Source organism: Vipera ursinii (genome assembly GCF_947247035.1).
Source record: "Vipera ursinii genome assembly, chromosome: 1".
In the NCBI taxonomy this organism is placed as follows: domain Eukaryota; kingdom Metazoa; phylum Chordata; class Lepidosauria; order Squamata; family Viperidae; genus Vipera; species Vipera ursinii.
Genome location: NC_139512.1, coordinates 70,390,091 through 70,459,286, shown reverse-complemented (window position 1 = coordinate 70,459,286; position 69,196 = coordinate 70,390,091). Strand labels below are relative to the sequence as shown.

At 38.2% G+C, this 69,196-nt stretch overlaps 1 protein-coding gene across 1 annotated transcript; it reads right to left on the bottom strand.

Moving 5' to 3' along the window:
- Nucleotides 1-31,934: 31,934 nt before the first annotated feature.
- Nucleotides 31,935-65,251, bottom strand: MAP3K9 (mitogen-activated protein kinase kinase kinase 9; the record flags this gene model as incomplete). The annotated part of the gene is made up of 11 exons (XM_083349675.1): nucleotides 31,935-32,407; nucleotides 37,799-38,602; nucleotides 39,559-39,671; nucleotides 42,987-43,143; nucleotides 45,352-45,474; nucleotides 46,852-47,092; nucleotides 50,331-50,506; nucleotides 51,663-51,811; nucleotides 52,853-53,033; nucleotides 57,787-58,200; nucleotides 64,825-65,251. 11 exons carry the CDS (start codon nucleotides 65,249-65,251, stop codon nucleotides 31,935-31,937), a joined length of 3,258 nt encoding a protein of 1,085 aa, XP_083205801.1.
- Nucleotides 65,252-69,196: the final 3,945 nt, after the last annotated feature.

Sequence of the window (69,196 nt, the reverse complement as noted above, 5' to 3'; positions counted from 1 at the left end):
TATAAAAAATATTCTCCATGCTATCACATAGAACCCAGAGATAGGTTTGATGAGAGATGATTTGTAAATAGATTTAGATTAATGAGAAAGAACTTTTATTATGTTTTGCAAAATAAGATAGATAAGATACATAAGATAACCTTAATTGTCATTCTTTTACTGTGGGCACAACGGCAGAAATCAAAAATGAAATTTAGTTGCCGGCTCTCAAAGTGAAACACATAGATGACACAAACATACTATATACCAGGGGTGTCAAACTCAATTTCACTGAGGGCCGCATCAGCATTGCAGTTGCCCTCAGGGGGCCAGGTGGGTATGGCCAGGGTGGGCGTGGCCTACTGGGTAGGCGTGGCTAGAGTGCGTATGGCCTACTGGGTGGGCGTGGCCAGCTCTACAAGGTTCGCATGAAGGGTGCCTATGGGGGCCTGGGCAGGAGTGGGACAGATCTGAGGGTCTCTGGCGGAAGGAGGGTCTCTGGGCCAGGGCCAAGGCAGTGGGGGCCGTTCCCTCACTGTTTCCAGGATGGCTTCATGGGCCGCATGAAATCACTTCGTGGGCCGGATCTGGCCCCCGGGCCTTGTGTTTGACATGTCTGCTATATACAACATATGTATTGACCCACACTCCTACATATACATGACAAATAAATATTAAATACTGTCCATCTTGACTATATAATGGAAGGAGGAAGCCTGAGAGTTCATAAGGCTAAAGCTGTATGGAATGAAACTATGGCTGAATCTGGATGTTCTGCTCCGGATACCACGGAGCCTCCTCCCAGAAGGTGACAAGGAAAACACATCGTGAAGAGGATGTGTAGTGTCCCATATAATCTTACGGACCCTGTTCAAACAACGCTTATGTGCCATGTCCTGGATGGAGGGGAGGGAACTGCCAATGATCTTTTCGGTCATACTCACCACTCTCTGCACCACCTTTCTGTCTGAAGCAGTGATGCTTCCAAACCAGACTGTGAAGCTGTATTGACACCTGCTAGCAGAGGAAAAAAAAGTATACTAATCCTGTCAAAGATTACTGTATTTTGAGATTAAAAAACCAATTTGTCATTTAAGGAGACTTGTCTGTCCCAGGAGGAATGAGCAAATATGGACTTCACCTGCATCAATCCATCAGAATAACGGAGTTGGAAGGTTTAGTCCAAGGCCCTGCTCAAACAGAAACCCTATACCTTTTTAGACAAATTGTTGTCCAATCTCTTTTTCATTGAAAAGTTTTAAAATACATTTTTTAAAACATATACCCCATCCACCCCACCCCTCTCCCCATCCCTCCCATCCCAACACCCCCCCCATGACTTCCCAGAGCCGAATACAGGGTATTACATCATACAATCTTACTCTAAAATAATCTAATTACTATAATTACACTTTGAACCCTATCACACTTTAAATAAATAAATAAATAATTTTATTTGTATACCGCCCTTCTCCCGAAGGACTCAGGGCGGTGAACAGGGCAAACATATAAAAATACAAAATACAAAAATTAAAAAGGAATTAAACAAAATGCCCAAGTTAACAATAGATTAAAATGCATTTAAACTCTTTAACTCTCCTTAACCATAGAAAAGAAAAATATAGCCTCTAATTACAATAACTAATAACTATTCAAATGCTAAATGATACTTTGTAGTCCCATATTTGTTCTGAATAAAATCAATCCATCTTTCCCATTCCACTATATACCGTATCTCTGTTGCGAATGATCTTTCACATATGCCGAGATTTTAGCCATTTCTGCCAAGTTCGAAACTTTCAAAGTCCATTCTTCAATAGTAGGTAGGTCCTCCTTCTTCAAGTATTGCACTACCAAAATTCTTGCAGCTGTTATTAAATTCAACATCAATTTGGTTTCTATAGCAGTACAATCAGTGATAATACCCAACAAAAAAAATTGTGGTAAAAATCTTATCTTTTTCTTAAAAATCTTCTGCATATTCCACCAAATTTTAATCCAAAAAGCTTTAACTTTTTTACAAGTCCACCGTACATGATAATACGTTGCATCATCACAAGCACATCTCCAACATTTTGGCTGACAATTTGGACACATACATGCTAATTTTTGGGGATCTAAATGCCATCTATAAAACATTTTATAAAAATTCTCCCTTAAATTTTGTGCCTGTGTGAATTTAACATTCCTAACCCATATTTTCTCCCAAGTGTCCATTATTATTGGTTCTTGAAAGTTCTGGGCCCATTTTATCATACAATCCTTAACCAATTCTGCTCCTGAATCAATTTCTATCAATGCATTATATATCCTTCTTATATGCACTCGACTTTGATCTCTAATTTGCTTTACCAAATTCCCATCTGATATTGAAATACCAATTTTCTGATCTTCTTTCCATCTAGCCTGTAACTGCCCATACTGAAACCAAGTTTGTACTATTTTTTCTTTTAAAATATTAAAAGACTTCAGTTGCCATTCATTCTTTTCCAATCTAAGAATTTCTTTATATGTTATCACATCGTTTAAATACCACATTTATATTTTCTATTGCATGTTTAGGTATTGCCCAAATAGGAATTTTATAATTCAACTTGTATCGATATTTTTTCCAAACTCTCAACAAGACAGACCTTAATATATGTGTTTCAAAAACTTTATCCACTTTTTTATCATACAATAAATAAGCATGCCACCCATATAACAAATCACACCCTTCAATATTCAATAGACTCCTTTGTGTTAAATTAAACCAATCACTAATTGACGATAATGCTGCCGCCTCATAATATAATTTAAGATTGGGCACTTTGAGACCACCTCTTTCACGTACATCTTGCATTATCTTCAATTTAACTCTCGGTCTCTTCCCTGCCCAGATAAATTTATTAATACCTCTCTGCCATTCCTCCAAATTTGAATCTTTTTAAAGTATAGGTATCATTTGAAATAAAAATAAAAATTTTGGTAAAACATTCATTTTCACAGCTGCAATTCTTCCCAATAAAGACAGTTGTAATTTTTTCCAACTATCAAGCTCTTTTTGTATTTTTGACCATAAAAATTCATAACTATTCTTGTATAATTTAGTATTTGAAGCTGAAAGATATACCCCCAAATATTTAACCTTTTTAACTATTTCAAATCCCGTTAATTTTTCTAAAGCAACCTTTTATTCTATAGTCATATTTTTAGACAATATCTTAGTTTTTTGTCTATTTACCTTAAATCCAGAAACTTGTCCATATTGTAAAATTATTTCCATTAAATCCAAAACTGGTTGAATTGGTTGACGTAATAACCAAGTCATCTGCAAACACCCTCAGTCTATAATCTTGATCTCTAATTTTAATTCCCTGTATTTTCTTTGAATCATGTATTTTAATCAATAATATTTCCAATGTTAAAACAAACAACAATGGTGATAATGGACATCCCTGTCTTGTACCCTTTTCAATTTTACAAGCTTCTGATAAGCTACCATTAATTATTATTTGAGCTGCTTGTTTGTGATATATAGCCCTAATAGGTTGTAGAAACTTATCCCCAAACTGCATCTTCTCTAACACCTTAAATAAAAATTGCCAATTCAATTGATCGAAAGCTTTTTCAGCGTCCAAAAAAATCAGCGCTGCAGGGACTTGGTTATTTCTTTGTAAATATTCTAATACATTTACAATGTGTCTCACATTATTTTTCATTTGTCTACCACTTATAAATCCTGTTTGATCAGTATAAATCATTTGTTGCATAACCTTCATCAATCTATTTGCTAAAATTTTTGCAAATATCTTATAACCAGTATTTAACAACGATATAGGTCTATAATTTTTGGTTTGTACAGGATCTTGATCTTCCTTTGGAATCAACGTTATAAATGCTGTTTTCCATGATGGGGGTACCTCCCCTCCAGATTGAATCATTCTAAACAGTTCTTTTAAAGGTTCCACCATCTCTAATTGTAAATTTTTATAATAAGTAGCAGTCAATCCATCTGTCCCAGGTGCCTTTCGTACTTTTAATTGTTTAATTGCTAAAATAATTTCTTCAGTGGTTATCAATTGATTCATCTCTTCCCGTTGCTCTTGTGTGAGCGCCGGGATCTTCACTCCTTGCAGATAACTATCTATATCTACACCTTGACTATCCCTTGCATACAACTTCAAATAAAATTCAACAAAGACCTTTTTAATAAGATTTTGCTGAAATACTTCTTTACCCCTATATTCTATCTTATCTATATGACGAGATCTTTGCTTTTTCCTTAATAAATAAGGTAACCACCTGCCAGGTTTATTTGCATTATTAAAAATATGATGTTTAGCATATCTTAAATTAGTTGCCACCTGGTCCGCCATTAACATATCAAACTGACTTCTTAACAAATTAATTGATTATTTTAGCCTCTTATCAGATGGATCCATAGTAAAGGCTTTCTCTTTCCTCTTTATTTCCTCCTCTATTTCTTTATGCTTAAGTTCCATTCTACATCTATATTTATTATTCAAATATATCAAGACACCTCTCATGTAAGCTTTACTTGCATCCCATACCATTTCAATAGAGGTGCCTTTGTGTATATTCATAATAAAAAATTCTTTCATCTGCTTTTTACATTCCTCCACATTTTCTACATATCTAAATAAATTTTCATTTAATCTCCATGATCTTCTATCACCATTACCCTTATCCAGTTCCATCCAAACTGGACTATGATCCGATAAAGTTCTTGGACATATCTTGATCTTCTTAATCCTAGAAAAAAATCATTAGTAATCAATATAAAATCAATCCTCGAAAAAGATTGATGTCTGTCATAAAAAAATGTAAAATCCTTTTCATCTGCGTTTCTTTCTCTCCAAATGTCTCTCAATTCCAAATCATCTTTTAAATCAAAAAAAGATCTAGGCAATCTAGCATGATTAGGAGTATTTTTTTACAAAACCTTTCTTGTCCTTCTGCGTGTCCATCACACCATTCCAGTCTCCCATTAAAATACAAGACTTGTAGTCCCATTGAATTATTTTGTTATGAAGCAATTTATAAAATTCTTCTTGTTGTTGGTTAGGAGCATATATTCCAATTAAAAGTATTTTCTTCCCTTCAATCAAAAGTTCAATAATAATATATCTTCCTTGTATATCTGCTTCTATTAATTTGGCTATCAAACCCTTCTTCACATATATTACTACACCATTTTTCTTCTCTGGAGCGGATGGGTTGAAGACCCATTTATTTGAACTAGCGGGTCTGGCCTGATGGGGGTACATGGGTTTTTTATATAGGCTTGTTTTATTATTGGTTTTAACTTGGGCATTGATTTAATTGTTTTTTAATGTTTGTATTGTTGTTTATATTTATGCCCTGTGAACCGCCCTGAGTCCCCTTGGGAGAAGGGCGGTATATAAATCTCAATAAATTAAATTAAATTAAATTAAATTAAATTGTGTACCCAGTCTCAGATTTATCAAATATTTCTGATCAGATACGCGAATATGCGTCTCTTGCAAGCATACAACATCATTTTTAAAATGTTTCAAATACTGAAATATTTTCTTCCTCTTTTGTGGTGAATTCAAGCCATTAACATTCCAAGTCAGGAATTTTGTCACCATCCTTTGCAACTTGAAGCCTCCGGAGCGCCGCCTGAAGATCTTCAGAAATATGCCTCTTCGGCCTCGCTCCTCCCACTGCTTCACTTGATTCTTGGGTTGTGATCACCAAACATTGATCCTGTTGACATTGTTGTTGTGTCTTACGTCTAGATGCAGCCCGTGTTATTCTTTGAGTCGAAGTTTCTTCTGCTAAAGCCAAGGGTTGCACAATTTCTGAAGATTGCTGTTTTTCTTGTAACTGTTGCACTCCTTCATCCTTTCCTCCTTTATCTTCTGTAGAGGGTGGTGAACCTGCTTTCAATACATTAGTATAAAAATCTCGTGCCTTCAAAACTGTATTAAGACGATATCTTATTCCAGCAAAATTCACCACAATCCACATTGGAATCTCCCATCTGAACTGAAGCTGTTGTTTTTTCAATTCTTCTGCCAAAAAAGCAAATTCTTTCCTTTTTCTCAAAACTTTTGGGGGAATCTCCTTCAGAATCAACACCTCTTGACCAGCAATTGTAAATCTCTTACTATAAAAAATTTGGATAATCTCATTTCTTCTCCTCCTCTTCGTAAAATACACCACCACAGCTCTTGGCAATTTCCTCTGCCTGGCAATCCAAGAGTTAACTCTGAAGACTTTATCCGAGTAAAGTCTCCAATCTCTTTTTCAAAACCTCCAGTGTTGGAGCATCTACAGCACCCACAACCCACAAGAATATAGTGGATACAGATGTACTTCCTAGAGATGTATTTGTTTGCCTGGAAAAATTCCTTAGCAAAATTATTTTTCCTATAAAATAATTAGAAATTATAATATTTAACCATAACTTGAATGAAATAGAACATTTTCTGATCTTTTACTACACATAGTAGCTTTACCATGCAAACATGCTCATTTTAAGGGCACTTGCAAATATGCCCCATTATCACATAACACATCTACTGTAAATGTTGTATGTAGAAATGTTGGAACAATATTAAGATTAGACTAGATAACCTGCTAAGTCATCATTTCAGAGAAATTTCCTTACCAGATTCCTCCAAATAATTCCTGTCAGCATCTCACAGGACTGAATAGAACCAGGAGAGTTATTTTTTTATTTCTCAGAATCTTCCATTTAAAACACTGAATTTTAATATTATATCATTCATGAGAAAAACAATGGCAAAGCTTGTAATGTAGTCCTTTCACTTGTAAAGTTCTTATAAGATACAGAGATGTATTTATCTTGAAAATAACCCATGTTGAATTGTATGGCACAGTCAAATATCAGAAGATGACCACAGGAAATATTTTATAAGATTTTATATTATAACATAAAATGCCATAAGAATAGTGGGTCCTGTTTAGTATGAATTTCAACTAGTAGTATATTCAAGTTCTTTCCCAGTTTTCTTTGATTGGATTTAGGTGTTTCTTAATGTGTTCTAATTTTTTTCTTCTACTACCACAGATCTGAAGAATGTAACATCTAGATTAGGGGGGGGAGGTGTTTGTCAGTGCCATCATACACATGTCGTGACTTATGTACTTGCAAGCAGAGGTTAAGATGTAAGTATAACCTTAGCAGCATGATGGCTTCATTGCAATCTGCTGAGAATAACTAATGTTTGTTTGTAGGTGGAACTCTTTAGGATTCATGTACATAAAATACAAGTTTGCTATTGTTGTACAACTGATAATACTCTTCATAGGATCCCTACTCAAAACAGGATTGTTGCTGGACTACACGTTTTGACTCTTTCATTCATAATCAAGTATTATGAAGAATACTGTATAAGATTTATTTTCAGTATAGAACTTTGTACCCTTGCTGCTTTGGTAATTTTAGTTGCTAGCTCTTACAACTATAAAGAATACTGCAGTTTGAGTGTGAACAACACTAGGTGAATGTCAATAGAAGGACCATTTCAGCAAAATTTTATACTGTACTATCTGTTCCTTGGCAGTGATATCACAGTTCTAACTTTCTGGTGGAAAGTTCATTCAACAAGCTTCTAAATCTAGTTCCTGTTTTGTTTTGGGGTGGGGGGGGGTTGGCTTTAAAAATGGAATGCTAACTTTAAAATTTATTTTATTCATGCTGTTTAATTGCACTGATTTCTTTTTCTATTGTAAGATACTCCAGGTGCTCTGCTGTATTCGGCAATTTCTTGGCAAGTCAGCTCTGGAGCTCTTACAGCTTCTGCTTGGAAAATAACCACTGCCCCTCCCTCGCCTTCTGCGCAAGCACTTAGCTTGACAAGGGGGATTTTAGCAGAGCAATATAGTTGTGCAAAATAGCCTGACCTCCACAATATAAACTCACACCATATGTGTGCCAGCATGGTCTCTCTCTCACCAACAGTGGAGCCTTGCTGGCTTTCAGTTCCAAGGTTCAACATCTTACAAGCACATGCCAGGAGGAGAGGAGAGGAGAGGGAATGAAAAAGAGCAATGGCATCTCTCCTTCCTATCCTTATTGTGTTGCAGTTCTTTAGCCTTCAGAGCTATGCATAGCTGTACTGTCCTGTCAAATCATTTTGTCTTGTGTTTTATCAGGTAATGAAATAAGGGTAGTTCATTCCAGCCATATCTTTAGTGAGCAACTGACAGTCAGCCACATACGCATGTACTGAGCACACAATCTCATCATTAGCTGTCAACCATTTAATCAAAGGTAGCAGTTTATGAAATTAGTATAATGGTATAGGTCCAGAACATTCCATTGTAGAAGAAGAGGGGTGTCAGCCATTTTGCAACTGATCTTGAGAGAGAATATGAGAGAGAGGGAGGGGGAGAGAGAAGAGAGAATCCATAAATGCCACACAATTTCCATCACATTTGTCAAGGAGCCAAGACACCATATAAGAATGGAGATTGACCCTATTTTCATTGCACCAGCAGAGCTGTAGCAGCAACCAGTAAGGATGTCTTCTGGTTTATCTGCTGAACTAATAGTTTCAGTCACTGCATCTGGATATGCTACCTGGTTCTAACGCTGGGTGACTTGCATTAGATTCGACTTTCATCAAGAAGCAAGGCCCTGGTCAATAACCAATGGAGTTGAAGAGGGTCAGTTACCATGATCTGAATCTATGAATTTAAGTTATTTTTCTTTCTGTAAAAGCAGCAGTAAGAGGTGATACTATCAGGCTTTATCCAGTCCATTACTCTAACCCAGGGGTCTTCAAACTTGGCCCTTTTGACTTGTGGACTTCAATTCCCAGAATTCCTCAGCCAGCATGCCTGGCTAAGGAATTCTGGGAGCTGAAGTCCACAAGTCATAAAAGGGCCAAGTTTGAAGACCCCTGCTCTAACCTGAATGCTGAGATTCAACATATAGCTCTTTGCTAAGGTAGTTTTATTACAAAGCGTAAAAAATATTTAATTAGAACAGAAAACCAGAAACTGCCAATTTTAAACCTCAAGATCCATACTAATCCATGTCCCCAGGTTCAATTCTTCTCCCTTGTTCCTGACCATATACTCCAGGAGACTGAATACTGTTAGTTTCTTAATAGGATGAGTGACAGCATTATTATGAAAATGAATGCAGCTGGTCTCAGGCTATTTGAATCTGACCTTGGTCTTTCAATCTAGCCCACATAATAGCCATTTCTAAATATGTGCTCTGTGGCAATTGCAGAGCTTTCAACAGAGCAAAACTTAAAAGAGAAGCTGTAGGAAGCAGCTAATGGGGCTGACATTTTTCTTATTTGTAATGTTAAAAATTAGAACAAAGCTATAGGACTTCCTAGAAATTTCAAAAATCACAACAATGTTTCCTGGAAACTTGCAGAGAGAACATAAGGCCTGTTCTTAAATAAGTGACAGAAATTCCCGTGGGACAGAATTAGGGAAATAGGAAACTAAGGCTGCATTGATTACAGTGGGGTGATAAACAAGCCTGGGAATGATACACGATGGAGAAAGAGATTAATTCTGGTAATATGAGAAAGGATGGAAGAAAGTTGCATAGGAGCATCTTCTTCCAAGAGAATATCAATATACATCCCAGTGAATTTCCATCTATTGGAGCCCTGGAGCAATAGCCTGACCATTATATATGAATGGTAGAGACAAGTAATTTGAAGCCAGTCAACCCCAGCAGAAGAAAAGGTAGTGGAGAACCTCAGGATGTAGCATCCAGCAGACTGAATTCTGCTCAGAGCATTTATTCACTCCTGAAAAGTTACGTTTTTTTAAAAAAAATGCTGTGCAAAGAGACAAAACAAAGCACAGGATTATTTGTTTACATAAGTAAAATACTAGTAATATTTTATATCAGTACCATAGGGAATGCTTAAAGGTACCTGTCTGAGATACATAGTATACTGGCCCAAGGAAACACCAATATAAAGAGTCAGCCCTAAAGTATATTGTTGAGCAGCTAAGGTCAGCATCATAAATCTCAAATTCTGCAGGTCATCTCTCATACTATTTGAATCATAGTAATAAGCTGAACGTTTCCTTGAATTCAGCTGAGAAAAATTCTAGGAAACTGAAGGAATGAGCTGTAATTGGAAATTTTTCAAATGATCTGAAAACTAAATTGCCTAGGAGAATGAAAATGAATCCTATGTATGCATGAGGAACAGATGTCAAGAAGCAATTGAATCAGTCATATGTTTATGGGAATATGCATAATTTCTGATGCCTCAGAAAAGGCCTAGCAAAGGCCAAAACAGTAAGAAAGAATAGTGAACTCTCTGTTGTGGAAGCCCTAAAAGCTAGTATCACTACAGTTTAACCTTCACGAAGGCTAGGAAGCATCTGTGCTGGAGCCGAATCATGATACGAAAGGTCCTTTAAATGAATAAATGCAAACTAATCACCAATTAGAGTAAAGAACAAGCTACATGTGACCATTCAAAATTCCATGCTGCACATGTAAATATTCAAACCTCTCAGGTCTAAAACAGAAGAGTTCCTTGTGGTTCACCTTTCCTTGTAGCTTGAATAGAAGCAATACTTTGACATAGCTGAATGGACACTGATGGCAAAGCATTGGCCCCTCTTATAATGCAAACAACCCCAAAAGCCGGGAGTGTAGATTAGTCCTAGATTAAGACAGTGAGAAATCTAGAAATGAGTGTATTGGATATTACATTAAGCAACCTGTCTGTGTAGTCTGTGTAGTCTGATGTCCAGCTCCTGGTTTGAGGCAAAGGAGGATGGATGAAAGCGATGGGTATGATGAACCTATGATTCATAGAGAAAGTTTAGGACAAATGTTATGACTTTCCCATGTTATGAATTATCTTCATCCTGTGTTATCTGTATTTTCTTATTTTTTGTATAGAATATGCCTTGTATAATTTGATACTCATGAACTTTTTCTTCATTGGGAAAAAGGGAATCTTCTACTCTTTACCACATTTCCTGAGGCATGCCAGCTATGTATGTTGGGAGGAGAGCAATACTCCACTGTGTAGGCTGGAACTTCAATCTGGTCTGTGCTTTCCTGAGTTAATCGGTTAATTGGAAAGAGGAGAAACTGCCATAGAAAAATGTTGGCAATATTCCTTTTCTCTGAATTCAGGTAAATAAAGAAAAATGTCATTCCTTCCAGTTCAAAAGCTGGTATTTTACGATATATACCTGATGAATTATAATTTGAAAGGATAAAACTTCAGAAGAGTATGATCTCACTTCTATGCTCCCTCACCCTGGTAGAGATGTTTCTAGGAGGAAAGAGCAAAGAAAGCTGGGAGCCTATACCAATAGTATATATTTCCGGAAGGTTCATCCAAAATGTAAAGGTCCTTCTGGCTAAAGCAAGTGGGAACATACAGTATATTGGGTAGCAGGCATCATTTTAAATTGGGCAGGAGAAGGGAATGGTAAACCTATACCGTATTTCACCAAGAAAACCACATGGATATACAATATAAAAGGACTGACAGCATAATGTAATATGATGAGCCCCTCAGGTTGGATGACATCAACTTGTTACCTATGGTGTACATTAAACAGCTAAATTAAAATCTTCTAGACATCTAGGAGATGCTGGTGTTGTCATGCAGGAAAAGAAAATCAAGTTGCAATGAGAGAATTACAGTGGGGACATGGAATATAGCAAACCTGAACACATGAAAATTGAAAACAGTGAAAGACAGAATGGTTTAACCATACAGTAACTTCTTAGGCACAACAAATGGACTGGAATTGGACACTTTAAATCAGATCATATGGTTCATAACTTGGGACATGAAAAAAGATGTTGCTTTCATGGTCAGGAAGGATACAGCAAAGACAGTGCTTTGCAGTCAACAATCAAATATTATTAATTAGATATCCTTACAATTTTGATTATCCAAATTTATGCTCCAACCACTAATGCAAAAAAGAGGATGTTAACATGTTTTATTGTCAATGTCTGTCTGACAAAACATGCGAGCCAGATGTGTTGCTTGAGATTTGAGTGCAATGTCAAAGTTGGACAGAATAAGGAGTCTATTGTTAAACTGTATGCAATTCCAACTTGTAAATTATATGTATTTTATATGGTGACTCTTAGCCACACTGAAAGATGTTGCCACCTTAAGCCAATGGAAACATCTGAATTTTAGGATGACTCAGAAGGAGAGGTCACAGTTGCTTGAAAATCTGAATGTGTTCCCCCCCCACACACACACACCTCACTTTAATTTCTTATGAATTAGGAAAGAGCCATTCTAATTGTTGCCTTGGTTAATGGCTTTTCTTCCTGTCCTTCAAGGCCATTCCATAGTTAGGGCTGACTATGGAAGAGATCTTGAATTGTTCAAGTGGAAGTTCAAAGCCAAGGTAAGGAGGAATAACAATGCCAACTTATTTCCATGATGTGATCTTGGATATATACCCACTGCACCATGTCATGCCACACAAATCATACCATACATGCCACAACACACCACCGATACACTCAGTTTGTTTAGAGGTTAAGATGCTGGCCTAGAATCCAGGAGATGGTGAGTTCTAGGCCTCCCTTAGACATGAAATCTGGCTTGGTGACTTTGGGCCAATGAGTCTTTGTCAGCCCAATCCACTTCACAGGGTTGTTGTGGGAAAAATAAGAGGCAGGTTTGCCACCTTGACCAAAATATATATAAAATGAATGTAAAAGCTAATAATAATTACATAGCTTGATTACATAAAAGGCAACCAAGAACAAGCACTGATCCACATTAAAAATTGGAACATTGAATATGTAGGAAACAAAACATGAATATTGAATAATGCAATAAAAGCAAGAACAGAATGTTGACAAGGAAAAGCATTACCTGGTCAATTTCTGCAAAAGATCTAGTGGAAAGTGGATAAAGATAAAACTTGGCTGGTGTATGAGCTGAATATATGATCAACTTTTCTCCTGCCTCTTTGTAGTCTCACTTTGAATCATTTGACAATTTTTCAGTTCTGGCCTTGATTACAACTGGGGCATTAAAAAAAGAAACTGGAGGCTTGATTTTGGCTGCTCAGAGCAAGATATTTGAACTAATGTAATCAAGACCAGAAATGAAATATTATCAAATGATTTAAAGTGTGGACTGTGCAAAGAGGTGGGGGGAAAGTAGATCATATACTCAACTCAGCTCAGGCAAAAATATACAAACTGATTACAAACAACATGGTGGCCAAAATAATTCATTGGGACATCTGTAAAAATTATGCCAATAAAACAACATTGGTAGGAACATGTAACTGAAAAAACAGTTGAAAATGAGCTGGTTAGAATATTGTGGGATTTCTGAATACAAACTAATAAAGTTTTTGCTCATAATGTGCCAGATGGAACTATGGTTGGAAAGAAGAAAGCATAGAAGATTGATGTGGTAATAACAGGAGATAATACAATGGAAGACCCAAAAATTGGAGAAGATCACAAGCTAATCAAGATCTGAAAATTTAAATTGAAACATTGTGGCATAAACTGGCAGTAGTTGTCCCAGTAATTATTGGCACACTGGGTACCATACTTAAAAATCTTGGACAGCAGTTAGAAAATCTGTGCATTGACAAAATTTCCATCTGTCAATGTCAAAAGGCCACATTGCTTGGATCCGTACATAAAGCATGCCAATATATTACAACATGCTACTGGCCTTGAGAAGAACTTGATGCATATGGAGGAAAACACAAGCTAAAGAATTGATAGCTGTGATTTCACATGTTTTGTGTATATAATAACACCAATATTGATTGGGAGCAGTGCAGAGTTGGTTGTAAGGTAGATACTGTAGCTATATAAATGATTTAAATAAATAAAAGCTCAATAAATAAATACACCCCTTTTGTGAAGCACTTCCTTTACTGTGGGTAGTGGGACATGCTGTCATGGATAACTTGGAACTTGAAGCAATTGCAGGCAGAAGTCCTGAAGAAATATGAGCCTCAGGAAGTATGAGTGTTCCTGCCAAAGGGTTTTCATGAGAGAACTGATTCAAGTGAAATTAACACTTCCAGAATTCTACAATGATGGCTTTATTTTGTGGACAGGAAATCATTGGAGTAAATCAAGTAAATCTCTCTCTTTCTATAATTGTCATTGGTGGATAAACTGCCTGCCTGTAGTTTGTAGCCCATATAAAAGCAAGTATCAATTCAGTTGTGATTCACTGCACTGAGAGGCAAATCATTCTGTATCACGTTGCAAAAGAGGAGTCATTGGTTACATTTCTATTCCAAGAACACAATCTTAACATTCTTCCCTTTTATTTTTCTTCTACTACTTTTATTATATAGTGAAAAAGAAACACTACCAACAAAGAAGAAAGAAAAACATTAATAGTTAGACATACTGTAAAACAGCCAAATACACTGTAGAGATTTAAATAATTAAATGTAATAAAAAGGAGAAAACTATAATAAAAAGGTAAAGGGATGCGGTGGCTCAGTGGGTTAGGACACTGAGCTTGTCGATCAGAAGGTCGGCAGTTTGGCGGGTCAAATCCCGAGTGCCGTGTAACAGAGTGAGCGCCTGTTACTTGTCCCAGCTTCTGCCAACCTAGCAGTTCGAAAGCACGTAAAATGCAAGTAGAAAAATAGGGACCACTACGGTGGGAAGGTAACAGCGTTCCGTGTGCCTTTGGCGTCTAGTCATGCCGGCCACATGACCACGGAGACGTCCTCGGACAAATGCTGGCTCTTCGGCTTTGAAACAAAGATGAGCACCGGCCCCTAGAGTTGGAAATGCCTAGCACACATGTGCAGGGGAACCTTTACCTTATAATAAAAAGATCCATATTACAAGCATTTATATCAAATTAGAATTCAATCGTTGAAACTACAATGAAATCTATGTCATATAGAAACATCCTGCTTCATCTTCTCATTTTTAGAAGAAAAGACAGAACCTTATTTTGAATCAATTCTTTGATATCAAGAGTTTAGGTTTCTTCACATTTCTGTAAGATTATTCTTTTTTCTGAAACCCAGGCTCAGTCGTGACAAAGATCTTCGTAAAATGACCAGTAATCAAATTAAGAATATAATTTAACATCCTATTTATATCTTCAAATCTTATATTTCTTTCCAAAATCTTATGCTCTGATTTGAAAATGAAAGAGAGCTATGATTGGACAAGATTAAATTATCTAAGTGAAAGAACCCTCAAATCTACATTGCCAGTACACACATACATACACAAATGTGAAATCCAGATTTTTTTAAAAAAAATTAAGAGTGGTCTACTAGATCCAATATACTTTATCATGAATTAACCTCATTCACAAAGAATAATAGGTCAATTTTAATTTTAAAAAATCTTGACCAATTGATTTTCCAAGATGAAATTTTCCAAATTTTTGTTCTCCAGTTCAGGTTTCTGAATTTCTCAAGTTCTCATTCCACGAGAATGTAGATTTTAAAATAAAAGCCCAGCAGTAAAGTTGAAAATCGAGTAGGCTAAAGCTAGCATTTTAAGGCAGTTATGTTCAAATTGGCAAAAATATTTGAAAGATTTTATATTGCCATAATTGGTTCTCATTAATTAATCTGTGTAAAGTATCTACTAGGAATATTGGAATTTCTCTTAAAATATTCATTAGACATAAAGCAATATTCATTTTAATTACATTGATCTTATTCCAGAGACCCAATGGAAGTTTTAACAATTGGGTTACATCTACTGAAATGTATATCCAATCTATTTAATTTATATTGACCTTACCTTGGCTCCCTCTAAAAACCTGGTTTCTAATAACCTGTTTTCTTCAACTACTACTCAATAGTAGTAACTGTGAGAGGGATCTTGGAGTCTTAAGAGTGCAATCACTTAAATATAAGCCAGCAGTGTGCTGCAGCTGTCCAAAAAGCCAACACAGTTGTTTAATAAGATAAGGAATGGCGCACTATAGAAAGGAAGTGAAGCTTTGCATGTTAAACTAATTGGAGAATGTGATTTATGACATTTAAATTAAGGGAGGGAATTGTGTTTGATATGATGTGTTCAGGGGAGGAGAATTCAGATTCTGGCATCCATCCATGAGTCCTGATGCTTCGTTTTCATTATTATAGATTTTTAGAATAAACAATGCCTGAATGTTCTTTGATCTGTCTCATTAGACACAACTATGACATCTGTAGGCTGCATAGACTCAAGATCACATGAAGTGTTAATACCACTTTACAATGCCTTGGTAAGGCCACACTTGGAATACTGCATCCAGTTTTGGTCACCATGATGTAAAAAAGATGTTGAGACTCTAGAGAAGAACAACAAAGATGATCAGAGGACTGGAGGCTAAAACATATAAGGAATGGTTGCTGGAATTGGGTATGTCTAGTTTAATGAAAAGAAGGACTAGGGGTGACATGATAGAATGTTCCAATATCTCAGGGGTGCCACAAAGAAGAGGGAGTCAAGCTATTCTCCAAAGCACCTGAAGGCAAGACAAGAAGTAATGGATGGAAACTAACCAAAGAGAGAAGCAACCTAGAAGTAAGGAGAAACTTCCTGACAGTTAGAACAATTAATCAGTGGAACAACTTGCCTCCAAAAGCTGTAAATGCTCCAACACTGGAAGTTTTTAAGAAGAGACTGGACAGCCAGCAGGGGGTTGGACTAGAGCAGGGGTGTCAAACTTGCAATGTCACATGACATGTCGTATCATTTTTTCCATTGCCGGCAATGGGGTGTGCGCCGTTTTGTCATGACACATCCAGCCCTTGGGCCAGCAGTTTGACACCCTGGACTAGAAGATCTCCAAGGTCCCTTCCAAATCTGTAATTCTAATTCTAATTCTATTCTCCAGGCCTCGGGTTAGGATGTTTCAGACAGGCCTCTGGCAGGTGGAGGGGTAATATGGAATTACATTATCTTATGTTGCCTTAGACAACTGCTGTGCTCTTATGTAATGTGATGTGTGATTTTTTAATATATAAAACCACTGTCTTTTTAATCTTGGGAGTTGGGCAGCCCAGAAATTTTGACCAACATATTGGGCAATATCTGGTGAGCCGGTGAGCCAATAAGTTCCCAAGTTTCTTTCCTGATTTCCAGTAGTTCTGATTAAGTGATTGCTGCACTTCAAAGAGTACTCAGGTTGTTCTGAATATACAGTAGTACCTTTAATTTAAATATAGTACCTTTAATTTAAACTCCTGCAAGTCCCTTGGACTGCAAGGCGATCAAACCGGTCAGTCCTAGAGGAGATCAACCCTGACTGCTCTTTAGAAGGCCAGATCTTGAAGCTAAAACTCAAATACTTTGGCCACCTAATGAGAAGGAAGGACTCACTGGAGAAGAGCCTAATGCTGGGAAAGGTTGAGGGCAAGAGAAGAAAGGGACGACAGAGAATGAGGTGGCTGGATGGAGTCACTAAAGCAGTAGGTGTGAGCTTAAATGGACTCCAGAAGATGGTAGAGGACAGGAAGGCCTGGAGGAACGTTGTCCATAGGGTCGCAATGGGTCGGACACGACGTCGCAGCTAACAACAACAACAATTTAAATTTAAATTGGCAGCAGGTGTTCCCTCAAGTACCCCGGACCCAGGCCATGTAGGGCTTTATAGGTGATAACCAGCACCTTGAATTTCACCCGGAGGGCAACCGGAAGCCAATGCAGCTCGCGGAGTAGAGGTGTTCAATGTTGAACCCTCGTGAACGCCTGGGCTAGTCCCTGCAACTGTCTTGATAAGATTTTCACAAATGCCGCTTCCTAAGGCTGAGAGACAGTAACAGAGTCAGAGGTCACCAACATGGCTTTGTGGCTGAGATAGCACTAGAGGTCATGGTTTCTCAATTCATAACCAGATGCAAATATTTTTCCCTTTGTTTTGCAAACAAAACCTTGACTGCTATTTCCACATTCAACTCTTTCCTTCCCCAAGCCTAGCCAATCTAAATCACTGTAATTTTGAGAACTTGGGGACGTCTTCAAATTATCAGCTATGTAAGATGGCAAAAGCAAGGTAGAGTCAGCCCCTATAATCTTTCTTCCTGTCTGAAAAATACACCAAAGAGAAAAAACATTGATTTGTGCAAGATTACAGTCAGTGGCAAAATTACCACCTTAGGAAACAGAATCAATCTAGTTCTCTCGTGTGATGAGAAAGATACATCCTAAGAAGAGATTGATACCATTTAGATGGTTTGGGTAGTAGTCCATTTTATTGATTTTCATGTATTTTTAGATATTGTAAGCTTTGGAGGGTCTGATGGAGTGTGGCAGTATATAAGATTACCGGTAGTTAATAAACCAATCAGTTCTGGAAGCCAAAGCAAAAGGAGAAGAGAAAATGTTGTTACACTGAAATCTGTTATATTGTATTCAGATTAATTGCACATAGCAGCTTATGATAAATGTTTGAGCGTGCAAACTGCATAAGGCTATATCATTCAGGATACATCATTACTTATCCTCCTACCACTAACAATCTATTGGCTACAAGGGAATACTCATATTTATGTCTGACATGCCGTACCCTGGCTGACGACAATAGGGACAGCAGTAATACATCCAAGATGACACTCTCTTAGTGTCTCCTAAAAGACCTTCTCCAAAATGATACTGATTTATCAACAGGCTGACAGGGCCCTAGAAATAATACAACCACCATGGTTTTAAACACATCTTAAAAAGTGTGAAAATGTTTCACTGGTGGGATTGCTTTCCATCACATATTTGGAAAACATGTTGGAAGGATTCAAGATTGCTGCTAATGGTAAGAATAGCCCCTTAAGTTGAATAATTCATGGGGAGTAAGGAAACGCCAGCCAGTTGAAGAACAAAAACAGCACACAATGCAACATAATGATGAAGTGGCAGCAACACAGATGGAGCTTTCAAATACACTGATTATGATGACATCATACACCAGCCATAATGCCAGATGAATACACACACACAGAGAGACACGTCTGTTTTCATCTATAATAACAGTGCTTTGTTCTTCAGATGAAATCTTAAATCCACTTGCAGCCCTTAATTACACTCAGCCACATCATGAAATAGCCAACCCGCACCTGATTTGAAAACATAATTTAAAAGTTTCCCCCACATTTAGAAGCCTCTCCTTTATAGTGACTTCTCAAACTAGTATAACTTGAACACCAACCACACTGGCACAAGAACATAAATGCCTAAGTATCAAATAATTGCCCCTTGGTGGCGAAGTGAACAGTAACCCAGAGTACCTATTTTGCCTAAATAACCATGTGACTATAATAACCTTTTTTCTCCTTTATAGGTGAATGAGGAGGAATTTGGTTTAGCTGTTGTGACTCAGGGCCAGCCTGTGGGTCCGACAGCCGGGTCCGATGTATCGGAGGACTCAGATGAGGGGGAGGAGGGAAACGAACCGGCTGATGATGATTTGGAGACTTTGCAGAGTCCTCAGCCGGGAACCTCTTCTCAGCTGTGTGAGCCCGAGAGTGCGGAGGATGATGACCCACAGCTGGCCCTGTTCAAGGACGCCCGACGCAGGAGGCAGACGAGCAGGGACAAACAAAGAAAGGCTATGGGACTCCTCGGGAGGAGGCACAGGGAGACCACGCCCTGAGCTCTCTATAAAAGAAGTGTTTGGGGAGGGGCTGGTTGCTGAAAGCAACTTTTCCGTTTGAGAAGTCAAGCTCTTGTATTCTTGTAACAGTGTAATTAAAACTTGGCAGAAGCCTTTTGGTCTTGGACGCTTGCCAGACTCTTCTTTTGATTAGGGGTGCGAGAAGAGGGCTGGTTCAGAACATTAGCATCCATTGTTATAAACAGAAAATAATAGAAGTCCTATAAAAGGTAAAGGTAAAGGTTCCCCCGCACATGCGTGCTAGTCGTTTCCAACTCTAGGGGCCGGTGCTCATCTCCGTTTCAAAGCCGAAGAGCCAGCGCTTGTCCGAGGACGTCTCCGTGGTCATGTGGCCGGCATGACTAGACGCCAAAGGCACACAGAACACTGTTACCTTCCCACCGTAGTGGTCCCTATTTTTCTACTTGCATTTTTACGTGCTTCCGAACTGCTAGGTTGGCAGAAGCTGGGACGAGTAACAGGTGCTCACTCTGTTACGCGGCACTCGGGATTTGACCCACCAAACTGCCGACCTTCTGAAGTCCTATGTACCGTAGCAATGCTGAATTGATTTGGGTCCAAATAGAAAATGAAAGACAACTTTGAATGCAGCTTCACCAAGCATCAGACAAGAAGAATTAACAAAAAGCAATACTTCTAAAAGATAAAAGATTGTCTCAGTTAGTAAAGCTACCTTTGAATTATATCCTTTCCCTTAAGAAGTCCCTTCAAACAAACTAACAAACCCAAGTGGTTCTTAAGTGCAATTACACAGTTGGAAACAGAGGCAGAAAGCAGAATATTCTGGGCAGAAATGAAGGTAGATTAACATCTGCCAATATATTATGTAAAAGCAAAAGCAGCATTCTCCTTTTAATGGCAATCTAAGACAGAATGGGATCCCATTGTACGGTACTTTAAAAGCCACTTCTTTCAACAAGCACCTCCGATCCGTTTGCATTATAAAGGGAGAAAAGTAGATTTTGAAAATACTTTGCTGTCACATTCTCTTTAAAACTGTGAGGGTGATCAAGAATTATAAGCAAAACTCAATCAATTCTGCTACTAAATTACCATCTCTGCATTAAAACTAGAGTGAAATAAGGGCAAAACAGCATGCATTAGGGATCAGGGGGAGATCATGCTTATGAACACTATATGGGCAACCTCTCTGTTGGGAAATCATACTAAAAGAGAAAGGAAGGAAATCAGAATTGCTCCAGGTAGTTAAGAAAACAACAGATCTTATTAACTTTAGCTTTGATCTAAATCCAATAGGCTGGATATAATGGTGAATCTGATTGGTGATCATTAAGCAGTTATGCCTGGAAAGAACAGGAAAATAGACTAAGAGAGGGAATATTTTACTTCCCTGCACCATTTTTCATAAATTTCCAGGTGTGTCCACTTGTATTCCACCATATCTTCGATGTCAGGCTGCATGAAGGGATGGCCAGTGCTCAGGTACACACGCGTGCACTCACCCCACACACACACTCGCACTAGCGCTGCCCCTAGCATCCCACCGGCGCTAGCACCGCCCTACTCTGAGCACCCCACTTGCACTAGCACCACTCTGAGCATCCTGCCGGGGCTAAGGCTGCCCACCTCAAGCATCCTGTTGGTGCTAGCGCTAGCACCGCCCCGCACCTGAGCTTCCCGCCAGTGCTAGTGCCACCCTATTTGCAGCACTCACACCTGTGCAGCCCTGTTTGCAGGTGCACATGCTCACTTGCAGCCGTTTGTGTGTGTGCATGTGCTCACACAGCCATTTGCATGTGCACATGTGCTCAAGCTCGGCCCATTTTTACGTGCAGTGCCTGCCTCCCTTTCTGGGCTGCCAAATCCAAAAGGTTGGAGACCTCTGTTCTAGGTAATCCACTGTAGTGGATAATGCTATCTACAACAATAAATGTCAGCTAAGTAAACCCACTCTTGAATAGGCCATATCCCATCTCCTATAAATCTACAATATTGCCCTTCCTTTTCTCCTGCCCAAATAAAACACAAGCAAGCAACTTAAATGTACAACATGATAAAATTAACAACAATAAAAAATCCCCCAAGGAAATCTTAGGTAGGACACATAAAAACACAGATAAAATGCTAAAATACTTGCTTTAATGGATTTGATAATGGCATTGATTGCCTCTCATTTAAAAGGAAATTGCATTCTTAATGAGTCCTGCAAATGCCTCTTGTTATTTATTCTACAATCAGGAGATTAGGTGCTAAGGGTATTTAGGTAAAAGGAAAACCAATGCACATCAATGTTCAGTCTCTTAAATTTGTTTGAAACAGAAGAAATCTTTAAATATACCTAATTTAATTTTTTGAATGATTAAGTATGCCAAATTAATTCTACTATAATACATGAGAAATAAAATATGTCTGTCATCTCTGTTAATTCCATCAACTTTTGTAGCCATTTATCCATTGTGGGAATCCAAATGTTCTTCCATTTTTGTGCATGAAGTATTCTTGCTGCCGTCAACATATATAACATCAAAGTTCCATTTTTTAACAAGTTCTTTATCCATTAATCAATCTGCAAATATATAAATTTATTTTTGTAGCATTAGGAAATGCTTGGTTTAAATGAATACCGTGTTGCCTTTCTTTATAGTGAACTGTTACCTTCCTTGATAAATTATATAGTTGCTGTTGTTAGCTGCGAAGTCGTGTCCAACCCATCGCGACCCTATGGACAATGTTCCTCCAGGCCTTCCTGTCTTCTACCATCTTCAAATTATATAGTATCTACCAGCTATTCAAGTACTACAACTAGTTGTATTATGGTGAAGTTGAAGGGCCTATGCATTAAGTACAGATGAAACAAAGACAATTAGATGTAATAGCTCTGGCTTGGGCATATCAAATGGCTATATAAATGCCAATCTGGTAACATATTTTCTAAATTGAAAAAAATATATACTGCAACTTTATACAGGCAAATATTTCCCATTTGCGTTCTTTCAGAAGCGTTTGATGCCCCTATGTGGTACCAATAATGGAGAATATTTGTAGCTGAGGGTTGAAATAAGGGGTCTGTGGCGCTCTCTGAACTTGGTTGTTTTCTCGCAGAAGTTTCATTTACCCAAACTAGATAACTTCATCAGTGTGGATGTTACAACCAAACTCAAAGAGCACCAACCATGAGCTACGAATATTCTCCTTTATTGGAACCTTATACGGATGTGTCCACTGTCCATTTTAGAATGGAGAATAAAAGAAAGCAGTCCTCAATACTAGTTTGATGTTAAGAGCGACAGGGGAGAAGAAGATTCAGATTCAATTCCGAATCTTTTAACAGACTGTTTTCCATTGCTATTGCAATTGATAAGGTCGCTACTTACATCAACTTCCCCTCTGCCCTAAGCAGAGAATTTTTTCACTTGTGAAAAGTAAAACCTTTAGCAATTTGGAATGTTTCTAATGGGGTCCAGTCAGAGCACTATGCTGAATTTGGCCATGGATGCCCCATAAGAAAAGAAAGAGGGCATTTTCAGCAGCTGTGATGAAATGTCAGTTTTAAATTTTTATGCTAAAGAAGGCAGGATGATGAATAATTTGGTTCAAATGATATTATCACAGCTTTAAATATTAGATTATTACAAAATGCTTCCAGGTAGCAAATTTGTGCACTCATAAAAAAGAGGAATATTTGGAAAATGCAGCAAAGGAGCACTGAAATGCTGAAGTTACGTGAACTATAGATCTGTCAAGGTTGTGAATCAATAGTGCTAGCTAAATGTTTTTCCAAGCATATTAGTGGATCAAGAGACAAGTCCCAGATGTTTGCTCTTAGAAAGCATAATTCAATAGCAAGGGAGGAAAGTAACAATGGTCCTAATGCTGTAGCAAATATAGGATTGGCTGGTTACATGCACAGATTATTCAGTAAATGGTTGACAAACTAGGGCAGGATGTGCACACTTTACTTACTTGGCTTCATTTGGCTAATACTGGAATACAGGCTTCAGAGCTACGCAGATCTTTTAGCTGAGCAATACAAAATGCAAATCTTTTCTATCCGAAACATTTAGTAACTCCCTTGGTGTCACTTGTATTAGCACATTAGTTTCATCCTCTACCTTTCCAGCTAATGATTATAGGCAGCAGACCAAGAGTTTTTTTTTTGTATATTTCTCCCCATCCATGATAAGACTGCATGCAGGGGCTTTTTGTTTTTGGATTATATGGAAGTAGCTCTGGATGGATTTTTACCAGGATACAACCTACTGTATGCAAGGCACAATTTAGAAAGAGTCTTGAGGTACACTAGTTGGAATCAAATTCTTGCAGATAATGTGGCTTTGGAGATGTAGAAAACAAAAGGAGATACAGTTCAGAGTTTTTGCAAACAATTAAGTTGGTTAAGGGGAATCTAGGACTCTCCAGATGATTGTGTCTGTCTGTCTGCCTGTCTGCCTGTCTACCTACAGCTACCCCTGGATGGCATGTAATTAAAAACCAGTGTAGAACCTTAAAAAGCAGAAAGCTGATAAATTGACCAAAAAATCTCACCTAACAGGAGAAAACACACATCACTGTCAAAACAAAAAATACACATCACATGGGAACATTCCTCACATTTCTTTTTTCCATATTGGGATGCATAGAAGAGATTTTTCAACTCTTCAGCTGGAAAAAAAATTAAAATAACTGTAAAGGAGGCGTGAAGACAAATTATTTGTTGATGGGAAACTGTATTATAGCAATATTTTTGTACTTTTATGTTGTTAATCTCTAATTGAACAACTAATACTGATCCCATTATCTGTGTGTTTGTTGAGAGAGAGAGGAAGAGACAGAACGAAGAGGATTTTTAAAAAAATAAAAATAGTGCATTTATTCTTGGGTACTATTCCAAAGGTTATGCTACTTTCCCCCCCCTCAAAAAAATGGGATTCTTAAATTCATTCATTCCCTTTTCTACTAGTGCTTTAAAAATCAGTGAACTTCATAATTAAATTTCATAATGATAAATTCTAATTGTACCAACCTTTGAGCATATATTTAAGTATGCTTGCCTCTTCTGTTTCTTGCACCAAAAGGAATGTATTAGCATCTAATGGTTGTTCCTGATTTACCTGTCTTCCAGAACCTCAGGGAACGATCTCCAGGAAGAAAAAAACAATGGTGTAGCTTCTATTTTAAATTTACTAGGTTTCACTGGATCATACCAGTAGTGTTATAGCTCCAGCGTAACTTATGGCTCAAACATGTAATCTCAGTGTTAAATGCAGTATGCCATCTACAAAAGAGAAAAAAAAAAACTTCCAAAGATACAACCATAATTAATTAGCCCAGGGGTAGAATGGAGCAACCCAGTCTTATCTCAAAGACTCCCCCTCCCCATTAACTGTATGACAAATGTTTTGTGGTATTTTGTTTATAATTTACCGGTATTGACTAAACCTTTTCTTTAACACCCCACCCCACCCTGAATTGCAAATGGTAAGGTATCTTCCCCAAAGAAGCACGTACTATGTACACAATGCTAATATTCAGTAGTATGTGACTGTTCCAATATTTTTATGAAGGTTATACACAAATTCTTACAAGCTTTTGTTTTCCAAAGAATAAGCTATTGCTCATTGAACTGGATTTAAATTAGGGAATTAAATGGTTTCTGTATTCTTATGAGCACCCTCTGGTGGTTAATTTATTAAGACAGTTTCAAAAGGCTGCCTCCTCCCCCCCAATACAATTTGACTTGGTGCTGCCTGAAAAGCACGAACAGTATAAAGAGATGGACCAAGCTCGAGAAGAGGGGAGCTACAAATGTCTCTATCATGTTACCTGAAGAATAATGTTTGCATGTGTATTTGTGAAAACTGGCATGTTTTCCTTTGCTTAAGCTGTTTAAAGTAGCTAAAAGCATGGCCATTCAAGAAAACTGGGAACAAAAAGCACACATTACAATGTGGGAGGATGGCAGCGCAAGCAGAAGTATCCAGTGGTTCTGTCTGGAAGTCAGAAAATGAGTGTAATGTTATGTGGGAATGGCCTTGGGAGACAGGGCAAAGACACACAGCCGAGGGAACGGTCAGATAAACGGGAGCTGAGCACCCAGCAGGAATGTGGGTGGGGCAAGAGGCTCAGAAGAGATCCTCCCTAGTTTCCTGAGCTGTAAAAGAGGACATTGGAGGAGAGATGTTCTTTCAGACTATGTTAATGTAATATCACAATCGAGCAGAAATAGCTCATTTAGTGGTGTCTCCTGTCTGGTTTACTTCATAAGGCTGACATGAATTTTGCATATCTCATACTCTCTTCCAGTGAGAGGAATTTTAAGAATGCCTCTGATCCTCATGGGATGATGCTATCCACTGAGCATTTAGCAGCAACGTTATTGCAACACCAGCAGCAGGTAGACATAGGGCCAGCCAGCTTGCAGAATGCCATGGTACATTCAGCTGGGACAGAGTTTGCTTCAGCTTGCAACAGCTGAACAACCTGCAAGCTCAGCTGCCTTTTATCTGACTGTATTTTCTTTTCAACTACAGCATTTTTACTCAAAATCCCTACATGTCCACAAGACCAAATAGAAATATGGTAGCTTTTAAGATGGTCAGTTGTAATGCCAGTCACATATTTGTACAGTCATTGGTCCTGATTATGCTGGGAGAATGAGAGGGCCTGCTTCTTAATTCTCTACTTGGCTAAGTACTAGACAGTAGTAGTGATTTATTTTACATACAGCTACTTCAGTTGAACTTGGCTGATTCCTTTTCCTTTATTTTGTAAAATCCAACGTGACTTGGTTGCCTCAATGATGTAGTTAAAATTTTATGATTTTTTTTAAAAAGATAATTGAATATGAACTGTTTAATTGTTCTATTAATTTAATTTAATTTAATTTATTGAGATTTTTATACCGCCCTTCTCCCAAAGGGACTCAGGGCGGTTCACAGGGCATAAATATAAATGACAATACAAGCATTAAAAGACAATTAAATCAATGCCCAAGTTAAAACAAGAATAATAAAACAAGCCTATAAAAACCCATGTACCCCCATCAGGCCAGACCCGCTAGTTCAAATAAATGGGTCTTCAACCCGCGCCGGAAGGATCGGAGGTCTGATGCCGTCCGGAGCTCAACCGGCAGTTGGTTCCATAACGCCGGAGCACCCACAGAGAAGGCCCTCCCCCTGGGGGCCACCAGTCGACATTCCTTGACAGGAGGCACCCTGAGGAGGCCCTCTCTGTGGGCGCGCACAGGGCGGAGGGGAGTCGACGCCGGCAGCAGGTGGTCCTCGAGGTATCGCGGACCCATGCCATGTAGGGACTTAAAGATCATAACCAAAACCTTGAACCTTACCCGGAAGACAACTGGTAACCAATGCAGCTCACGGAGCAAAGGTGTAACATGGGAGTACCGGGAAACTCCCAAGACAACTCTCGCGGCCGCATTCTGTACTAGTTGGAGCCTCGATAAAATTCTGATTAGTGACTATAATCAAGCATTTTCAGAAGTTACCTATATTGACAGAAACCAGAATGATATAAGCTTTATCTTGTCCAAATCTAGTCCAGATTTAGGTTTGTATTTTGTGGTATTATAAACAGAAATGATTGGTTTATTCTTATAATAGCACATTTTTCAATGTTTCCAAAGAACACTTTGTAAAGAAATGAAAATATCATAGTGCAATTAATGTTTAACAATTTTATTCAAGTAAGTGTGCTCTAATGTTGAGACAAGGCCTAGAATAGCATTACACTGTAATACAATGGTAGTCTTAGCCATTGAACCAAGCCTGCTTGGCATCCTTGGTTTACCTTTCCCCCCACAATACATTCAGGGGAAAAAAGAGAAAAGGAAATCAGCTTATTCAATTTACATTTTGTTCGCTGGCATAAAATAGATTAAAACACAATAAAGATATATACATAATACATTGACATAACCCAAAATACAATAAATTACACAAAATGTAACTTGTTGATGTATCCACAATAGTAAAACAAACCAGTCACTGCTGTCAATATTTTTAAACTCCAAAGGCGACAGGCTGTAACATTTTTTAAAAAATAAAATTACTCACCCACCTTTTCCCTAACTTCTGCTGAGTACAAACAAAAAGGCAAACTTCCACATCACTTAACCACTATCACAAAATGAAGAACACGGAGTGTTTAGCATACCAAAAATTGTAACGTGAACTTGGGACAAAAACATACCTTCCTGTACTACTGCCTTTATAGCAAGATTTTAACAAACATCATACTGGGACAGAAACCCCAATGGATTTTATCATGCCAGACTGAATGAGAAGAAACCAAGAATCCAACTTCCTCTATACGTTGCCGCGCAAAACACTTGATATGTGTACCTAAACTAACATCAACCTAAAATGGCAGCATTCCAAACCAGGGCATGCAAGACCACAGGACATAACCTGCGAAATACATCACGCATGTACAATTATTCCGCATGAGCAGTCTTTCAATAAGACCTAATCACACCCAATCAATTAGAGGGGAAAAAATTCAGAGAAGGCCAATAATGACTACAGCAGGTAGATCTTGGCCCGACTACCCTTCTAAATTTCAGCAGATACAGACTGAAGAGTCAATTTGATAAGCATCCTTGTCTCCCCCACCATACACACACATTACATATAATTAGATGTGGCAAGATATAAAAGAAGAAACAGATCACTTACTTTTAATTATTCTTGAAGATATCAAATGCACAATCAATATCTATAGAGTCTGCAACTGTGCACAACAATCTTCAAAACTTTGCCTACCAAATTTGTGTATGTGCGTGTGTGTGTGTGTGCGTATGCATGTTAACGGCACCAATAAACAAAGTATATCCATTAAAGACATTTAATCTCGGATTTGGAGAGCATACAAACATTTAAATAATGCTGATATTTACGTTACAGTGTGCTAAATTTCTGCTATTTTGTAGGGTAATAAGATGACCACGCTCTACCCTCGCAGAAAAAAAGTAGTTTGCTCATAGATATGGAATAATATGAAAGATTCATTTGGAAAACATGGATAGCTTATGTGCCCAATCATGATGCAAAATACCAGCTTTAACATATTGTGACAACCGCAGTTTCATTAGCTTACGATACCACAAATTCCAGTTTTTGTAAAGAAGGATGTATATGTGAAAAGTTCTCCCTAGTCAACATACAGCATTTTCCTCAGGTGGACAGCTTGATAACAAGTCCATTTTTTTCCTGACATAAAAAATAGGCATTAATAATTTGCATATTCATAAACAGAAGCTGCACAAATAATTTTGGAATTTTCCCCTAGCAAAGTGCAATATATGGTGGAGTTGGGGATATACATTATATATAGATGTGTGTGTTTATGTCTCTCTCTGTGTGTGTGCGTGTGTGTGTGCATGCACGCATGTGCATGTGTTAATGCTGTGTTGGTGCTGAAAAGCTTATGGTACAGGATTTCCTGTGAGATATCGGTTGGAGGTAAGTACGGGAATTGGAAATAAGATTTTAAAAAGTACTTCACCTTTAACAATGCAATCTCCTTATAGATTGGTTGCCTGTCAGGTTACATTGAAATCCAGTGATTTTATATATACTGTAGGTAAGGATAAAGCATACAGTATGAGAATCTGACTTCTTCTTTCCTAGAATCTTTCTCTGCTCGTTAATATTTCATGGCATAGTGTTTGAAAGGTGAACTTGAACTTGAACTTAAATCTAATTTAGATATATAAATCTCTCTAAGAGATCTTTAATAAATCATATTATTGCAAAGATATGGTAGATGGAATGGGAGAGGACAATGTACATTGCCCTGAGGTTTTGGGGGGGAAAAGCGAAATTCAAATAAATCAGTACATAAAATAACAAACATGAAATTTGGAAACAACTACTATTTGGTAAGTCTGCTATTCTTAGAGTCATTTTTTGCAATGTGCACTATAAGGTTAATCATGCAGTTAGAGCTTGGCGATTCTAAGGGCTTATTAACCATTCAGTTTGCTTCAGGAGCAGGCCCACATGCATGTTCAGATAATTGAGGGAGTTTTTCAAAATGGCTACACTGAGACTTCAACAAGATGCAATACCTAGACATTTTGAATAGTGAATCTGGAGGCTGCTTCAGTCCCTTCGTGAAATGTCCCACAAAATGATTTTTCACAGTCCTGATTACCCAACGTTCCAATTGTTCCATTGCATCTTCTTCATTAAAGCCATACCAAATGACTTTCGTTTGTTTAAAAAATGGAATTGTGATAAGACCAAACATGATTATGATGAGAGCAAAGTTCAAACCACCAGCTTAGGAATTGTCTATCCTTGACTGGCCAATGCTTATAATTGTAACAATATAGAGATGAAATGTTAAGCATACAAAGCAGTAGCATTTGACCCCAGAAAGATACAAGCCATTGCACCAGACTACATAAGTGTGCAAGTGTTTTTCCATGCTGATTGTTAAGATTGTATTCTCTAGGCCCAGCTAGATGAATAACTGATATGGAACTAGTTCAAGATTTACCTAGCCTATATTTTATAACAAAGAGAGAGATTTTTCATCATATGTAACTTTTCTTAACATAAATTGTCTACTATCAAGGGCATAAGTTCCCACTTGCACAGTAAGTCTACACTTCTGTTGCATGAGGTAGCTATTAGTACAGATGGAGAAACCGAGGCACATATGGCAAAATGATTTGCCCAATGTCATACAAGAAGCTGGTGGCACAAGCAAAGTTAAGCCTGAATTGTCAGAATTCATGTTTAGTTTTTTAGGCAACAATGGTGCCAAAAATTTGTATAACATTCTTCACAAGTGGCCAGCTTAGGGTTCAAAGTAAGGAACTGTAGCCACTCACTGTCAAACAAAAACAATCAACTAAAAATCAAAATAGTTACAATAGGGAGAAAACATCCCACAAGCTAAATATATAGCCTAGGGAGTACAGGAGGAGTTATAGTTTTTTCAGATCTTTTTAAAAACCAAATATCACAGCAGCTGAAATTAAAAAAAGGTGAGAAATAGACCCAATCATAGAAAAATATGGGAATAAGAGATCAATTCATGTTGCTTGCCTTACATCACTAACCAATTTGTATCAAAACTTTAGACTCCTAATCAGAAGATTAGGTTAAAAAAGGATGTGCAGTTAACAACTTTTTCATGCAAAATATTGCCAAAATCTCTGCAGAGAATGCAGAATTCTACATCTGCTTTTTTTAAATTGAATTATACCACATTCTAATTGCAACCCCAACCTGCTGTAATTTTGAAGATGTGTTTTTCCATGATTGGGTTAGATCAAAGTATCACAATGTCCCAATTCTTTCACTATCAGAGCCTCCCCCCACTGGTGAATCTGCCCTGCTGTAACCCTGCATTCATTTACCCATCCAAAAGAGCTGACTTCAGGAGCTGTAAAATAGGCAACTTTGAAACTCAGGGCTCTTTACAGCTCAACAGAAATCATTATAGTAGAATGTTGAATATTGTCAATTTTTTTAAAAAAAAAAACCAAGGCTTCCTGCAGATAGCCTAGAATCCCCCACGCCTACAATATTCAGACTCAAAAAAAGTTTCATATGCATACAAAAAAGGAGGAGGGAAAAAAGGGGAGCAGGAGAAGGAGGAGAAGGGGGAGGAGAAGAAGAAAAAAGAAAGAGGAGGGAAAGGAGGAGGAGGAGGAGGAGGAAGAGAAGAAAGTTCAGCACAGGAATGTCCAACCGTGGCAACTTTAGGACTTGTGGCTTCAACTGCCAGAATTCAAACTGGGGAACTCTGAGAGTTGAAGTCCACAAGTCTTGAAAGTTGCCTGGACACCCCTGGTTTAGAGCACTGAGAGAGAAAAACAACATGAAGTGTGGCAAGAGTGCTGGTGCAGGATCATTTTTACGTAATTTCCTGCTCTGTAACAGTGTATAAACCAGGGGTCTTCAAACTTGGCCCTTTTATGACTTGTGGACTTCAACTCCCAGAATTCCTCAGCCAGCATGCCTGGCTGAGGAATTCTGGGAGTTGTAGTCCACAAGTCATAAAAGGGCCAAGTTTGAAGACCCCTGGTATAAACACTGATGTCTACTTTTGCAAATTATCCTAGTATTCTTGAAAATCAAGAACAGAGGCGTAGATGTGCCGCATTGCTTGTTGCAGTTTAACAAGGAACTACAAGAAACCCCAGAAAAAGAGTCAGCAACTCTGTGTAGCTCAGCCACATGCAGCTATTTTTAAAAAAAAAAAGGGGGGGGGGTTTCCCCAATACCAGTTCTGCAGTGGACCAAGAAATGTGATATGGCCTCAGCACCAACTTCCTACTTTACCTGTCTTGAAAGTGCATTCTTAGTGCAAGAAGTAGAACTGAAGCAAAAAGGAGCTCACCAGCCCCTCGTGGATTTCATGCTAGGACCAAAATTCTTGCTTGAGTTCGTACGCTGTAGATTTATGTGTTCTGCGTTCTGTTCTGCAAAGCGGCACCGTGCTGTCCTGATTCTGACCTTCAACGTCCATGTCCAGCAGTGTCCGTTCCTCTTCAGGCAGTCTGGCGTGAAAAGAAAGCAGCGCGGACTGCTCTTCAACTGTGCTGCTACTGCTGGCAAAGCAGGAATCCAGGTTACTGGGAGTTTCAGTACTGGAGCTATTAGCAGAGGATTCACCCCTAACCTTACTTGGGGATACAAGCCACCAGGGGTCAACTCGCTGCCTGTTAGCGGAAGGGCGTGGCCTAGGTAGGAATTCCAAGGTCTTGGGTCTCTCCAGCAAGGAATCCTGTTGAGCACTATAACGCCTGGGGGTTGGAGGGAAGATGAGGTTGGGATCTGGCAGTCGAGGGACTTCATTTGGACCCTGACTTGGACTGGGTGTTTTTATTATACCTATTCTCTCACCAGGAAAAAAAAATCACAAACAGAAGAAAGGAAGGGGGAGAGAGAGAGAGAGAGAAGAAAGAGAAACCAACCAGTTAGACAGCACTGATGAAATGAGGCATTGGGATCATTTAGTATATAAAGGGTGTATTAGACAGAGGGAGGATTCAGTTCACATAGGAGCTAGGGTGAATGTTATGCTGATCCCAGCAAATCTGCACGGCAAATGCAAGTCCAAGAATAGAGTGACCAGTTAATAAGGTCGCCATATACCCAACATGCAGTTTTATGTCTCTTTTGCGGGAATTATCTTTCCAATACGGACAAACTCAGCACTAAACTCTAAAACCAAATTTTATAGATGGTAAAAAGACAGAGAGTGGCACATCTGTATTGAAAAAGAAAGGTTTCCATTACTGTTTTAGATAGAATGGAAGACTACTTTCATCCTTCCTTGCTTTAGAACTGCCGGGAACATTAGCCACTGCCTTAATAAAAGCAACCTAAAACAAACAACAGTAAAATAGTAACATTTTCTCATTAATTCTTATTGTGTCTAGATACTGCATCTAGATTTCGGGGTGGCACACAGTTTTTATGATTAGAAGGTGGAACCTTTGCTCAAAAGCTTTTTTTTTTTTAACCAGTAATTTCACAGTTCAAACGGGGCTTCCTCCAAACAAAGATGCAGTGTCCATCTATAATTAGCCTATGAGTCTCTTGAAGTTTAAATTGTTCTTTAACTATATTTGAAAACTGACACCGCTTTTTAAGAGTATGCACTGACTATCCTTGTTGTTAGCATTTATACGCATACTATATACATCAAAATTCAGCAGGATACAAGTTATGGAAATAATAGTGATTCTATCATGCACTATTAAGAATCCTATCTGAACAGGTGCACAGTAGGACTGTGAAAATTCAAAAAGGGGAAAAAATGCTTTGGAAAGGCTCTCACATAGCACCAAGTGGCAACACCTTAAGTCAAGTATGTCTTTTCCCAGGACTGCTTTGCAGCTGTAGAGAACAGATCCTGGGAAATGGCATTATTAGTTTGAGACACAGCCAACAGGTGCCACGTGAGTGCCCCATGTCTGCTGTATTGTATGTATGTAGTACGTAGCATATTGATGTAGTTTTAACTGACTTAAATCTCTTTTAAAAGACCACAAAGAAATGGAAGAGATTTATTTCGAGTCTCTTTCAGTCATAGATACAGGAATTTCCCCCCCCTAAATTGATTATATCCAGACCATTTTAAAAAAAAGTTTATGAACACTTTAAAAAAAGCTATTTCTTTTCAACTGCAACTGTAACTAATTTAAATATATATATATTTAAAATAGTATTAACAGTGAAGTCAGTAGCATTATTTTTCCTTTAAATAGAGAAATTATAGCTTTCCCCTACCTTACTAATATACCAAAATAACTTCAGAATAACCAAGTTATGATATCAGTTTTATGCAATAAAATGAAAAACTTATAGCTATATATTTCAAATGGAAAAAAATAGTGTTTTTTGAGAAGATGAAAATTTCATTTTATCATAATCCTTATGTTTTATTGCAATATGCATTTTAATATATCTTAAGAAAATGGACAAAACTAGGGTGACATAGTATTATTTGCATGGGCATGGTTAAGAAACCTTCCAAATATCTAAGTATCTATATCCGCAGCCTTAAAAACTGTAAGCTAAAATACTGTCATTTTCAGTGCTGAGACAGAATTATTTATTTATTATTATTAAGATTGGATGCACCATCTGCCAGATGCTTAGAGTGGACTTGGCATTTTTATCCACCTATCAAGTTCTTCCCAAGACCTGAGATAGGCAGATGTTTTTAGATGGCGTTAAAGGTGTTCTCATAGTATGTAAAAGCTGTTTTTTGGAGTTGACTGGTGTGATTTTGCCAATATCACTGGCATTCAAGTGATGCTCCAGATGCTTTGGGATTGTACCCTTTCTTTTGTTAAGAATATGGCATACTAGTTTCAGTACATCTTTTTCACTGTTCTTCAGATATTCTTCCAATGCTTTCTCCTTCAGCTATTAGGTGTATTTGCAAAAGTCCATGCCTACCTATTTTCCTTGGTAAATAAGAATCTGTCAACATTGCTGGGTGAACAAAGGGCACGATTCATTGCCATTATTTTTCTGATCTTCCTATCCAGAGCTTATATCTAGTGACTGGAACTTCCCAGGTGTTAATTGACTTGATGACATTTCCTCCGCTGAGTTTGGACTTTAAGATCTTCTTCACTCTCATGATGTATTCACTTCTAACTTTCTTCTTGACTTCAATTGGCTTGATGTTCTCAGCTTGAAGGATTCCTAGGTATTTGTAGTGATCTTCTTCATCCAGAGGCCTGAAATTATTTCCATGGGGCATCTTGATTCCTTCAGTTTTCACTATTTCCCCCGTTGATGGTAAAGGTAGTACATTTATCCAGTCCAAACTCCATGGAAATATCTTGGCTGTATATACTGACAGTGTTAGCAGCAATTCTATTTCAGATGGTGTTTTTCCATATAGCTTCAGATCTTCCATGTAGAGGAGGTGGGATAGCTTGGCAGATGCTTTTGATGTCTGATAGCCACGGGCAGACTCATTTAGCATTGTTTACAGAGGAATCAATGAAGTGACAAACAGTAGTTGTGAGAGTGATCTTTTTGAAAGATTACTCTGTTAATATTTACCTCTCCTAATCTATAACTTCTGCCAAGGAATTGTATCTTCCATGATGATATTGATCTTAGCATAACGTTTGATTCTGATGTTTCTATTGACTCCTGTCAATAGAACAGGCACTTATCTAATCATGTGGCAGGGAGTCAAATGCTTTCTTATGATCAATCCATGCTACATTCAGGTTGGACTTCCTTCTCTTGCAGTTTTCCAAAAATTGCAGACTTCCCTTCTCTTGCAGTTTTCCAAAAACCATCTTGTCAATTAGGAATTGATCTGTTGTTCCTTTTGTTTGGGGTAGTTTACATTCTACTCAGATAGAAAGGGTTTGTTTTCAAATAGATTTATTTATTTTTATTTTATTTTAATTCCATTTATATCCCGCCCTTCTCCGAAGACTCAGGGCGGCTTACAAGCTTAGCAGTAGCCTTCATTCTATGTATATGCCTGCTTATTAGGGCTTTCACACACACCCCAGCGGCATTATTACAAAGTCAGCTTAATTGCCCCCAACAATCTGGGTCCTCATATAGATGCTGTTGGACTGCATCAGCTACCAAACCAGTCAGCAATTTCAAAGTTGTTGGCAGGCAGGTAATTGGCCCGTAGTTGCTTGGTGCTGTCCCTTTTGCTGAATCTTTCATTATCAGGGAGGTTTTGCTGAATTGTAACTAATCTTCAATTTCACCTCCTGGCAGTACGTTATTAAACTGCTTGGCAATGTGTGGGTGCAGACCAGTTAGCTATTTCAACCAAAACCCGTGCAGTTCACCTTCACCTGGTGCTCACCAATTCTTGGTCTTCCTTACCCTTTTCTCTATCATTTCTGCTCTTATTACAAGTTCTTTCATTTCAGCTTCTTTTTTCTTTCCACCTTCTTTACCCAAACTGCATTCTTGTATTTCTTTGGGGTGTCCCATAGCTGCACCCAGAATTGCAATGTTTCTTTTTCATCAGGTGTTGACTGGTTCATTGCAGTCTCTCTCTCTCCATTGATGGATTGGTAGAAACCTTTATTATTTGGCTATAGTCTGCAGTTTTATTTATTTATTTATATCCCACCTTTGTCAATTTTATAAAGAACTTAAAAGCTGCAAACATGAGCCTCATACCTGCTGATCTTCTTGGCCATGGTTATTATTTGCTGCTTTATTATTTTCAGTGACTTCTTGGTTTTCCTTATTTCTAGGTGATATATCTTGATTGTAAGGGACGCGGTGGCTCAGTGGGTTAGGACGCTGAGCTTGTCGATCAGAAGATCGGCAGTTTGGCGGGTCGAATCCCGAGTGCCGCGTAACAGAGTGAGCACCTGTTACTCGTCCCAGCTTCTGCCAACCTAGCAGTTCGAAAGCACATAAAAGCAAGTAGAAAAATAGGGACCACTACAGTGGAAAGGTAACAGCGTTCCATGCGCCTTTGGCGTCTAGTCATGCCGGCCACATGACCACGGAGATGTCCTCGGACAAACGCTGACTCTTCAGCTTTGAAACAGAGATGAGCACCGGCCCCTAGAGTTGGAAATGACTAGCACGCATGTGCGAGGGAACCTTTACCTTTACCTTTATATCTTGATTAGGCATCCTCTGGCTTTCTCATTCTTAAGCTTCTTTTTTTCTCACCTGTTCTATCTTGCTTGCATCTGGTCTTAGCACGCTGACCTTATTTTCTAACCTGATCTTCCATTTTGATGGGTATTTTAATAACTTTTTTCTTGTTGATTTTGCATTCAAGGTATTAAAACTACAGCTGTGTTGTACATCAGTTGGTTTGTTTCTTGCAGTGAACTGGTGCTTATATTTAATATACAGTATTGGCATTTTTTAAATACTTGTGGTACCTACTTCTTGGAACAAGCTTCAATGTAGGCAACTTTGTTGTTTTTGTGCTGCCCAACTACTTAGTTACTCTTTATTTCAGTTCCTCTTGTTTTATTTTTAATTAGAGGGCTTTGTCATTATTATTATATGGAAAGAACAAATCTCTGCTAAACTTGTCAACCCTAATATATCCCAAGAAATCAAACAGTTTTGGGATTTTTATAATGTAATTGTGCCAAAGAATGAAATAGCTTCCTTGAGATTTAACAGATTTGTGGGTGGCTAATATTTGTTATTCGCTTTTAAGATAATGTGTTGTCTTAATTAAGAAGCAGGGAACGTCTTTCTGCTGCTATAAAATATACGCACATTCATTCATTCATTCATCTGAGTAATTAGTGCCACTCGTTAGTCATATTAGCTCAGTTTGGTTAATTCACAAGAGAATTTTATCTTTTGGTAGGATGTAGAATTCAGCAAAATAAAGAAGCAATCTTGAGTAGAAGAAAACATTGGGAACACTAAAGAAAAGATGAAGTAATAGAACAGCAGTTGTAGGGTTTCTTTCTAAAGCATAGAAAAATGTGTGCAAGAAGTAAAATCATGCTAAAAGGAAGCTAAATAGGAAGGGAAGTTAGAACCAGAAACCACAGGAAAAAGATAAACCTGCTAGTATGAGGAAAGAGGAAAAGAAGTTGGATAACGGTTTCCTTCTTTCCTTCAGCACCTACGAGAGTCTTCTCTACTGATCAAATTGTCTGTACAAAAATAGCTTATCTTTGTCCTTCAATCTTATTTCAGAATCAACAACTATTGGAGAAATGCAGTGGCAAGGACATTTAAGTTCTCACTTTGTACGGAATATAAAAATGAAGAAGGAAAACCTACCTGTTCCCAACACTCCTGGTGGAGAATTACTGGAAGAATCTCCATTAGGAACAAGATCAGCCAGTTTTATGGCACCATCAGAGGGAGTGCGCCTATGCTTCTGCTGCTGAGCCTCAGAGGAAAGAGTCACATGTGTAGGTGTCAAAGATTGGTTGGGATTCCGTTTGAATCTCTCAACTCGGATATTAACTAGTGGGTTACTAACTACTGGCAAGGGAGCCTTCACTGTCACAGGACTAACAGGCATCTCATAGACCACAATTTCATCACTGTCTGAATGAAGTAAAGAACGGGTGGAGTTGCATTCAGAAATTGAAGACAAAGAGAGTAGAGTCAGAGAACTGGATGGTTCGCCTAACAAGAATGTGGGTTCCTCTTTCCTGAAGATCTTCCTTGAAGGTGGGCTTGTACTCCTCCGAGACAGACCAGCCCGTTGGAAGATGTTTTCACGTTTCTTTTTTTCTTCCTTGGACATGTCCTGGTCTTCCTGGGTTAGCAGCTGGCACTTGCCAGCTTCCAAAAGATCAAAACCAAGGCCAGCAGCAGCCAACACAGCCCCACAGCCTAGAAAGGCCAATTGACATTGTTTATACTGGGAGCCCCCACGTTTGAGGCTGTTGGTGGGAGTGACCTGAGGAGTGCTTGAGGAAGAGTTCACTGGAGTAGTCTCTTCGTTAGGATCACTAGAGTGGGTCTCCCAGTCATCATTCTTCTGAAATGGGATGCAGAGGTATGCTTGGTTAAATCCAGGGGATTGCTGTACCTTGCTCTCTGTATCGGTCAAAGAATCATTGTCTTCATTTTCTGAAATGCAGATGCATACATACAAAACCTTTTAAACATCTATATAATAAATACGTATAAACTTTGCCACGTGTGTATCTTGAAACATGTAAAACAATAGAAATCTGAATTTGAATAGAGTGCAAAATATTGGAACTCTGTTCATTCAAGGAAGTACTTCAAAAGGCTACTTTTGATTTGACCAATCCTCTATTCTTTCTTATGCAACTATATTGACTCACTTATCTTTTAAAAGACAGCAGTTCTAAGAAAGCTGTATTTTGTAGGTGATCATCTAGGACAGAGGTGCTATTCAACTGTTATAGATAAGGCTGAATTCCCTGCAATGATGAATCACGTTAATTGATCCAGTTTGCTGAGGGGGGCCTGGGAACACACTCAACCTGTTGTCTTCACTATATTTCCTGAAAGAAACAATAATAATGAGCTGTATGTTTGTAAACTCCAGACTTGATTTAATATTATATGTATAGGATTGTTACTAAAGTACAGGCTCTAAAGGGAATTAACTTCTGAAATCACATGCTCTTAAAGTTTCATTGGCTATTAGTTTAATTTATGTGCACAAATCAGAGATTTTTCTTAAAAGCCAATAGGATGTTTTGAATCATTTGTTCTATATTAAGAGCTTTGCTCAATTTTTTTCCCCAAGAACCCCAAATTTCTAATAAGTGTGACACTTCTGGGGGAATGGGGAAGCTAAATATGTCCCAACTTGGCCAGTGAAGTAAACAGACTGCTAAGTCGTCTTTTTTAAAAAAAAAGGCATTAGAGAGAGATATTTGAGAGGGTTTTGATTCTATATCACAAATGGTGAAATAAAGCAAAATAAATAAAATAAATAAAATAAAAAATAAAGCTATATATTTAATTTATTTTTTAATTCCATTTATATCCCGCCCTTCTCCGAAGACTCAGGGCGGCTTACAAGCTTAGCAGTTTAATGTATACTTTACCCATCTCTATTAGGCTTGCAAATCCGGGAAAAGGGACTATTGTTCGCTGGAATTTTCCAAGGTTTGGAGCACTAGATGACCACTGTCTAGCGCCATCTGCCAGGGACTTTAGGCTAAAATATAGAGAAGAAAAACTAAATAAATGCTGCAGCAGCAGCTTGCTTGCTTGCTTTTGTCCACTTTGACACTCTATAGATTAAACATAAAAATTACTTGACATTCTAGATTATACATTAAAAATGAAATTCACCCGTTATCTATTTAAACATATGAGATTTTCCTTAGCATAAGCCCTGACACAATACAATACATACTGTAGATACAACCTCAACATAATTAATCTGTTAATAAAATCCAATCTGATTTTTATTTCAGTCAACCATCATTGATTATGATGATAGTACTGATAATGATATTGGTTATTCAGGATTTTGGAATCCCTAAACAAATTAAAAAGTCAAATCTGCCTGAGGCGAATAAAAGAATGGCACTAAGCGAAAAGTGAGAAAGAGATATTGCTATGTATTTGCATACATAGGGAAAGAATATGATAAAGTGAAGAGGCTTAAATTCTGGGGGGGGGGGGGGAATTGTGAATGTGACGTTTAAGGTCCATACCCAGATAAGCAGGGATTAACACCAGAGAAGCAATCAAGCAAAAAGCAATACTCTAATCAAGGAACTACCAAGGAGAAAATCTCACCCCTACCAGCTTTGGAAGGACAAGCTACCGTATATAAATAGGGAGCAAATATGACTAACCATGTTATCTAGTCAACTAATGAAATATCTGCAAGAAAACAATCACAATCAAAAAATACCAAGGACTCCACAAATCATGTTAGCTGAGAATCTGAATGATTTGTAACAAAAGATATGATACAGTGAAAGCCATGGAACTGAAAATTAATATATCAAAGATCAATACAGCTTCGTTGACAAGGAAAATGAACAAAATAATGTAAATGCTTTTCATACAAAAGTGCACTTATGGTTACTAACAAGATTTAAAAAATAAAGTAGTTAAGAAGGTAATTTAAAATATTTTGAAGTCACAATTAAAATGCAAATTAACATCTGAAAAATTGCATCTATCTACTTGAGCAGCCAAATCAGCCTACATGTCAAAAGTGACTGACATTCCACAGTAATCATAAAACTACTCACTAAAGGAGAGTAGAAAATAGTTCAGTCTTTCCTCTAGTTTCCTAGAATATTATCTATAAAGGTTCAGCAAAATCTCAGTCAACTCATTTAAAGTTACTACAGCTTCTTACAAATAATGCTAAATACAAATATATCTGACGGGGCATAAGGAGATAGGAAAATGATGAATGCAACACTGTACCACTGTAACACTACTGTAGCCTTTTGTTTGCATCTCACGACACTGCTCTGTGGAATGAGGTTTCCTCTGAGATCTGGGTAGCTCCCATTCTGGTGGCATTCAAGAGGGTCTCAAAAACCTGCCTGGCTTCTAGGCATTGGGCTAGGATGGATGGAACCCCTAGTTCACGGGTCCCCAACCACCAGTCTGTGGACTGGTACTGGGCCACAGCATGCCAGCAACTGGGCCACACAAATAAGGAAAGCCCCATCTGCGGGATGCAGGTAGCACACAAAAACACTCCCCCTCCAGTCTACAGAAAAACCTCTCTCCACGTAACTGGTCCCTGGTGTCCAAAAGGTCGGGGACCTCTGCCCTAGTGGGTGTAAGATGTATTTATTTTGTTGACCTGGTCTTCCATATGTTGTTATATGCTTTGGGGAATTGGTTTTTTACTGCCCAAAGTTGGTAGGAGTCAAGAGAGGTCCAACTTAAATAAAATAAAATAAATAATTTGCACACACATATAAAAGGAGAAGAGCCTGAGTCATGACTATTTTCACCATTTTTATCAACGTATCTGATTTTGGCTCCTCCACTGACATAATGCAGATAATTTGCTTAGAATAAATGAATATATATATAAAATATAGAGATATGGTCATGTGTTACTACCGCTCATCATTTAATGAGCAGAAAGACTTCTCTTTTCTTTTCTTTTCTTTCCACTGTCTATTCATCACATTTCTGTATGCTTCAGCCTCACTTGAGCACTAGTCAGTTTCTTTCTGAGTAAGAAAAGTATAGGGCAGGTTTACTTTTACAGGCAATCTCAGCTTATTTCCATTTTTTTTAATGACCATTGAAATTACAATGGCCTCAGAAAGCATGACTTGTACTTAGGATTTGTACTTGCACTTACATCATTGCACCACTCAGTCACGTGATCACACTTTGTGAACTTTTTGTGTTGACCGTCAGCAAAAAAAAAATGCACTTTTGTTTAACGACTGGGTGATTTGCTTAACAATCGCAGTAAAAATTATTGTAAAATCAGGACTGACTCGATTTAAGACCGCAACACATTACAATGAAAATGCAGGTCCCAGTGCGGCCATAAATTGAAGACTACCACTCCTGAAAATATTCTTTTCCCAGCCTGATAGATAGGATTATTCTAAGACTTTCCCAAAGCTTAAAAAAATAGGGAAAAAAACAGAGTGCCTAGCAATCATTTCCATGAAATTGGAGATACCAAGAAAAGGTCATGAAACACGTCTTCTTCACTTTATGCTTTTTTCAGAACAGTGTTGCATTCTCTAAGTCAGACATGTCAAACACAAGGCCCGGGGGCCGGATCCGGCCCACGAAGTGGTTTCATGCAGCCCGCGAAGCCATCCTGGAAACAGTGAGGGAACGGCCCCCACTGCCTTGGCCCTGGCCCAGAGACCCTCCTTCTGCCAGAGACCCTCAGATCTGCCCCACTCCTGCCCAGGCCCCCATAGGCACCCTTGATGCGAACGATGTAGAGCTGGCCACGCCCACCCAGTAGACCATACACACTCTAGCCACACCCACCCAGCAGGCCACGCCCACCCGGCCCCCTGAGGGCAACGGCAATGCTGATGCAGCCCTCAATGAAATTGAGTTTGACACCCCTGCTCTAAGTAGCTCCTGCCTTCCACCTATTAAAACCATCAAGAATATTGTATTCGAAAAAGACTATTCAGACTGTGTTTGTGGAATAGTTCATGTGGCTGTATGAAAAGATACTTGATGAAAATTTAAATTGTACACGTCTGTGAGTACTTTTTACAGCTCCCCGTTAACAAGATATTGAACTGTCTTTCCAATTCTTTGGAGGTTTTTCTTGGTTACAGAAATGGTTTGCCACTGACTTCTTCCTAGGGCTGAGAGTGGGTGGCCAACTCAAGGTCCCTCAGCTGGCTTTGTGCCAAGGGCGGGGCTAGAACGGACAATTTCGTGATTTCTAGACTGATACCTTTAACTACTACATCAAACCAGCTCTCTCTATATATATGTTATAACCACCCAGATATACATTGAAAACTCAAGAGACAGTAGCAGATGTGTTTCTTACCCATCCTCACTTGATGTTAGCTCCTTACTGCACAAAGTGCCTGGACCCCATGTCCGACCCTTTTTCTTTTGGCCTCTTTTTTCTTCTTCTCCTCCTTCCTCTTCCTTCTGGAACCCAGAGCTGTGTCCCCAGGTTTTGCTGCTTTCGCCAGGGGTTACTGAAATTGAAAAGCAAGATTAGAGGAAGAAAAAAAAATAAGCATTATACAACAACAGTGTAATAAGTTAACATTTTATGCATTATAAACTACAAAGGACTTATTTTTTGAAAATTTACAAACCATAATTCCAATTGTTCATAGACATTCTCACCCAGCTTAGCTAGGGAAAAGACTTTTCATAGGGAAGGCAGCCATTTGCTATTTCTCTCTTTTTTTTCCTCTCTCTCTCTATTTTCAAAAGATGTATATTTAAGGAGAGAACATTTCTCAGGCAAATAAAACTCAGTCTCAAATAATACAATGGAACAGCAAAAGATTGCTCCAAGAAGTTGAGAGAAAAAAACTGATGGGAGGATAAATATCCAAACACGCTTATTATGCTCTGCAAATGGAATAGGGGGTGAACATATTCTTGCTTTCGAAAGCCATGGTCTTCTCTTTTTGTAAGAAAAATGCTGCAAACAGGGCCAGTTACAGCCAAGGATAGCAAATATGCTTTATTTCTTCAAGAGAGATGATCTCTATACTTGATTAAAGGTCAGACCACTTTACATACATCCATTCCAGCTTTTTTTAAAAAGCTAAATAAGGCATCCTATTCAACTCTGAAAGATCATACTAAGCTTGTGACAATCAGTTTGAAACTGATGCACTGGGCTGGGGTGGGGGAGGGAAACTTCTTTAAAAAATAAAGCAAAACACATTTATGTTCCATCCGCATTAAGAGAAGTTGTGAAAATAATAAATCAGCGCTGCACCATGTAGTGACAGACAGAATAAGAAGCAGAGACTGCATGCTAGTTAAGATGAAAGCGTTATAGATATGTGCTACATGGCTTTGAGAAATAGATAGCCCTCTTGTTTTGATGGGATACACCAGACATGTTAAACTCATGACGTCATGTGACATCGCACAACGTATCAGAGCTTTTTTCCCATTGCTCACAATAGGGTGGGCGCGGTTTCCTTGTGATGCGTTCGGCCCGCGGGCTGGCAGTTTGACACCTCTGGGATACACAGTCTGGAATGCTTGCAGAATTAGTATCGTTACTAGAAGTTAGGAAGCTGGTATCAGAGTACAGATTTAACCCCTTTGACAGACTACTTGTGGCTGTTCTTATACAGGGATAAGTTAGTATCAGAGATCCTCACACTGGCAAACTCATACTTCATTAGTGTAATGTTATACTGCTAGAAATAATAACAACCACAATTTACATTTTTGACTCCCTGTGACTTTTGGTGGGTCTTTTCGGTCTGAAAATAAAAGCCAGTGCAAAATGCAATAGCAAAATTACTGCGTGCTGTGTTTAGTCATTGCCAAATCATACTGCTGTTAAAAGAATTACATTTTTTTTAAAACCCCATTTATATCCCGCCCTTCTCCGAAGACTCAGGGCGGCTTACAATCTAAAGCACAATGTGCTTAGCAATAGCCTTCATTCTATGAATATACCTGCTTATTAGGGCTTTTGGGGGGGCCCAAGCGGCATTTTTACAAAGTCAGCTTATTGCCCCCAACAATCTGGGTCAATTTGCTTTTGGCCAGCAAACCCATAAAGCTTTGTACAACATAGGAGTAAAACACAAAATAGAATGATTGGCTTGGCCACCATAATGATTGCCCTAGGCGCTCCTGGTTATGGTACACTCTTTGAATATTCGTTTGACATCAGTCAGAAAGAACTCTGGAATATTCTCATTCTGTAAAATAAAATGCTCAAGCTCCAACTCATATTAATAAATGTTGTATTGATAATGAAAATTCTCATTTTTATTATTTACATGTTTTACTTTACCATGTATATATTTATTGTATTCCATCTATATTGATTATACATGATAGTGCGTGTGTGTATGTGTATGTATATAACCCCCCAAATTTAGATATCTCTACACCACTTTTATAGATTCTACACCAGCTCTATGTCAGCTCTTATAGATATTGTGCCTTGCAAGAAAACAAGTAACAGCTATGCACATCTATTTAAATCCATAATGTTAAGGATAAAATGGCAGAAAGATAGAAGCAAGCAATCAGCTGTTAAAAATGAATCATAATGAGACACAACAGCGCCATCAGGATTAGCTATAAATAAAACTCCCCAATATAGAAAGCAACATGGCGTCTTTATTTAAAACAGAAACTCACAGTTTCATATTGGCACTGGACATTTTTTATACATTACAACTAAAATTCCTTACACTGGATGGCCCTGAGCCTAGGAATGATAGTAGGGCTGGCAGGAGGACTGGCACAGATGTTGATCAAGTTTTTTCTTTTATCCATGGTTGGAGATGCCTGCACAGTGAATTTGTGCTGGAAATCTGGTATGGAAGGAAATATATTAAATATAATCATTAGTGAAGTAATACTAACACTGAAAAGATATACAGGGCGGTACTGTGTCATTCACATATATACTTCAGTCTGCTAATTTCATTTGAGAATTTAGTATTAATCCTGCAATATTGCCAATAGAAAAATTATCTGTTTTCCAATTATTAAAATATATTAGATCCATGTCTTCTTCTATATCATGGGTATCAAACTTGCCGCATCACATGATGTGTCACGACATATTGTGACTTTTTCCGCACTGTCGGAGCTGGGGTAGGTGCAGCCTTTGCATGATGCAACTGGCCCACGGGCCAGCAATTTAACACTCCTGTTCTATATCAAACTTATTATGCAACACGTTACACTGATGAGTTAGTTAATGAAACAGTACTTTTTCTAGAAGATACAGGGATCTACAGTGTATTAAAATTCATCTCAAGCTAATTCAGAAGAGAGGAAGGAGAAGCATTGCTTTGATGGGAAAGTGCTGCTAATTTTGCACAAGTTCCATATCATAAATGCTTATTGGGGATTTTCAAAATTAAAGATTTTGTTCCAGCAAAATTCAGCACTATTTTGAAAATATATGGGAAAATGGGAAAATATTCCCATTAGACTTGGACCAAATCAGAGACAGTCTACTGTACTTTAATTTTGGCTAAGGAATTTTTTTCTGGGTATCACTTGTTAACATTGCAAAGTCACAAAGATCAATAACATATTTAATTCTGATAGAATGGCATTTTATTTTGGGGTAAACTTTTGGAAGTGAAGGTCAGCTAATAGGAACTTTTCAATACTTTTTTTAAAAAATATATATACATTCCATAACATTTTTGGTTGAAGTATTTGAAGACCTAGTTTGTCTTATATGTGGATCAAAACAATTCCAATTTCAAATTGATATTTTGTATAAATTTGGAAAGGTATGTAGAAGGTATTTCAATCTTACTTGTTGGCTGGTGATCAAGATCTATCCCTTAATTAGAAACCTGCCAAATTACAGGAGATTTCTTTACAATCTGATTTTTGTTTTAAAAAGTAACATAGCAGTTGGTAGTACCTAGCTGCTTTGTGCTGATCCCTAAAACTAAGTAGAATTGAATTTTATTAATACTTTGACGGGAGACTGCCAGAAGATATTAGAGTTATAGGGTTGGCCAAGATGTCTCAAGAAGGTTTGTCACTTTCACATTGTTGCCAAGGGAACAATTTGTCTAGGCCTACAAAGTCACCAGAAGTCTACCTTGAATTAAAAAATGTTTTAATTGTAATCAGGTAATTATTCACACGTGGTGTATCTTCATGAATAAATAAATCTGGAAGGAAGTAATCGTTACTTTATTTTGTTTTGCTAAACGCACCAGAGGGAAGACTGATATGATTGCCATCTTTCAACTTGAGCCGATTTTTCCTGAATTTGCCCATGCGTTTTGTTACACGGGGCTTTTCCTGGCACAGCTGGTGGATGATTATATTGAGCTCTCTTTCCAAAATATCAATTTCTCGCTCTGCCAACTCCTGCTCGCGTTGCCGTAGGAGTTCTTCATAGTTTTTCTGTTGAACTGCTGCTTCTTTTAACTCTTCTTCCCATGTCCGCAGCTCCTACAAGAAAACAAGTCCCAAAACAATCTAAAAACTGAGGTAGCAAAATTAGGCCTTCTGTAAACTGAAAGGCTCAGAAAACAAAGCAAAACATTTTGGATGTACATGTGGTAGTTAACAGATTTTCAATACGTATAATTTGAATGATTAAAGGTCAGTCATATGAATGAATCGTTTAATTTTTTTTAAATCAGAATTGTGTTAGCTTTATTTTTAAAATCAGCCAGTAATCAAATTTCAAAGCAATGACAGGTAATCTTCTCTTTCATCATCCACAACTGAGCCTGGAATTTGGATCATAAGTTATTGCAGTTGTTTTGCAGGTCACCCATGACCTGAGTTGATTTTTCAAATATTTTTGTGATAGTTGCAAAGTGACTCACCAAATGCATGGCTATTAAGCAAATCATGTGGCTGTTAAGCAAGTCACATGGTTGTTAAGTGATTCCAACATATCCAGTTGCTTATTAATGCAAGCCAGTTGCCAAGCATGCAAAATGTGATCACATGACACTGTTTGTGTGTGTGTGTGCACACGTGTGTTCATGCAGCAATCATAAAGAATCGGTTCTAATTTTTTTCAGTCTGTTGTAACTTTGAACAGTTGTTAAGTGAGAACTACCTGTACAGTGAAAAATAAAAAAAACTAAAAGAAATGTTCATACATTGAGTGGGAATCAGCTTATCTAGCTAATTATAAAATAAGTAGAGTAGACAAATAACAAGCAGCAGAATTACTACCTTTCACCAAATCTGTATTCACTGGACCACTTGTCTGAGCTGCCAAAATCCAAACCACAGAGGTTCTCTATATTTCTTTGGTTGCCAGATAGTGGTGATTCAGACTCTGCAGTTCACTTACAGTAGCACTTCATTAAATAGCTCCAGAGATTAATTTGCAGATATGAAAAAAGGTCTTGTACTTTAAATCTTTAGCTATACTCAGTACCTTCTTTCAAGTTTGATACCAAGCCCTTTTTAAACTTCTCTCATGTTATAGATCTTGATAATTTTATTGTCATGAGCTTTTATTTTTTAAAATTTTAACCTGTTAAAATAGGAAGACAAGCTTTCTAACAGAATCATAGCAGAAATGGTTATCTATGCCATTTAGCCCAACCATGAACTTCTTTCAGTGGGTTATCTACATATACCAAAAAAAAATAACTTGAATGTATGTGTCAATAAATAATAATTAAGACAACTGTTTATTTTGATTTTTAAAAATTATGTGCCATCAAGTTGTTTTCAACTCTTAGCAACCATAGATTTTCTCCATGACAATCCTGCCCCTAACCAGGTCTCTCAACACACACTCTCCATGACTGTAACCGAGTCCATTCATCTTGCTTCTGGTTGTCTTCCTCTTTTCTTCTGCCTTTCACAGAAGGGCTTCTCCAGAGAACTAGGCCTTCACATACTGTGTAAGGTAAATTCTGCCTGGTTATTTGTGCCTCGAATGAGAACTCTGGGTTGATTTGTTTGATGATTCATCAATTTCTTTTCTTGACTGTCCACAGTATTCTCCGGAGTCTTTTCCAGTACCAAAGTTCAAAGCCATCAATACTTTTTCCGATCTTGCTTCTTCAAAGTTCAACTTTCACTTCTATAGCTTGTCACAGAAAATACCATGGCTTGCATTGTTCTGATCTTTGTAGACAGACACATCATAGCATTTGAAAATCTTTTCCAAGGCCTTTACGCCTGCTTTACCAAATGCTAGTCTTCTGACATATTTCTTGACTACTTGTTCCTTTATACTGTTGATAGTTGATCCTAAATTGGCAATATCTTCATCGCCAGTTCTAAGACTGATTGTTCTACCTGCTGTCATTAGTTTGGACTTTTTTATATTTAAAGAAATCCTTTTTCCCCCCCACTGTGCTCCTTGACTTTTATTATTAGATCTTGCTGATCTTTTGCTTTTTTGGCTGTAGGTAAAAGAATCATTTGCTTTTTCTTTCTCTAGTTTTAAAACCATAATCATCTTCTAACTGAGCTTCCTTGCATATATATTCAGCAGGTGAGCTAAATAAATAAGAAGAGAGTATACACCCTTGTCACACTCCTTTTCTACCCTGGAGGCAGTCTGTTTTGCCATATTCTGTCTGTTATTCATGAGGACAATGAGATATTCTGGGAGTCCTATTTTTCTGAGCACATTCCATAACTTCACATGATTGACACAATCAAAAATCTTTCTATAATGAATGAAGCACATTGTGACTTCTTTTTGATGTTCTTTGGTCTTCTCGGTTACCCATGTACATCAGCAATAATGTCTCATGTTCCGTGGTCTTTTTAAAATCCAGTTTGATCACCTTTCTCTTTCTTCATATAGGGCTCTAATCTGCATATACGTGTTTGTGCATGTAAGCCAGATTCACTCAATAACAATGTTACTAACTTAACTGCAGTAATTAACTTAACAAATGTGGCAAGAAAGGATGTAAAATGGGGGAAAACTCACTTAACAAGAGTCTTCCTTAGCTACAGAAAGTTTGGACTCAACTATGATCATAAATCAAGAACTACCTGTATACAGAACCAGTCTTTTGACATAACTTATATAGTTTGGAAGGGACGCGGTGGCTCAGTGGGTTAGGACGCTGAACTTGTCGATCGGAAGGTCGGCAGTTTGGCGGGTCGAATCCCAAGTGCCGCGTAACAGAGTTGAGCGCCTGTTACTCGTCCCATCTTCTGCCAACCTAGCAGTTCGAAAGCACGTAAAAATGCAAGTAGAAAAATAGGGACCACTACGGTGGGAAGGTAACAGCGTTCCGTGCGCCTTTGGCGTCTAGTCATGCCGGCCACATGACCACGGAGACGTCCTCGGACAAGCGCTGGCTCTTCGGCTTTGAAACGGAGATGAGCACCAGCCCCTAGAGTCGGAAACGACTAGCACGCATGTGCGGAGGAACCTTTACCTTTACCTATATAGTTTGGGGTATGAGTTCTATTATGTCTCACAATGACCTTATCCAGAATGGTCTTTCATAACTGAATATATTCCAGTTTCAGTTACACCATATTTATCTAAAACAATTTTATTTAGGAACAAGTATGCATTTTATTCTCTTAATTATTCAATGTTAATGTTTCTTCTCATGGAAAGTAGAAAAGAATTCAGATTTAATAAGTATAGTTCTGTCTGTGTTGTAGAGAAAACTACTTTACTTGCAATGAATACTGAAACAGAAGTGGTTGTTTATCAAAGTAACAGTTCACACCTAATTACCTTTTCCTTGGCTCTGAGTTGGTCAAACATTTCCTGGATCTCAATTTTCCAATCTTCTTGCAGGGAATGAAATGATTCTTTTGGCATTTCAAAGAAACCAGACTCTTCTATATTAGTTAGTTTATTCAAAATATTTGCAAAAGATGGTCTTGAATGAAGATCAGTATTCCAACAATCTAAACAGGACAAAGCCAACAATCACCCTAATTCAGAAGTTACAACAGTACAGTATCTGTCGGGCTTTGCTAATGAACTATGCACTTAATTACTAACATTCCACATAATCATCTCAGTTCCCATTACACACTCAAATGTGCTCTTTTGTTAGAATATATGTATAACGGCATGTGAGATGACCTTGGGAGAAGGGGAAGAGGTGATGCCTAAGGAATGATCAGATAAGAGAGGACATAGCTTGCAGCTGCATAACAGGCAAAGAAACTCCCTGACTTCTCAGGCTGTAAAAAAAAGAAGGCAGGCGGCTTGTATTATCAGACTTGAAACTGTTACTATAGTCTAATTAAGTTATCTGGTTGCATTTTCTGTCTGATCTACCTGGAAAGGCTGACATCAATCTTGAAAGCGAGGTTCCTTCCTGACTTTCTTTCTGTGCCCATTATGTAGCTGTAGGTTATATTCCATCTTACGGAATGGAATGTTTTTTATGGGAGACTTTGGGGAATGAGAGGAGGAGATGCTGCCTTGGAAACAAGCAGGCGAGAGAGGCAGGAGCCCCCAGTGGCTTAACAGTCAGAGAAAGAAATTTAGGAAGGACCCACCCTAATGCATCAAGCAATTAAAAGTAATGGAAGGAAATTGCACCTTCAGACTTGCGAGATTGATGTCAGCCCTCCCAGATAATCCAGACACGAAATAGGACTAGATGAACTAATTCTACTTTATTGTAAAGCTTCATCAAGTACCTGCACAAGCGGTTTATGGTCTTGGTTATTAAAATCAGCAGATATTCAGAGCTATCTCTGTGTAAAAAAGCAATGTCGGCTGGTGGCCCCCAGGGGGAGGGCATTCTCAGTGGGTGCGCCAGCCCTCTGGAACTGCTTGCCTACCGAAATCTGGATGGCCCCCGACCTCCGCACCTTCCGGCGCGATTTAAAAACTTACCTGTTCCAGCAGTCCAGCCTGGCCTGATAGCTCTTGGGGTCTCAGTTGTTTTTACTATTTTTTTCCACTATTGCTCAATCTGTATACCTACCTTACTCTGTACACCGCCCCGAGTCCCTCGGGAGAAGGGCGGTATATAAGAACAAATAAATAAATAAATAAATAAATAAATAAATTTCAACAGATCCAGTTTGTTCAACACATTCTTACCTTCCATCAGTCTGGCAAAAGGTTCTGGGCATGTTGAAGGAATAGGAAGGGAAAGTTTATTCATAGCAACACCGTATGCTACTGCTAGGCCATCAATTCCTCGAAATGGTACTTCTCCAGTTAATAGTTCCCAAAGCAATACTCCGTAACTGTGAATACAAACAGAAGTTGAATAACTAATCTAGTATACATTCTCTAACACAATATTCTGGAATCATGGTTTACACACACACACACACATACACACACATATACATATACACACACATATACACACGTATACACACACACATAGACACACAAACATACACATATGTATATATAATGTTCCAATGAAATTAAGATAATGTACTCATGGAAAAAAAACTTAAATGGGGACAAGTGAAAGGGATTGCTTTCAGTTAGCTCTATTATGAATGTAACATTTAAAAATATGTTTATCTGGAAGAATTTTTTATACTATTTTATGTCATTTAAGACAGATAGTGACAAGGCTACTCTAAAGAAGATTTTTTCATTGTCTGAGGAATTCTGCGAATATAGTTTTTTCCAGTTGCATTACAATTTTAGCTCAATCTAAGACCCCTGTTGCCCACTTATTTCAATGGACCACCATTTATGGAAACCCCAGGTCTCACAAGTGATCTAAGCCACTCCTTCACCCCTACCTTGGGATTACAGCTAACATCATACCTGAAACCTGGCTTAGGACTTTCCAAAGAAAAGCATTCCCCTTAGTATCCAGCCTGGTTTCAGTAATGCGTACCGGGTCAGACTTCTCATGAACAGGTTTTAATTAAAGCAGTTAAAAGTAGCGAGAAATTTTTTTTTCATGCAGCAATCCACTTTACAACATAAACCAAGCATAATTTAGAAAATTGGAAATGTCATGTTTATTACGATATTTTGATTGCAAGCTTTAATACATTTAAAAGAGAACAGTTGGTTATTGATGGTTTCTCTACAATTCATGCTCAACGGGAAGTAGAAGCTGAAAAATTTCCAAATTCATGTATGCACATTTAGAATAAAGTCTGCACAATGAATATGTGAATTTCATAATCCAGACCAGATATACATAAGATTAACCTAAGGTTTGGAAAATCAACAATTGAGAGTTCAGTGCAGCAAGAATACAATATTACAGATGGTGATCACTTATAAAAATGCTTTAGTGTTAATAAACATACCTCCACACATCACTACCTTTAGAGAACATAGAGGAACGGATAACTTCAGGAGCCATCCAAGCATATGTTCCAGCTGCACTCATTTTAGTAGTCTTATGCCATTCTCTGGCCAAGCCAAAATCAGTGATCTTCAAATTTTTGTTGCTCAGGTCTCCATTTTCTACTTTTTCAAGGATCAATACTAGAACATAATGTGGGGGGGGGGGAGGGGAGAAAAAAGAGTTAATATATAGTCAGTGAAGATACATATGTACTTGATTCTCCCATTAGAAAGTCACCATTACAAATGCCTAAAGATTCACTGAGTCACTAATCTATGTCAATTGTGATAAGCAAATAGATTACTCAAAACTAAGTGTCAAGTATCAGAATACCAACACCTATCTATGTTTAAACTAAAAAGTTAATGCAGAGATGAAAGCATACCGTAGAATGTATACTAAAGCAATTGAACACTGCAGAATTTTGTCAACCTTATGTGTTAGGTGTAGTTATCAAAGTCAACTTTAAAGACACATAATTTTGAAAGATCATTAAGAAAAGACGTTGTGCTTTGTTTTCAAAGAGCTACAGAGCCAAACTCTCCTACCCAAATCTATTGACTTTCCATACAAAGTCACATTCACTTTAGGTCAGTCTTGATCAATAATTTTTTATGAGATAAACGCTGACATGTAAAACATTTCACTTAATGGTTAAATCGGCAAACAGTGTTATTAAAAAAAGGAGCACTTTGTATATTTCATTTGTTCCAAATTTCCCTCTGTAGCTTTCTGTACCCAAATTACATAAAATGTAAAATGTTCGTAAAACGTTTAGAGTCTCTTGATAAGCATGGGCAAGAATTAGCTAAGTGAAATTGCCTTACCAGACACATATTTCAAGAACAGCTCTAACCGTTAAGTGTAGTAGAGAAGGTTTTATGTGAGGAAAATTCTAAATCTATTTGAAATAGATTTTATAATATGATTGTTGAAGAATCAAGTGAAGGTGGTGTTTTTAACTGGCATTCCTAAATATATGCATGCATGTATGCGTGGGTGTATTTGTGTAAGTATGTATGCATGTATTTCACAATACAGACAGCCCTTGCTTAATTATGGCAATGTCATCATAAAGCACAATGTCACATGACTGCAATGCTTAATGGCAGCAAACCTGGCACTCTACTAGCCATTGTTAAATGAGGATTGCAAATTATTGAGTCCTAGTGGCTTGCAAGCAGGCCAGGAGGCAGGTAAGGCCTGGGACAAGGGGCGGCATAAGCATGGCAGGCCTGGGGGTGGCTTCTGCCAGATGGCAGACGGTGGAAGTTACTGATCAGAATGACTTGTGACCAGGGAAGGCTGCAAATGGCAATCATGTAACTATGGGATGCTGTAACCCAGATCACAATCATGCGACTACTGCAATACCAGAATGGCTGGAATTCTGAGGACAAGTCATAAGTATTACTTGTTCAGCAGTCATAACTTTGAATGGTTGCTAAATGAGTGGTCACTAAAGGAGGATTACCTATATTTATCATCTGCCCTGATCACAAAGAAGCCTGGCAAGCACACAAGTTTATAAATAAACAAAACAAAAGTAATAACACAACAGCAACATCTGTGATAGTTTTTTATGATTTTCCAAACAAAAGCATGTTGGAACAATTTTCCTCTTAAGTGTTTTTAAAAGATCAGTAATATCACAGCTACCTAAATGTCTGGGGTAAAGGTGTCCCACTAGTGGATGCTACAATTGGTAACCTCTTTCACTTTAAGAATACTGAATAACAGAGTTGGAACGGACACTAGAGGTCTTCTAGTCCAACCCCCTGCTCATGTAGGAAACCCTATACCATTTCAGACAAATGGTTGTTCAATCTCTTTTTAAAAACTTCCAGCGTTGGAGCATTCACAACTTCTGGAGGCAAGTTGTTCCACTGGGTAATCATTCTGTCAGGAAATTTCTCCTTAGTTCTAGGTTGCTTCTCTCCTTGATTAGTTTCCATCCATTGCTTCTTGTTTGACCTCCAGATGTTTTGAAAAATAGGTTGACCCCCTCTTCTTTGTGGTAGACACAGCTATCATGTCATCTCTAGTCCTTGTTTTCACTAGACTAGACATAGCCAATTCCGGCAACTAAATCTACTTCTGGCTCTGATGGTGTCCATTCAATTCATATGAAAAGGATGCATAGGTATATCTTCAAAACTTTTTAGATGTACCCCTGCCTCTATGTTTTAATCAAACAAATATCACAGTTATTCCTAAATCAAACAGGGACTACTGTATGTCCTAATTATACAACTATTTCCTGCATTGTAGATTACAGAATATTCTTTCTACAGAACTATTAAGTTTCAGACAGAAAGTATCAGATCCTTAAATGATGTTTTTGCTTTATTTCAACACACATAAGACCCATCAGTTATTTCTTTTGAAGCTGAAAAAGCCTTCGATATAACTTAAATATTTTGAATCAGTATGATCCATACATCTATAAATCTCAAGTAATTATTAACACTGTATTTTCACTTCAAATTTATGTTGAAGTATGAATGAAATGTGACCTTTTTCTCCGTTTCTCTTTATTTTGGTTTTAGAACTCCTGACCTTTCAATTAGAAATAGTGCACAAGATGTTATCATATGCTGATATTTTATGTTTTATAGATAGACCAAAATGTTTTTTTAGCTTTATGTCATGAATTCCTAAATGTGAAATCTGGATTGGTTACTTTGTTAATTGGATTAATTCAAACTTGCTGTACATGTGTAATATTTTTTTTAAAAAAATAAGGATAAAGGTGACCTTTTTCTCCTTGACATCAGACTTTCCAAGAGTCATTTCAATAGGTAAAACTGAACTATCCTCATTCTGATGTAAATGAAAGAAGTTTTAAAGATCTAGAATTCCTTTGAGTATTTTGGTAAGCTAAAATATGTTTAAGATGAATTTAGTTTCAAGGTTTATTTCTATTTTTAGACTCCTGCTCACATTTATTCCATCACATTACCTAATCAAGTTCACAAGATACTGCATTCCTTTTTTTTAAAAGACACTTTTAAAAGACATTAAATTTTACCTACATAAATCACAATTATCTCATGAGAGCAATGGATTTATCTTCCTATGTTTTCAGGCTTGCTGTTCAGCATCAGCCTAGTCTCAATTACTGAGGTAATTTTCTGATAACACCAAAAAAGGAAGGTATACAATAATAATTTATTAACTTGTATGCCATCCAAGTGTCCAACTCTTAATGATTCTGAATGACTCACAATGATCAAGCAAAGAGCTGCAATAAAATAAACTATAAAAAAATAAAAATAAAATATGGCATGCATGATGAAGCAAGGAATCTTACTCTCCCTTGCCAAAGTAGTCAGCCAGATTTTCATGCCTCTTATAAACCACACTGAGGAGGGACCAACCAAATTGTTCCTGAGAAAAGGTGCTGCTACAGAGAAATGCACTTTCAGGCTGATAGGTGACATTTAAAAATCAAAACAACCAACTCTGTGGGATGAAATTGTCTGGAACAATGCTATGGGATACAGATGGTCCTGCAAGTTATCAGGCCCTATGACAGGTAGAGCTTCAAGGGAAACAACCAGCATGTTGAATTGCACTTGGAAGTAAACTGGCAACCATACTTGTGAGGTACAGGTGGCACATGGGTATACTGAGGAGTGCTCATTACTGCTCATGATGCCACATTCGGAGCAGTTTAATGCTTCCAGGTGGTCTTCAAGGACAGCCCCATCTTGAGCGCATTACAGTAGTTTAGCTAAAAGGTAACTAGGGTACGAGTGATTATCTGAAAGCCCCACCCCCACCCGGGCCAATCTAGCAAAGGGTGTATTTGATGTACCTAACAGAGGTATGCAAAGGCCTTTCTGGCCACAGCTGACAGCTGCTCTTTGTGCAAGACCTGTAAATCCAGGAAGACACTCAGAGAGCACAGCAATCTTGAAGGGGAAAGTACTTTCCCATCTAAGGTCAACCTCCAGATCTGGGTGCCCAAACATTCACAACCATTCAGTCTTGCTAGGATAGAAGTCAGTTCCCCCTGGATCATCCAAACCTGGTCAGTCTCCAAGCACTGGGATGGCACCTTGACAGCCTCATTTATATCACCGGTTTTAAGATATAATTGGGTATCATCAGCATGCCATAATTGTATTGAATTTCAATTCAGTAAGATCACAAGTCTGCCGAAATAATTTAGTTGCAAAGTTAAAAGTATAATTACAGAAATGAAAAATATATGTAACTACTATAAGAAAAATATGTGACACTGAAAAAAATTGTATCACTCTTGCAGGATCCAATCTGGGTTGGTCACTGGGTCAGTCACATTCCGTTAGAGAGATGTTCCCTGAGGATGGGCTCCAGCATGGGTCCGAAAGCTCGGAAGACTGAACTTCTGGTCCCGGTGATCGACTCAGTTTGGATCCTGCAACTAATATCCTAGGACACCTATACAGTATTTGCCTTCATTCATGTATCTCTCTTGTCATTGCCAATAACATCCAAGTAAGGAAGAACAATTCATTTCCCTCTAGTCTGCCATGAGCACTCAAGGTTTCCCTTTGTGTTACAGAACAAACAACTTGGTAAATGTGGTAAACAAAAGCAACAGAAAATAGTTCAGTCAGCAAAATTTCAAGACAGAGGAGGAATGGTCAGCAGAAGTGGTTAAACTGAAAAAAGAGGGCGTCCTGGTTTTCTTTTTATTTCTGTTTAATCATTTCCTTAGTGAGTGTGAAATTTCTCTATTCATCATTTCTATTTACAAGTTTATAGGCTTGCAAATTTGTTTTCTAACCTTTCTTTGGTGCCATCCATCTGGTGATGACATAGGTGATCTCACAACTTTTAAATACTATTTTATGCCCAATATTCCTGAAAGTTACTGGCATTTCATTCCAAATTTCCACTTACTATTGCTGGACTTCAGATCCCGGTGGATAATAGGAACAATTGCTTCCTCATGGAGATAGTTCATTCCTTCAGCAATCTGGACAGCCCAGTTCACCAGAATGTCTGGTGGAATCCTTTTACCAGAAAGCACTCTATTTAATGAGCCTCCACGGGCAAACTCCATTATCAGGCAAAGGTTTGGTTCCTTTAAACATACACCTTTCAGGGCAATTATGTTGGGATGTTTTAGCATAGCAAAGAGCTTGGCTTCTTGATGGACATTCTCGATGGCTTCACTGATGTCTTCATCTGGATCATAGCGAGCTGCCTTGACAGCAACTTCCTTTCCAAACCAAATTGCACGGTAAACTTTCCCAAAACCTCCTAGGCCAATGATTTCCTCCAGAATAAGCTCTGAGAAGTCAATCTCCAGCACTAGGATACAAGATGAAAATATCTCAGTTCCACAAAGATGATTTAAGATAGTAATTGCTATCAGCACCATTCATTTACTGATATGATTAGACTTTGACTTTTTTTTTAGATAAGGGACTGCTGAAATACTTACCTAGTGGAAATATGAGTCAGCTCATTTTGCACCCTTATCACTGCTAGAAATACTCAAAAAATATATTAAATCAATATTGTGAACGTGTCTGAAAAGGCAGACTTAATTTAAATCAAATATAACTGAATCACTACTCAGAAAAACGTATTTTAATCATTAAAATCACAATGGAAATTACTTCCCAGGAAGATGTTTTATATCATCATGTTCTAATAAGACTGCAATATCGTACCTGAAGAATGAAGATTTTATTATGGGTAAACATTTTGTTTTAAAAGGTAGATGCATTCTTGCCAATCTTCCTGATCTTTAGTTGGTGCCTTAAGATCTATGGCTTTAATGTCAGTTTTCAGTAATGGCAATGCAGGTTGCGGATTCTGGACCCTGAAATCCACCCAACCGAGGGAAGACAAGTTAGGGAAAAGTGGACCATGCATTAAGTAGCAATTGCTTATACTATTTTTTTTCTGACTAATTTTAATTAGTTGCCCTGCTTCTGAAAGGCGAATGCAGTAACAAAAGAGTAAGACAAAGGTCACTCTTTTGAAAACAGCAAATTCCACATTTTGGGCCAAGAGGACCGCTGGTTTGAAAGGGGGTCAAAGAGACCTTCTACATTAAGATTGAACAACCTTCTCTCAACACAGGGGGAGGGGTATGACACTACCTATCTCCTGTTTACAACACAGTCCCTTCAGCAGTTCCCAGAAGGTTCCACACCCATTTGCACTATTCAGGTGACCCTGAGGGCACAGATTAACGTCCCATGATCTCAACGACTCTCCCCAACAGTGCTAGTGACCAGATGATTGCAAGGAATATAAATCTTTCCATTCTCCACCATTCATTCAGAAATTTACCTTCTAAAACATGTTTTTTTTTGTTATAAGCTATCCTACATAAAAGTATTCAGATCAATTTTCGGGAAAGAACAGAGCCCAGAACAAGGGCTTTTCCTTTGCTGTTGATCATATATTCCAACTTTGCACTGAAAACTTTCTGAAATAATACTGATGAGATTTTATTTCACACTCATTCTTTATGTGTATTGCATTCACCCTAAAGAATTATGCTAATGCAACAATATACTGTATGCCACTGTTAAATATCCGCTTAACAGTGTCATATGGTATTGTTGTTGTTGTTGTTAGCTGCGAAGTCGTGTCCGACCCATCGCGACCCTATGGACAACATTCCTCCAGGCCTTCTTGTCCTCTACCATCTTCTGGAGTCCATTTAAGCTCACGCCTACTGCTTCAGTGACTCCATCCAGCCACCTCATTCTCTGTCGTCCCTTTCTTCTATTGCCCTCAATCTTTCCCAGCATTAGGCTCTTCTTCAGTGAGTCCTTCCTTCTCATTAGGTGGCCAAAGTATTTGAGTTTTAGCTTCAGGATCTGGCCTTCTAAAGAGCAGTCAGGATTGATCTCCTCTAGGACTGACCGGTTTGATCACCTTGCAGTCCAAGGGACTCGCAGGAGTCTTCTCCAGCACCAGAGTTCAAAGGCCTCAATTCTTTGGCACTCGGCCTTTCTTATGGTCCAACTTTCACTGCCATACATTGCAACTGGGAAGACCATAGCCTTGACTATACGCACTTTTGTTGACAGGGTGATGTCTCTGCTTTTTAGCGTGCTGTCTAGATTTGCCATGGCTTTCCTCCCCAGGAGCAAGCGTCTTTTAATTTCTTGGCTACAGTCCCCATCTGCAGTGATCTTGGAGCCCAGGAAAATAAAATCTGTCACTACCTCCATTTCTTCCCCATCTATTTGCCAGGAGTCATATGGTATACTGTTGTGTTAAAAGAGATTATCAAGGTTCCCTATTACCAGGGTTTTTTTCCTCATAGAACGCTCAGAACGGAGTTCCGGCACCTTTTTTGGATGGAACCTTGTAGGGTAGGCAAGGCAGGTTGTATGACATGTGTGAGTTCCGGCACCTTTTTCTTTTACAAAAAAGCACTGCCTATTACTCTTTCAATATAAGAAGCATATTGAAATATGAAACACTTTTTAAAAACTTTAAGATGGGCCAGCCACTCTCTCTTATCTCAACCCACCTCACAAGAGTGTTTTGTGGAGAAATTAGGAGGAGGAAGGAGTATTAGGTGAAGGCAATAGTATTAAGAACAGTCTATTTATATTTTACTTTTCCCTATTACAAAGGCTCAAGGCAGCTTACATTTTAAAGCCACAGTTGCATGTCTGGGTTATACAACTGTACTGTACTCCTTATGGGTATATCCCTGACAAACCTCTGCAAACCTATAAACAGGAACCCAGAGTCAAAACACAACAGAGTCATATCAGCTGCATTGATTTGCACTGTGTTTCCAATCTAAATTTCAAGGGCCACTTCTTACCTTCAAAATCTAAATACTTTAGTTGATGCCCAGATATCTGAATTATTCTTCTCTGCACAAATTTACTCATATGCTAATGACACCAGAAGAGGCTATGCCATGTAAGATGGGACACATGATTGGATACTGATGACAGTGAAGTTGAAATGAAGAAGCTTGCTAAATGAGAGCTCAGTTTTCCATGTAATACATGTGTGAGCATCAGGAAGGGCAAGTTCATCTTACTGGTGATAAGGAAGGTATCTTATGGCATCATTTGTTTTGAGATATAGCATTATAATATTTGTATGTTGTTCTACTTTTCTGGCTGATAGCCTTCAATTAATACTGTAATTCCACCACAAAAAGAATATATTCTTAATTTTTCATAGGAATTTTATAAACATGCAAATAATAAAGACTACAGACTGCTGTTCAAATTATGCTCCAAATAATTCCAAGGAAGTCTAAAAGCAGGTACTATTATTTATTTAATTAGATTTATATCATTCCATCTTATATACAGGACTTTGGGGCACCAACCATTAAAATAGGATAAAAACAGAATAAAAATACTGTCATGAAATAAAAACACAAATAACATAAAAATAGCCACTGAGAAACTCATAGCAAATTTCCTTTTATATTCACTTGCTGGAATTGAAAAATACCAATTTTAAGCATAAGATCAATTTTGAAAAGTAAAAATAAAGATACAATTTAATATGATTAATGTACAAGGCCTATATTATATCCTTGACACTGAAATATTGGGAAGATTGGCTAATAATTTTCCTAATAACTTTTACTGAAATGTTACAATGACAAGAAGTAAACACTGCCTTTGAAAGCCAACACCAGTCATCTTGTTCACCCCAATCTGGATTCTTGGACAAGCAGTGTGATGACCAATTTGCTGAGGACAAATGATTTAAAGAATGATTTAGCCAAATTTATAAGAGAATTAGACAAATTCACTTACAGCTGACAATGAAGCTATAAAAGTGACAGGTAGCTTCTGTATTTAGAATCATCTATATATAGTAAAGGAACCAGCAGTTAAGACATATGCTGGTAGTATTAACTCCCAAAATTCAAGTACTTATTAAAGAAGAAGGGCAGCATATTAGTTACTACAATTCATGCAGTCCATCTAATGAAGACCTATCACTATTGAAATATCAATGAATAAAAGCAAATATTAGGATTCTGAAAAACTTTAGAAGTCCAAATAGTCATATGAATTTAATGTTAAAAGCCATTGAACTAGGAAACATCTTTAGCAACTGAAATAATAAGTTAGGATCTTTAAGTTTAACTTAAGTAGAAAAAAGAAACAGCTGAAATTATAGTTATGAATTCTCTATTGAAAAAGCTTAAACATGCTTACACTTCCTGCATATTTTTTACTAATTAAAAGGAGTGAAATTTTTCATTTCATTTAAAATTATTGTTCTTTTCACCAATGTACCATAGGTCATAAGGATAGTTTAATTTTATGAACAGAAAATTGAGGTTCTGAATTAATGGGTGCTGAATGGACAGCTCCTTTGATGATAAAACGTTTGCTAAACTTCTCAACAGCAATCTGAAGCATATGTTTTTTGTAGACTAAAAAACTTTTAATGATTACTGTAATTTATAAATTATACAGGATTTTTTTAAAGGTTAAGAGAAGAGCTATGTATATATTGTATATACACAGAGAAAGATGTACATTTGGGAACATATAGGCTTTACTCTCAGTACCATAGGGCTCTCAGCTATACACTACTGGTGAAGAAAAAAGGCAATATAAAGAATGCACCTTTGCAAGAGAATAAATAACAAAGGCTACTCACTGCAATTGCATAAACATTTAGTCTAAAACTGGCTTTATGCCAAATCATCTCTGTATGGTTAAACTAAATTCTCCAGCTTTGATTATTTGACTGTGTTTTCTGATGATTATGTTACTAGGTTAGAGATTTAAACTTTTGTGTAGTCAAAAGGAGTTGGTAACCAAATACATATTTCTGACTAGACTTTTGACTGTATTTCTGTGTATGAAAAGAACAGCAAGATTATACTGCATCAGTGTAGAAATATTGTTTAAACATAAAAAGGGGCTTACGGGTCATTATTTATGAAACTTAGCTTCTATTTTTTTTATTTTATATTATGCATTTTATTGTTTTTATCTATTTGATTGTAAACCATCTAAAGTTGTCTATGTGAGGTGGATGCTATGTAAATAAAAATCCTGTAACTTAACTTTTGTCAGTTGCAGTCAGATCAATTTTACATATGTAAGAACTGAGTAGCTACAATTGAAAACAGATGGTTTTGTATCATTGGAAAGTGCCGCATATAAGATTCTATTTTTCCCCCTAACACATTACCAATTATAATGCTACTAGTAAATGGTCTCAAAGCAACCCTGTGCATATTCTTTCCCACAGAAAGGCAAAGGGACAAAGAAGAACTTTGTTTATTGCTGCTTTCTTTAGGACCAGATGGATCTCAAAACCAAAATGAGGCAGCAATGTCAAAATTACTGTGGTTTCCTTTTTTCAGATTATTCACTATTCCCTTTTGAGGTGGATATGAACGAACCTTTATTGTCAAAGTACAACCATGTATACATTACGTTTCCCATATATTGTATTTTTAATCTCTATTTTATCTTGAAAATGTTTAAGCTGTAAGAATGAAATAATTTCCAAAATTAGAATTTCAAAAGGAAAGAAAAGTGCCAGGTCTAACATTCTTTATCAATAAAGTATAACAGTAATCCAAAAATACTGACTATTCCAAACAAGACAAGCTAACAGTTTGTACTGAATTTTGCTCTGTTAACCCATTTCAGTTGTGGCCACTTGTTTACAAGGAAATACTACAAAAGTAGCCCAACAGAAAAAATCTTGGAACAAAAATCTAGATGAAAAGCATAAATGCCCTTTGCTGAAGTTTCTAAGTAGAGCAAGCAAAAAACTGAACAGTTCAGTTTTTATTAAACTTTTAGTGGTTATTAAAATAGCCACTAAAAAGCACATTGAACTGAACCAGGTCCTTAGTGAGATTTAAACAAATTGGGCATAAAGAGTATGGAAATTACGGAGGAAGAAAACAATGATCTATAAGAGCACTGATGTTACCTAGTTTGGGTAATGAAACATCTGTAAGAAAACAACCAAGCTTAGAGAATACCAAGTTTCCTTCAAAAAAATGACCCATTTAACAAGTAAAAGTACACTGCTGAAAAATGTTTCTCTCCTGACACAATTACACTCCTACACTGTTATTATTCTTTATTAAACTAGTATACCATCCAATACTCTGCAACACTGGTTGTTATTCTTGAGTGCAGAGTTTTCAGAGATGCAAGTTATACAGTAAAATGTACTTAGGTTGAATTACATGACCTAGTAGTCTGAAGCAGTGGGGCGTTGGATTATTTTATCTAGAACACATAACAAGAGGATGGAGAAGAATACACAATTCTCCGAGTTTACTGGTATTCGGATCAAGAAAAAGGATAAAGTGTGTGGGGGGGAGGGGAAGCGGTAAAACATCAATGGAATAAAATATAGCCACACCCCTTCCTCCTCCGGAAGTATCTTGATTGTCTTCTGCCAAACGTAAGCAAAATCACGTCTTTGCAGTCTCATTAAGATGGGAGAAGTGCCATCCCTGGATGAAGTTTCCAGACACGAGTCAAGCGGGTCACATTCCTACCACAAAGCACGCAGCCTACACGCACGACCAGTCTACCCTCGGCAAACTTCTTCAGCACAAGACAAACCCTGGCCCCTGGGTCATAGCGCTGACCGGCAAAAGGGGCTTCCAGTGGTCGTCTGTATAGGCCAGGGGTCTTCAAACTTGGCCCTTTTATGACTTGTGGACTTCAACTCCCAGAATTCCTCAGCCAGCATGCCCAGCTGAGGAATTCTGGGAGTTGAAGTCCACAAGTCATAAAAGGGCCAAGTTTGAAGACCCCCTGGTATAGGCTTATGCACTGGGGAAAAAAAGGGGGGGGGTTCAGCCTCTCCCCAGGAGCCCCAACATCCACAGGCATTAAACCCGGCGTTTAGCAGCGTAGGCATCTTCCTGAACCGCCCCCCCCCCACACACACTCCCTTCCATCCCGGGCCCGCGCCCTCCCTTCTTACACTGGATGGCCGGAGTAGCAGGGTAGGAGGCCTGGAGATCCGACCTCCTCCCTTCCTGGAGGCAGAGGCGGCGGCCGCTGCCGTTGCCCGCGCTGCTGGTCACGTAGTTGCTGGGGAAGATGCCGACGCGCTGGTCAATCTGGCCCGTCCACCAGCCTTCGTCGCCGGACACCTGCGAGTCCCTGGAGAGCACCTGCACCACGTCGCCGGGACGCAGGCTCAGCTCGTCCTCGCCGCACGCCTCGTACTCGAAGACCGCCGTCCAGAGGCCGGCCCCGTCCGCGCTGTCGCCCGAGGCCGCTGCTTCCGCCTTCCCCCAAGCGGGGCTGGCCGCCGCCGCCGCCGCCTCCCCTTCAGCCTCCCCCGGCAGCGGGGGCCGAAGGGGGCTGCGCGGGAGGAGAGGAGGAAGACGGACCGGCTCCTCCATTAGGGGGCAGGGCTGCCCGCGGGGAAAGCTGCCTCTTGCTCATGCGGCTGCCGGCTGCCGGTCAAGCCTCGAGGGAACGCCGGAGCCGCGCCGCAGCCCTCCGCGGAGGAGAGACGCCGCCCAGCGGGCCCCTCCACAGCCACATCGCGTCGGCCAGGGCCGCCGACCGCACATCCTAAGCCACCCGATTGACCGGCGAGCTTGGAAGAGGGAGAGGGCGGAGCGTCCAGGAAAGCCCGCCTCCCCGGCCGGTTATCCCCGGGCTCCCATTCGCTGTTACAACGGTCCTTCAAACTCCTCCCTTACCTGATTGAAGATCGGCGGCGCCTTAATGGCATCCTCCCTCCCCGTAGCCCAGGGGTCGGCAACCTCGGCTCTTTTATGACTCGTGGACTTCAACTCCCAGAATTCCTGAGCCAGCTATGCTGGCTCAGGAATTCTGGGAGTTGAAGTCCACGAGTCATAAAAGAGCCGAGGTTGCCGACCCCTGCCGTAGCCTCTCCGCCGCCTCCTCCTCCACCCCCCTTTTTTCTTCTTCCACAGCTGTCTCGCACGCGCTTTAAGTCCTCCTTCCTATTGGGCGGCTCCGCAACGTTCCCTTGGATCGGATTGAGCGGGAGCTCGAGTCCTGTCGTTGCTAGGTGAGAAGGCTGCCTTTTGCCTTCAGCGCGACGCGTTCATTGCTTGCGAATGAATAGGCGTGGATCGAGGGTCTCCTTATCCTGACTAATTACGGGGTTCTCCGGTTCGCCTGTGTTGTGTAGGATTCGGAAGTGCCGGTTGTGTCAGCTAGACGTGCAGAATGGCCTTGTGTTGGGCATCTTTTGTTTTTCAAAGCAGCCTTTTGGCTCTGTCCCTTCCCCGTTTCTGGCAACTAGGTGGGATTACCTGCCTTGAAAAGAAACTAGTTACAAAATTGAGCTGGGGCTGCATGCGACCACCAAAATACTAATTTTTGAACAACTTCTTCTTCTTCTTCTTCTTCTTCTTCTTCTTCTTCTTATTATTATTATTATTATTATTATTATTATTAATTATTATTACATTTATATACCGCCCTTTCCCGAAGGACTCAGGGCGGTTTACAGGGTGATTAAAAAAAACCAAGATACAAAAGTTAAAAACAATTTTTTTAAAAAAATTATATATTAATTGCCCGTCAGTGTATTTCCAAGGCCACTTTACAGTGTATAATTTAAAAACAAAGTCTTGTCACTATTATTCTCTCGTTGCAATTCAACTGTATTACCATCACTAGAAAAAAGCATATAAGCTTTGTGGCAAATGTAAATAGAGAAATGGATCCTGATAAAAATGTGGCTTTTGGTTTATTCAAATCAGTTTTCTGAGTTCTGATGGCATACCTTTCCTAGCAAGCTACTACAATGATCTTAAATACAAGCAAGATTGCTGCCTTCCTAATACTAGCATGGCATTTCAAGCCAATGTAGCAATTTGTTTCCTGCAGTAGGAAAATGAGGGTTGTTCAAGTTTAGATCATCTCAGTGGAATATTTTTCTATGTTGCTAACTGTGCCTTGTTAGCTTGTGAGTAATTATACTGAGTAAATTATGGGATATCTTTCATGTTGAACAAATCAACCAAGTATATGTTGATCAGTAAATCATGATTAGGGTACCATGGCTTAGTATCACAAATAACTTTAAATTCCTGTTAGATGAGCCACATGGTAGAGAAATGGGACTGAAAAACACAAAGAAAAACAGTGAGTGATTCTGTTTGCATGGCACTAAATGACAATTCAGGCACATATTAGTTTTTTTTATTTCAATCCTAGTGATCTTCATGATTAATTGTATTATATTAATCTGGAAGAATCAATAAAAAGCAGGAGAATGTAACAGTGGGTGACAAAACCAGAGAAAAAAATAAGGTACTGCAAACCCAAGACCCATTCACTTATGGAATATGAGGTTTATTTACTATTACTGAAACAAAACTGCACTTGTTTCCAACATACATGTATTGCAGCTAACATTGTCTTAATCCATGATTTATTAAACCATTGTTTACTGGATTAACTCCGAAGCATTGACACACAGATTGATCCAAAAATAACTGTTCTTCCTGACTTTGCATAACACACTGAACTAGCAATTAACTACATTGTAGTTTAGCATCTGTACAACACAGTAATTATGTTTTGTAAATTTTATAAGTCACCTTTTATTCTAAGTGCAAATATCTGGAGCTTTCCCATTCATTTTTATAAAAACTGTTCTATTAGTGTTAGACTATAATCAGATATCCAATATTTTAACAGTATATTTTGAGTCTAATTCATGCTGGCTTCTATGACACATGTCCAATGATTATGTCCACCAAATGAAATTGCAACAATGACAAAATAGATTTTCCTGTCCCTGACAACCTCCAGATGGCAGGATAAAGCAGCATACTTATCCTGCCGGTCTTATCTTGAGGTACAGCTGTGTGTCAGAAATGTGCTGATAAGATCTATCCAAATGGATAAATGGTTGCTCCCAACAGCAGGACTGAATTCTGTGGTACCCATTCTACTCCAGAGTGAGAGATCAGATCTTAAGCTTGATCATTCTTCCCCTACAATTACCCTATTTGTATTATATTCCAAATCTCATAAAATCTAATCATATTCATAAACTTAACTGTATTTCATATATAGTTATTTAATATTTAGTTAAATAAGTTTTGTAAAACATTACTGAGCATGAAATTATATTTTTCCTCTCATTGTAATAGATTTGGGGGCCAAACCAGAAGCAACTTGGATATCTTGTGCTTTACAAAATATACCTTCCTTAACTCTAAGCAAAAAGAGGAGACTACTGCTCCCAAAATCTTCTAAACCAAGTACCATTAAATCAAATGTTCAGTTTAGAATACTGAGCATCAGTACATTTTCATTGTATTCAAACTTTGAATTCAAAAATCTTAGAAAGATTTGACAGGAACTTGATGGTCAAATATCTCTACCTAATTTCTAGTGAAAAGTTATCAATCATGATTGGGCTTGGAACCATATACAATTTGGTTAGATGAGCCAAAGCTAGATGAGCCTATATATCAGCATATTACTTGTAGTACTTTAAAAAAACAGCAATTATTTTCCTTCAACTAGATTAGTAAAAAAATAATTGTCTCCAATGTTGTACATGACCAACAGATGGCAGCACTGATTCACCCAAAGCTCTTTAGTATCTGTTCTTTCACTTGAATTGGTGAAGAGTTGTTGGGGTTATTCATGAAATGAATGCTTGTAATGAGTATTCCTCAGTATGCTTTAAGCAACCCATTGAGACTGAAGTTTTAACTGCTCAAGGAATCCCTCCAGTTTGATTCACAATTGAACACAGGTAGTTTATGGAAAGCCATGGCAAATCTAGACAGCACACTGCCAACAAAAGTGCATATAGTCAAGGCTATGGTCTTCCCAGTTGCAATGTATGGCTGTGAAAGTTGGACTATAAGAAAGGCTGAGCGCCAAAGAATTGAGGCCTTTGAACTATGGTGCTGGAGAAGATTCCCTTGGACTGCAAAGCGATCAAATCAGTCAGTCTTAGAGGAGATCAACCCTGACTGCTCTTTAGAAGGCCAGATCCTAAATCTGCCAGTTTATTTGGCATTACTTTTTCCAAGTGTGAAACTCCACACCTTTGTATTATCAAGCATAAAAGCATAAATTTATTTACATAAATAATGAAATTGTTTAATAATTTATACATTTCTCTGCATCTCACTTTTTGGTACAAATATATAAACTGATCTACATGCCTGTCTGTATTTCAGTCTTCTTTCATATTTGTTGACATAGAGCTGTTAACTTCCTCTTTGCTTTTCAACGGGTATTTCATCCCCATTTGGTGATCAAATGTCCTATTTGACAGCTAAAGAACTTTACTCAGATGAGGATTGGATAAAATATCCCAAGAAGTAGATCAATAG